The sequence below is a fragment of the Pipra filicauda genome, unplaced genomic scaffold (assembly GCF_003945595.2).
Source record: "Pipra filicauda isolate LSUMZ 115617 unplaced genomic scaffold, ASM394559v2 scaffold196_size3971931_pilon, whole genome shotgun sequence".
In the NCBI taxonomy this organism is placed as follows: Eukaryota; Metazoa; Chordata; class Aves; order Passeriformes; family Pipridae; genus Pipra; species Pipra filicauda.
The window spans coordinates 2895105-2965654 of NW_024104305.1; the positions used below are offsets into that span (position 1 = coordinate 2895105).

The 70550-nt window shown below is 48.9% G+C and overlaps 2 protein-coding genes across 3 annotated transcripts in view; both read left to right on the plus strand.

Annotated features, from left to right (window-relative positions):
• Positions 1 to 835, plus strand: part of GALNT13 (polypeptide N-acetylgalactosaminyltransferase 13) — a 68916-nt gene extending 68081 nt beyond the window's left edge. Inside the window, exon 13 of the mRNA XM_027713519.2 lies at positions 1 to 835. This exon is cut by the window's left edge and continues 1467 nt beyond it. The gene's annotated coding sequence lies outside the window, so the exon portion shown is untranslated.
• Positions 836 to 6576: 5741 nt separating this feature from the next.
• KCNJ3 (potassium inwardly rectifying channel subfamily J member 3) lies at positions 6577 to 43973 on the plus strand. 2 transcript variants are annotated; one of them, XM_027713522.2, is made up of 3 exons: positions 6577 to 7301; positions 13267 to 13483; positions 42734 to 43973. In XM_027713522.2, the coding sequence occupies exons 1-3, from the start codon at positions 6624 to 6626 to the stop codon at positions 43315 to 43317; spliced, it is 1479 nt and encodes a 492-aa protein (XP_027569323.1). In that variant the 5' UTR covers positions 6577 to 6623; the 3' UTR covers positions 43318 to 43973. The 2 variants fall into 2 exon arrangements, with proteins under 2 accessions (XP_027569323.1, XP_039236425.1); XM_039380491.1 differs by lacking the exon at positions 42734 to 43973 and adding an exon at positions 31435 to 32171.
• Positions 43974 to 70550: the final 26577 nt, after the last annotated feature.

Consider the following 70550-nt stretch of genomic DNA (forward strand, 5'->3'; position numbering starts at 1 on the left):
ACCACCCAAAATCCACCCGTTGCACTCCAGGCTGGGTTTTTGGCAATAGTCTGTGGCTTCTTATTGCTCAGAGGGCTCAAGAGACTGAAATCCCAGGGCAGCCTGATCCCAGCACGGGGAAGGGGTGAAGTGTTTCCCAGGATTTCACTCCCAGTTCCTCCAAAGGTCTGTAAATGCACAGGGTCATTAAAAAGGACGGTATTTTCTGTATAATGCTCTGGTTGGTCTGGATTAATTGTGTCACATATGGATGTAATATAAATGGATAGCTCATATTTTCTTGATACACGTCATTAAATAGAAAGCAGGAGGGTGTTAATTGGGAAAGTGATGGCTGTGCCTGCATGGAGCTGGAGTGTCATGGAATAACTGGGATTGAAGGCTCCTCTTCAGCCTCCCTGCTCCAAGTAGGGTCAAACTCATCCAGTCCTTGTCTCCAAATCCCCACAAAAGTACAGAATGTGGCTTAAAAGCACCGAGAAAGGGGCAGGCTGTTGTTCTGCTCCACAGAAAGAGCATGAAAGCCCCGTGATCCAATTTAAATAGTCATTTCCACGCAGAAAAAGACAAATAAATTATTAGTTCATCTCCTTCCCCAGGGCTTTGGGCTTGGGGGAAACCCCAAAAACAGGGAGAAAAGGGTATTTTTTTCTCCTCAGAATTACTGTGAAGGTAAATTTTATTATAAAGTGATCAAATTTAAACCAGTATATGGTGGCTAAGGGACAACACACTGTAAATGTCCTAAGAGAGATTATTTTGCTTCCCGCCCCTCTGTGCTGTACAGCTCAATATTTATACAGTTTTGTAGAATTAAAACCTGCTGGTTTAGTTTTCTTTGGGTGCACTCATCTTTTTCTAGATTACTTTTATCTGGTGAGGGGGTTATCTGCTAAAAACCCCCAAACTCCCACACAATAACTGCATTTTTAGGGCTTTATTTCCACGTTGAGGGGTGGAAATGGGGCAGCAGAACTGTTGGGAGTGAGGGCTGAGAGGGGACAGGACGTGGCAAGTCAGCACAGGAGCTTCAGCTGTCCCCAGGTGGAGGTTAAGGCTCAGTTTTCCAGAACATCTTAAAGGATTTATAAACATAAATGAAAATTAATCCTCAGGAGACCAAGAGGGAGAGACCAGTTCGTGTCCTCACTGAAGTGGAAGTGATTTCTGAGAACCTTTAGCCCAAATATTGATATGTAAGCGTGAATTATTTCAGATTTTACTCTTAATTGCTGGACAAAATTAAGCCTTTTTGGTACCAAAAGTGACAGAGGTAAGTGTTGTGAGAGAAAATGAGGTGCCCTTTATCTGAGTATAACAAATGGTAATTATAACAAATTATGTATATAATTATATATACACATATATGTAATTATATATCTAACAAATTCTAAAGATTTTTAATAACTATTTTTTAGGGTTTAGAGTTTGATAAATGTTATAGTTTTATAACTTTATATATGTAGTTTATGTATTTATATGTAGTTTTATAATTCATCCTCCTCCACTGCTGCAGTGCACTTTGATCAACTCAATCAAAAAAGGACTAATTAATACCTCATTTAATGAGATTCCCTCCATCCAGAGGAGTATCCTGGCTCATAAAAACACAGAGAAACCCCCCAAATTGACTCTTTTTTATCAAGATTTCCGTGTTTCAGGTTGTCTTTGCAGGAGCAGGTGTTGGTGTGTTGGTGCTGCAGTGGATCCCAAACACCAGATCACACCCAACTCCCAACTTTCTGCACTGATTATTGAACTGTTCTGCACAAAGATGCAATTAACTGCTGAGCTGGTGTTAATTAGGGGTGAGAATCACTTATATGGATCATAAAATAATCCATTTATAAGCGATGAATGCAGACACAGAGGTATTTTCCTTTTTTTGGGGATTTCTCAGAAATGTTTCTGATTAGGACTGATGGTGGAGTTAAATTGCGGAAGGGAAACAACCCACAGCTCATTTCCCTTAAAAACTGGGATTATGTCTAATTTTGAGGTCTGTTTAAGGGATTTAGGAAGCCAGTCCCTGGATAAGCTCCATGAGGCATCACTGGAGGTCAGGAAAATCCTGGCACCGGTGCCACGACCACCCACTCCAACTCCCTCTTCAAACTGGGAAGTTTTTGCAAAGGAAAATGGCAGGATCTGCCCTAAAATCCATATCCAGGCAGCCTCCAAGCAGTGGGACTGGATGACACGTGTCTGGGGTCTGTCTCTGTTAATTCAGGTCATAAATAATCAGTTTGATCATTTTATTTCTCATCAGCTCCTCCTGCTTCCTCTCACCTACTGGATCAGATGAAGCCTGGAAAAGCTTCCAGGTGCTGAAATTAGGGAATTGCAGGGAATAAATGGAAACAGGCAAAATACATCCAGAGGTAACAATTGCCCAGGGGAGTTTAAATGGAAGCAAACACCAACTTCTGTGTGCTGGGTGGGAAACCTCACCTGGAATGTTCAGGAATGAAGTCAGGCACGTCCTGGAGGTTTGGATTTGTGAGCTCAAAAGCACAGGAAGGATGTGGAGCTGCTGGAGAGAATCCAGAGGAGGCCACAGAGATGCTCCCAGGGCTGGAGCCCCTCTGCTCTGGAGCCAGGCTGGGAGAGCTGGGGGGGTTCCCCTGGAGAAGAGAAGGCTCCGGGGAGAGCTGAGAGCCCCTTGCAGGGCCTAAAGGGGCTCCAGGAGAGCTGGAGAGGGACTGGGGACAAGCCAAACCAGACTGGTTTGGGTTGGAAGGGACCTTAAAGCCCATCCATCCCACCCCCTGCCATGGGCAGGGACACCTCCCACTATCCCAGGTTGTTCCAACCTGGCCTTGGACATTCCAGGGATCCAGGGGCAGCCACAGCTTCTCTGGGCAACCTGGGCCAAACCAGTCTGGGATTCTGTGCTGATTCTTATTGAACCCATTACTGACCTTATTTCCCCCTTAGGAGGTTGGTTGCTGTGACCTCACAGAGCAGAGCAGGGAACAGGGATCGATCCCACAGCGTCTGCTCCTGGTGCTGACGCAAACCCGGGGGCTGCAGGAGATCAATGGGGGTCAATTTGGGGCACCCAGGGGCTCTTCCACGGGATAACTGTGCCCTGGTCCTGGAGGAAGCTGGGGAGAGCCTTGGCACGTCTCTTCTAAACTGCAAAAGTGCAGAAAAGCACTTTGGGGGATGGGGAAAAACATGCTGGGAAAAGTGCTCTTTTGATTAAGGCTATTTTGAGTGGTATTTTTACCATATTGGTCAAGACAAGTTTCTAGGGTATTTTTCATATTAAAAATGGGTAAGAGGGAGTATTGGACCATGCTGGGGGCTGGCTGGGAGAGCTGTGGGACACCTCTGGCACTGAGGGACATGGTCAGTGGTGGCCTTGGCAGTGCTGGAGGATGGTTGGACTCGATGGTCTTGGAGGGCTTTTCCAACCCAAATGATTCCATGATTTGAGGATTCTCCAGGGGCTCCAGCAAAGGTTGCCTCAGGTCTGCTGCTGCCCCGGGCTCCTGCATTATCCATTTGCCAGCCAGGAGCGTCTGCCTTCCGTGGTTGTGGAATTCCTGCTGGCCTCTGACACAACCATTGCTGCTCCCTGCCAGAGCCAGGGCCAGGGGACAGGGAAATGTCAGAATCCCAGAATCCCTGAGGGTGGAAAAGCCCTCCCAGCCCATGGATCCCCCCTGTGCCCGATGCCCCCCTTGTCCCCCAGCCCAGAGCACTGAGTGCCACGGCCAGGCCTTCCTGGGACACCTCCAGGGTGGGCACTGCAAACCTCCCTGGGCAGCCCCTGCCAGTGCCTCACCACCCTTTCCATGAGAAATTCCTCCTGATGTCCCACCTGAGCCCAGCCCATCCATGGTCACCCTGAGGTGTCCCAGGGAGCTGCTCAGGATGCAGAAGGTGGTTCCTCAGCCCTGTGTCTGCCTTTGGGGTCCGTTTGCTCCTGAACTAATTTGATGATTCACAGTGGAATTTTCTGTTCTGCATCCCAGGAACATTCAGCATCTCCACATGCATCTGAATTGGAAATCCCCACATGGGTTTCCTGAGTGGCTTTGCATCCAAATCAGTCCTTCCTTGCTCTGCCAGGCACCATCCCCTCCTCCCACCCCGGGGGAAGGACTCCTGGAGTCAATGGCACAGCTAATTCCTGAGGAGAAGATCGATCAGCTCGTGGTTTGGGTGGGGAAAGACTGTTCTGGGCTCTTCCTTCCTCACCCTGAGGAGAGCTGGGTTGGCTGAGAAGCAGCACGGAGGAACAGGGTCAGGGCCATCAGCAGGAGTTAGAGGTGAAGGCACAGTGAATTCCTGGGTGTTCCCACTTTGTCCTGTGGCTCCGGATCAATGGGACGAGCAGGGACTTCCCTGGCTCCGGGGCTCCTGGCTGGGGGGACAGAACTCCCCCAGGGCCTTCTGGGGCAGCTGTTCCTGTCACCAAGAGCCTTCCCGTGACAAAGGACATTTTCTCATGTCCATCATTTCCCTTTCCACTCCCGTTATTCCCTCACCTCACCGCAGAACATGGACACTGGGAATGTGCTTTTTGTCTCCCCAAAAGCAATTACGGTGTTGATTTTAATGTCACTAATTAGCAGGGAATGGCTCCCCTTGGACTGTTGTTGCTCTGCAACCATAATGAGACGAATAACGTGAGTTCTTTGCCCAACTCCAGCCTGGAGATGGGAAAGAGGCAAGAGAGGCCTCTGGGAAATCCGGAGGGATGGAGGAAGGAGAAAGACTGGGAAGAAAAAGGAGAGTGGAAGCTGGTGAGGCTGGATGGCCTCTGAGCCAAGAGGGTTCTGGAACTGCTTACCCAGAGTTTGGGATGAATTCCACCTGGAATTTCTTTTAATTGGGTGGGAAAAGTAGCAGACATGGTTACTTCTGTGTTGCAGCAAGGAAAGTGAGGTAGGGAACAGGAGAGATTGAATGGGAGTAGAAAACAGCAAAGTGAGACTCATCTTGGGAAAACTGAATTCATTTTCCAACAAAATTAAAAAATAGCATGAAGCAGAAATGCAGTGGCAGGAAAAATCCTCAGAAACCAACTCCGAGGAAGGTGAAGGGATAATGGTGAGAAAACGAGGTGTGCTTGGGTTTATTGCACAAGTGAAAGCCGACAATCCCCATTTTCCCTGCGCACCCCTTGGCACATGGTCGAGGGTGGCACGGGTGGGCAGCGGCCCTGGAGCAGCAGGAGGAGGAGCAGGTGAGGAGTGAAGGGCCCTGGGATCAGTGTGACCCTTCGGAGCATCGCCAGGTCCCTTCAGCCCGAACGGCTCCGTGATTCCATGTGTATTTATCGGAATTTTTGGACTGATTTTCCACTGCCCACCAGTCCCAACCGGGGCTGAGCTTTGTGGCTGCGCTGCATGGAAGGATCTTGCTGCTGTTTGCTTGTTCTCATCTTGGGCTGCTCTCCAAAATCCTGCTCACGCCCTTCTCTTTTGAATGATGGATGCAAGGACTGGCCCCACTGGCACTCGTGTGCCAAGCACAGGGGTGATGACACAGTCCTGGACCTGCTTCTGCTCTGCTTTGGTTTGCAAATATCCACCCTGTGGGACTTTCTGACTGCATCATTTTCATGGACTTCTTAGATAGATGGGATATTGGGAAGGAATTCCTGGCTGGGAGGGTGGGGAGGCCCTGGCCCAGGTTGGGCAGAGAAGCTGTGGCTGCCCCTGGATCCCTGGAAGTGTCCAAGGCCAGGCTGGATGGGGCTTGGAGCAACCTGGGCTGGTGGAAGGTGTCCCTGCCCATGGCAGGGAGTGGGATGGGAATGTGCCAGTCCCTCACCACCCCTAAGCCACCAATTTTAACCCCTTTGATGCTGGTTCCCGTGACCCCGTGGAATGCCCGTGAGTGGGAAATGAATAATAAAATATAAAATAAAATAAAATAAAATAAAATAAAATAAAATAATAAAATATTAGGAAGGAGTGGGGGTGCCTGATCTCCTCTCACCCCTGGCCCCCTCCCGGCCGGTTCTGCGGGATGGGGAAGGAGGGGCAGATCGCGGGGAGCGGATCGCGGGGCGGTTCGAGGGGCTGTTGCGGAGGGGCAGTGCGCGGGGGGCGGTGCGGGGGGGCGGTGTGCGGAGCATCGCGAGGGGCGTCACACGGGCGGTGTTGCGCGGGGGCGGTGTGCGGGGCGGATCGAGGGGCAGAGCACGGCGGGCAGTGCGGGGTGGGCAGTGCGCGGGGGGCGGTGCGGGGGGCGGATCGCGGGGCAGTGCAGGGTGGGCAGTGCAGGGGGCGGTGCGGAGGGCGTTGCGGTGGGAAGTGCAGGGTGAGCGGTACCCGAGGGGCGGTGCGGGAGGGGCGGGTCGCTGCGGGCCCGGGGCGGTGCGGGGTGGGCAGTGCCAGGGGGCGGTGCGGGAGGGGCGGTGCAGGGTGAGCGGTACCGAGGGGCGGTGCGGGGTGAGCGGTACCGAGGGGCGGTGCGGGGTGAGCGGTACCGAGGGGCGGTGCGGGAGGGGCGGTCGCTGCGGGCCCGGGGCGGTGCCGCTGCCGCGGCCGCTGCCGGCGGCTCCGCGTGGGTGGCGGCGGCGGCGGCGGCGCCGAGCGGAGGCTCCGCGGGGCCGGGCCGGGCTGCGGGGGCTCGGCGGGGCTTTGCGGGGGGCGCGGAGCATGTCGGCGCTGCGGCGCAAGCTGGGGGACGACTACCAGGTGGTGAGCACCTCGGCCAGCGGAGCGGGGCTGCCGCCCCCCAGGGCCGCCCCCCGCGGGAAGCGCCAGCGCTTCGTGGACAAGAACGGCCGCTGCAACGTCCAGCACGGCAACCTGGGCGGCGAGACCAGCCGCTACCTGTCCGACCTCTTCACCACCCTCGTGGACCTCAAGTGGCGCTGGAACCTCTTCATCTTCATCCTCACCTACACGGTGGCCTGGCTCTTCATGGCCTCCATGTGGTGGGTCATCGCCTACATGCGGGGCGACCTCAACAAGGCGCACGACGACAGCTACACCCCCTGCGTGGCCAACGTGTACAACTTCCCCTCCGCCTTCCTCTTCTTCATCGAGACCGAGGCCACCATCGGCTACGGCTACCGCTACATCACCGACAAGTGCCCCGAGGGCATCATCCTCTTCCTCTTCCAGTCCATCCTGGGCTCCATCGTGGACGCCTTCCTCATCGGCTGCATGTTCATCAAGATGTCCCAGCCCAAGAAGAGGGCCGAGACGCTGATGTTCAGCGAGCACGCCGCCATCTCCATGCGGGACGGGAAGCTCACCCTCATGTTCCGCGTGGGAAACCTCCGCAACAGCCACATGGTCTCGGCGCAGATCCGCTGCAAGCTGCTCAAGGTGAGGGACGCGGCCCCGGGGCGCGCAGGGAAGGGTTGGGTAGTAGGGAAAATTCCTTCATGGGAAGGGTTGTCCTGCCCAGGGAGTCCCAGCTGGAGTCCCCGTCCCTGGAGGGATTTCCAAGCTGTGCGGATGCGGCACTTGGGGACATGGGTCAGCAGTGGCTTTGGCAGTGCTGGGGGATGGTTGGACTCGATGGTCTTAGAGGGCTTTTCCAGCCTTAATAATTCTGTGAAAAACCTGTGGCCCCGTGGCCCCGCTACTGGTCCCTTGGGGACATCCCACCACCTCATCCCACCACCCCCTCCGTGTCCCAGAGCTGTGCCATCCCTCCCTCCTGCCAGGGGCTGCCCCCTTGTCCCTGGGTTGGGGGCAACCTAATCTAGTGGAAGGTGGCCCTGCCCGGGGCCAAGATTTGGAACGAGATGATCTTGGATCATTTTTGGGTCCTTCTGCTGCTATCCCAGCCTTCCCATCCTGTTCTCCTGGAGCAGGGACCACCTCCGAGAGCCTCAGGCTGCGGGCTGAGCCACCAGGAGTCTCAACTTCCTTGGAGATAATTCTGCTCTTCAGCGCAGGATTTAAATGCATATTTATAGATTCCTATAAAACGCTCCGTTTCCCTGACAAGTAAATCCTTTGTAGCTCGAATTCCTGGGCGAGCCGGTGAGGAGAAAGCTCTCTGCCTTCCGGGCGTAATCCTGAGCTTTTGGGCAACCCCGAGCCCAGCCAGGCGGAACTTTTGTTTCTGCGGAGCGTGAACTCCGTGCCGGGGTTAGACGTGGAAAACCCTGCCAGTGGCCCTGGAAAAATCGAGTGTTTGCTTGAGCGTCGCTCCAGCGGCCGCGGATCCATCTGATCCATAGGGGAGAGGGCGGCAGGATGGAGGGGGTGGAAGGGGCCGGCTCGGGTGACGTTTGCCGCAGGCAGAGCATCCCGAGGGGTGCCCCGGCCCTCAGGTGGGTGCTGGGCAGGGGATGGGTGCCCTGCCCTGGGGATGGGTGTCCCGCACTCAGGATGGGTGCTGTGCAAGGAATGTGGGTGTCCTGGCAGGGATACGGGCGCCCTGCCCTCGGGATGGGTGCTGGGAAGGGAATGTCGGTGCCCTGCCCTCGGGTGGATGCTCTGCCCTTGGGGTGGGTGTCCTGCGGGGAATGTGGGTATCCTGCCCTCGGGGTGGGTGCTGGGAAGGGAATCTGGGGTGCTTTGCAGGGAATGTGGGTGCCCTGCCCTCGGGGTGGGTGTCCTGCCCTCTGATGGATGCTGGGCAGGGATTGTGGGTGCTCTCCCCGGGGTGTGGGTGCTCTCTCTGGGTGTGGGTGCTCTCCCCGGGATGTGGGTGCTCTCTCCAGGTGTGGGTGCTCTCTCCAGGTGTGGGTGCTCTCCCTGGGTGTGGGTGCTCTCCCTGGGATGTGGGTGCTCTCCCCGGAGTGTGGGTGCTCTCCCCGGGGTGTGGGTGCTCTCCCCGGAGTGTGGGTGCTCTCTCCAGGTGTGGGTGCTCTCTCCAGGTGTGGGTGCTCTCTCTGGGTGTGGGTGCTCTCCCCGGGGTGTGGGTGCCATGCAGGGCTGGGCAGGGTCCCCCTGCCCGGGGTGATCCCCCTTGGGTCCCCCCACCTCTCTCCCCTCTGCCCTGGCAGCAGAAGCTCATCCCCCATCGGGGGCTCCTGAAGTTGTCCTGTTTTGCCCCAAATCCATGTTTCCAGTGGGATTTGGCAGTCAGGATGTCAGGGCTGGGGGTTGCAGAACCCCCCCAGAGCCCCTAAATCCTGTGCCCAAAGGAGGGGGAGAGCTCCTAAAGAACCCCCAAAACAGCCCTGTAATGGCTTTAACACTGTGAAATATCACATCAAAGATGTATAAATATATAGAAAATAACATTACAGCATAATATCATTTATTTATATAACATAAAACATACCTTTAATCTATATTCAATAATATTGATGTGTTTTACACCATATATTTAACAATATTTAATAGTGATGTGTAAATATGCATTTATATAATATATAAATATAATAAGGAGCATCCAGCAGTGCCCTTTGCTGCCGAGCTGAGGGGCTCTCCCTAAATATAGTTTAACTCTTATATAGAGAGCCATTTGATATATAATATTATATATGTAATAGAACTATTAAAGCTCTTTAGGAGCTTTAAAGCTTTTCAAAATATATTTAAAGATATTAAAGAGCAAAAACGAGTCATGTCCATTATAACATTTCAAAAATGGCCCTTTTTTCGTGTGTCTTGAAGTGCCTCAGGGGGAATTTTAAAAGTTGGAGCTTAAAACTTAGTGTGGCTCCAAAAAAATTCCCTGGGTTTGAAATGTGAATGAGCAGGTTCAGAGGAATCAACTCTGGGTGTGGGAGCAGCTGGGAATGGGGAGGGAGAAGGGAATAAAGGGTAAAATGTGGCTTTTCCAGGGATACAGGTGGAGCTGGCTCTGCATATTCCCTATAAAATGTCCATGCATGGAGCTTTCCTTGGCTGGGAGGGGGGAAGCAGTGCTTGGCCAGCCTTCCTGGGGGGAAAAAGGGAAAAACAGAAAAGGGACAAAAAAGGAAATAAATAAAAGGAAAAAAGGAAAATAAAGGGGGGGGGGGGAAAGGGAAAAAAGGAAAATAAAGGGGGGGAAAAAAGGGAAATAAGGAAAATGGGGGGAAAGGGAAAACAAAAGGGAGAAAGGGAAAAAAATAAAAGAGAAGAAAATAAAAAGAGAAAGGAAAAGGGGGGGAAGGGAAAATAAAAGGAACATGAAAAGAAAAAAGGAAAATAAAAGGGGAAAATGGAAATAAGGAAAAAAAGAAAATAGAAGGGAAAAAGGGAAATAAGGAAAAAGGTGAGAAAGGGGAAAAGGGGAAATACAAAGGAAAAAGAAAAACAAAAAAGGGAAAGTAGAAAGGGAAAATGGGGAAGGAAAAAATTAAAAGGGAAAATAAAAAAGAGAAAATAAAAGGAAAAAATAAAAAAGGGGGGAAAAAGGGAAAATAGACAGGAAAAAATGGGAGGAAAAAAAGAGGAAACGAAAGGCAAATAGAAGGAACAAAAAGCAGGGGGGAAGAAAACAAAATAAAACCCCCAAGGATTGCAGAAGGGAGAACAATCCAGCCCCTCTTCCCAGGTAGTGCCAGGCCTGGACACTGTTCCCAGCTGGCAGGAAACAGGGATGGGGGGGAATTCCTGGCTCAGTGTTCCTGTCCTGGTTCCCATCTCACCTGTGCAAGTGTTGCACACCTGGGTGCTCACAGATATCCTTCTGAAATGCTATTTTTTCTCCCTATAAAAGGTTCTTTTCCTTGCAAAACCGTGTGGAATTGGAAATCCCAGTACACTCTGTTTAATGTTTCTTTGTTTTTCCTGGTGAGCTCAAACCACACCAGAGAGAAACCAAACCCAAAGCCTCAACAGTGACAAATCAGTGCAAAGCCTTGTTTGTTGTAATATTAATTGTAAATTATTGATTTCGTAATAGATTTTTAGGATTGTAAAGAACTCAAATGACCTTCAGAATTCCTAAGCTTTCCTCCCTCATTTCTTGGGGCAAACGACTCACTCAAGGTCATTTCTTGGACGAATTATGGGCTTGAATAGCTCAACAGTCCCTTTAGGAATTCTTCCAGCCTGGCTGGGGTTGGATATTTCCTGGGATTCAGGGGAGGTGTAAAATAATACTTGATTTATCTGTATTTTAACTTCCTAACTCCATCTCAAATCCCTGGGAGCAGAGTGGGACTTGGAGTGTGTGACATCCCAGCTGGCTCGTGGAACACCTGATTTCCCTGCAGTGCCACCCAGGAGGGTTTGGGATGGATGTGCTGGATTCCCTGGGAATCCCACGAGCTCCAGGATGAGGGGGTGGGGCCCTGGGAATCTAATCTGGGATTGGATTGGATATTAGGAGAGATTTGTCCATGGAAAGGGTGGTCAGGCACTGGAATAGCTGCCCAGGGCAGGGGGGCAGTCCCCATTCCTGGAGGGATGTAAAATCCACGTGGATGTGGCACCTGGGGACAGGGGGCAGTGCCAGGGGAGGGTTGGACCTGATGCTCTTGGAGGCTTTTCCAGCCTGCAGGAATCTGTGATTCTGGGATTTCCTTCCCCCCTCTGGAGCTCATCCCATTTCCCTGGACTGTGCTGAGTCCCTCAAGCCCCACATTGTCTTTAACTCTCCTTTTCCATCACTGTTTCACCTGTTGAGATCATGGAATCATGGAATGGTTTGGGTGGGAAGGGACCTTAAAGCTCATCCCGTCCCACCCCCTACCATGGGCAGGGACACCTTCCCCTATCCCAGGTTGTTCCAATCCCTGTCCAGCCTGGCCTTGGACATTCCTAGAGATCCAGGGGCAGTGCTGGGTGACAGTTCTGGGTGTCCCCAGTGTCACCCACAGCACCCCAGCCCTCCCTCCCCGTGCCTGGATCAGCGTTTTCCAACCGTGGGCTGTCCATGGGAGCAGTTCCCTGCCTGGAGCTGCTCCCAGGAATTATTTGCTGCTTTTCCCATGGGATTCTTGCCTTTTTATTGAAACCTTCTCTGTGGGGAGGGAAGGAGCCCAGCCCTGCAGGTGGATGTTTGTGCAGCTGTGCCCTGGCTGTGGCTGGGCTCCTTTAGGGCTGTGGGAGCTGGGATGGGATAACGGGGGCAGGGCTGGCAAATCTGCACTTTCACACCCAAAAACGGGAGCCCAGAGTTGAGTGAGACACCCAATTGCTTGTCTGGGGGTTGATCTGCTCCCAGCCCAGCACCACTCAGGGGAAGGTTTAAAAATAGAACCCCAGTCCCGAGCGAGGCTCATAATCCTGTTGGCTCTGTCTGATGCCTTGAGATTGTAAAAAATCCCATTTAAGTCAGTGGAGTTGCTCAATGTGGGAATTTTCACCTCGGCTCCAGATGTGGGGAAGGATGGAAAGGCATCCCAGGCAGTGATTTAATGCTGGGTTTGGCTCTGCACGACAACCACAGCAGTTCCTAAAGCTCCTTTTTAAAATCTGAACGGAAATAATGGGAAATTCTGCAATAAAAGTAATGACCAGGATGGGCTGTAATGTTCTGTTCCTGCCTATTCATAACTCAGGGAGAAGGAATAAAAGCTGGAGAGGGGGTGTTTGAGCAGGGCTCCTTATGGATTAGGGATGCCAAGTGTGGCACTGTGAGCTGGGATTGGAGGGTTCAGCTCTAGGTGGCATTTTATGGCTTTGTTACGTGGCTGTGAATGGTGGGACACTGTGGGTGACACTGGGGCATCAGGGACACCCAGAACTGTCCACCCAGCACTGCCCCATCCCTGGAAGTGTCCAAGGCCAGGCTGGACAGGGTTTGGAGCAACCTGGGCTGGTGAAAGGTGTCCCTGCCCATGGCAGGGGATGGAACTGGATGGGCTTTAAGGTCCCTCCAGCTTCTCCCTCTCCTGGTGGGTGATGCAGTGGGTTGGTGGCACAGCCACCATTCCTGTGGGTGGCCAGTGGTTTTCCAGGGCCTGGATCTGTGATTGCAGTAAAATATGTGTTGGAAATAATCCCCCCCTCCTCTGCCAGTGCTGGGCTCCCACCTCTGGCACGGCCCTGTGGCTGGAGCAGGGTTTGCCTGGTGAGGTGGGTGGTGCAGAGCACTGGGATGTGGGATATGGGGTGTAGGATGATATGGGGTGTGGGATGGTGTGGGGTGTGGGGTGGTGTGGGGTGTGGGATGATATGGGGTGTGGGATACGGGGTATGGGATGTGGGATGCTGCAGGGGTGTCTCAGTGATGGTCATCCCAGCAGTGATCCCGGAATCCCAGACTGGTTTGGGTGGGAAGGGACCTTAAAGCCCATCCTGTCCCACCTCCTGAGACCTTCCCCTATCCCAGGTTGCTCCAGCCTGGCCTCGGACGCTTCCAGGGATGTCCCCAACCCCTCTGGGCAGCCCGTTCCCACTCCCAACCTGCTCCTGACCCCCTTCCCTGCCTCTGCCTCTCCCTCCCCAGTCCCGGCAGACCCCGGAGGGCGAGTTCCTGCCTCTGGATCAGCTGGAGCTGGACGTGGGCTTCAGCACCGGGGCTGACCAGCTGTTCCTGGTGTCCCCCCTCACCATCTGCCACGTGATAGACTCCAAGAGCCCCTTCTACGACCTGTCCCAGCGCAGCATGCAGACAGAGCAGTTCGAGATCGTCGTCATCCTCGAGGGCATCGTGGAGACCACGGGTGAGTGAGCGTGGGGGGCACAGCCCCCGGGGCTGCGCTGGGAAAGGGGGGCTCCAGGGCCCGGGGGCAGGGAGGGGAACTGCCTGTGTGGGACACCGGCTGTGTGCCAGCAGGAGGAAAATAAAAAAAGAGAAAAGAAAAGGAAAAAAAATAAAAAAAAAAAGGGGGGGGGGAAAAGGGAAATAAGGAAAGGAAAAAAAAAATGGGAGAAAAAAGAGGAAACGAAAGGCAAATAGAAGGAACAAAAAGCAGGGGGGAAGGAAAAAAAATAAAAACCCCAAGGATTGCAGAAGGGAGAACAATTCAGCCCCTCTTCCCAGGTACTGCCGGGCCTGGACACTGTTCCCAGCTGGCAGGAAACAGGGATGGGGGGGAATTCCTGGCTCAGTGTTCCTGTCCTGGTTCCCATCTCACCTGTGCAAGTGTTGCACACCTGGGTGCTCACAGATATCCTTCTGAAATGCTTTTCAGCATTTGTGTGGTGACACAACCACGGGAGTTACGAGTGGGATGATCCTCTCAGCACATGGTGACTCTTGGGATGGGCCCATGCAGGGTTAAGGGTTGGGCTCTTGTGGGTCCTTCCAGCTCAGCATGTTCTGGGACTGTGTGGAGCTAAAGCAGGAAACATCCCCCAGGACCTCATGGACATCACCTGTTCTTTTAAAAAATTCAAGGGGTGGTTGGATTTTACCCAGAAGGAGGTTTTATTTAATGATGTTCCCAAAGCAATACTCTGAAAAAGTGTCCAAACTGGAGAGGAGCCAGCCTGTCCCAAATTCAGAGAGTGAAAAAGTGCCATTTGTTTGTCACCTCAGCACTAACACTGCTGGAAGAGCTGAGCTGATTGTTCCAATTACTGAAAGACTCCAACCCCATGTTTCTGTGGCAAGTCACTGCCATTAACATCCCTTTTGGAATATACGTGTTCAGTTGTGCAATAAATGGTGGAATACGAGAAAGTGTGGTTAGAAATGGAATAAAATGTGCAACTAGCAATCACCTATCCATCAGAATAACAGGTGAACAGGTGAACATCACACCTGACTCTGAGCTTTGTCCTGGGTGATTTATGGACACCTGATCTTTGAAGGCTGTTTTTTCAGATAATTAATTCTGTTGGATTATCTGGACCAAAGTTGCTGTGCATGGATGAGTTGGTGTATCAGGCTCCTACGAGGTCTAGTAACAAGAAAATAGGGTCCAAAATTTCATTAATCCTGTTTTTTTTTAAAAAAAAAAGATGAAGTTTGGAGTAATTCAGCGTGGCACAGAATTGTGAAGGGCAGCCAAAGTTGTGTTTCCCTCCAAACTGTGGCCCCTGGAGGGTTTTTGGCAGTGTGGGTGTTACCAAGGTGGAGGGTTTTGGTGCTCCCTGGATGTTCTGGTGCTGTGCTGATGCTCTGGGGGGGGATTGGGAACGTGGTGCCCCCAGCTCAGCCCAGGCTGATGATGATCCCATCACATGGGCTGTGATGCTCCTGCAGCCAGCGAGTCCATGCCTTCATTTCCCAGCCTGCTTCCTGCCCCAGGGAATGTTCAGAATAGCTTTGATCATTTTTGGGTCCATATGTTGGTGTTCCAGTGTTTCCATCCTCTTTTCCTTGCACATCCAAGAGCCTCAGGCTGCAGCTCAGCCTGGTCCCAGGGAGGCTGGGACAGCACAGTGGAATCCTCTGTGCTCTTCCACCCTGATATTTCCATAAAAACTTTCGTATTTCTATAAAAATTCCTTGATATTTCCATAAAAACTCCCCGATATTTCCATTAAAACTCCCTGATATTTCCACAAAACCCTCCTGATATTTCCATAAAAACTCCTTGATATTTCCACAAAAATTCTCTGCTATTTCCATAAAACCTCCCTGCTGGGGTGGAAGCTTTACAGGGCTCACCTGCAGCCCAGAACATGCACAGTGGCTTGTTTTTATTCTTTGTAGAATAGTTTTCAAACAAAATAGCGGAGGACAAGTTATTTTGTAAATAACTCTTGGAATTTTAAAACAAAGTGGTGTGTTTGGGTTTGTTTTGGTAAATATTTTAGACCTGGAAATTGTACAGAGAAAGGAGGAAAAAAAAAAAACCAAAAGAGGGATTTTCTGGGTCTTTAAAGCCTAATTCGTATAAGCTGCGAATTTCGTGACCTAGTTTTGTGAGATGAGCTGAATATTGGGCAAAATAGAGCAAAATGTGCTCTATCTTGATAAAACATGAAGGGATGAAAGGGTTTTAAAGTTAGAAAAAAACCTTTCAGTGGGAGAAAATGAGGGAGGAGGAGAGGACAGGGCTGGAGGAGGACCAGGGATGGCAGGAGGGGGTCAGAGGGTGAAGGTGATGGAGAGGAGGGGAAAATCCTTCCTCCAGGGCTCTGCCTTCCATGGGTGGTTCCAGCAGCCCCTTGTGCTGAGCCTGGCTCGGGTGTGGGAGAGGAGGACGTGAGGGAAGGGACAATCCCATCTGAGGATGCTGGGTTTTTGTAAGGGAGGAGAAGTGGACACTTCAGGAGGGTTAAAACCTGCAGGAAGGCAGGACCCACCTCTATCCTGGTGCTCTCCCAGCACATTCCTTATTTCACTTCCCACCTCTCCTGTCAGTCACCTTAAAGCCCAAACATCTGGCAAGGCAGAGGTTGTGCTCTGGGAACAGCCAGTGATCCGTGTGCAGTCCGTGTTTGTCAATGTTTTGGAGGTGGAACTGCTGGGAGACCAGGGCTGTGTGTCCTTGTCCTGGCTGTCTGTCCCCTGTCCCATGGTGCCAGCGGTGCCACACGAGCCTCCAGTCTCTGCTGGCATGGAAGGAACAGAAATAACTTGCAGTCGTTTGGGAACCAGGGAGCTATTTTTGGGTTGGTGTGAAAACAGGGCTTGTTTGGTGGTTTTTTTTATCTTGGAAAGGCAGTGAGTAGGTCGTGCATGTGGGAAGGCTTTTCTGGTGGGTTCTGAGGGGTGGGAGAGGGCTGGGGGCATCCCTGGGTCCCACCAGGGGCCACCTCAAGGGATCAGGAGGGTCCTGTGGGGAGCAGGTCGGAGGAAGATTTGATAAACTGTGGTTGTTTTGCAGCTGAAGTTCCAGCTGGGAGTGTCTGAGGTGGGGACCGATGGGAAGAGAGTGGGAGGAGGGTTTGAGGGGTCCTTTTGTGTCTGGTCCAGTCGAGCCCAGCAGGAGCAGCCTGAGGTCAAAGCCCAGGCTGAGCAGAGGAAGGTGGGGTTGTGTGGGGTGCTGTGCTGCAGATCAGCCCAGCTGGTTCCTCAGGAGATGCTCCTGCTGCCTCCCAATTTCCCACAGAGGTCCCTTCCCGCTGCTGCTGTCCCAGACCTCGCTGTGTTGCCTTTGATTTTGAGTTTTGAGGTACAATCACAACGTTCTGTTGGTCCTACTGGGAGCAGAGTGAATTTAATTGGGAGTGAAAGCTGTGCAGGTCTCAGAGCAGCCCCTGGAGGGTGAGTCTGCTCCAACCCCTGCTCCTACCGGGGTTTTCTCTTGCATCCCACGAGGAAACCAGATGTTTAGTGCAGAGGGAAGAACTTTTACCTTTCAGCCTGTACAGCTGCCTTTGTAGTGGTTTTCAATCCCCTCAAATGAGTTACTGCAGGAAAAAAATCCTCATCATTCTGTGTCATTGAGTTGAATTGAAATTGTGTTGGATTTTGAGACTCAGAATGGGGTGATCCTCAGGGACCCTTCTGACCCAAACTGTTCTGTGGTTCTGTGAAATGGTGCCTAGGAAACTACCTTTTGTGTTTAGAATTGGACTCAGCTCTAATGTTTCCTTATAAAACCAGTTAATTCCGCTTGGATCTGCCTTCCCAAGCAGGGAATGTTGCTGAGCAGAGCAGCAGTTTTAGGAGGAGTTTTCCCCAGCACTGGATGTGCCCCTTGGCTCCTGTGCCACCACTCCTGGCTGGACAGCCAGGCAGAGGGGCTGATAAATCAGGGAATCGCAGAATCCCAGGATGAAGGATCCCATTAACTTCCCCATTTTCCATGTTATTCTCATTCCAGTCCTGCGCTATCACCAGGGTGCAAGTCCCTCACAAATTACAACACAGATTAGAAGGTGTCGAGTGTTTCTCCCTCTCTATATTTATAATAAACAGGGATTTAGGAGCCAGATATCGCTGGTTTGAGCCATGTCTGTCTTTTCATCTGGACTTGGAACTTCTTGCTTTGCTCCAGCAGGTGCTTATGGAGATTTTTTCCCCTCTTTCTTTCCTGCTTTAATCCGTTGACTTTTGATCTGCGACACCGCCGAGGGGTTTAGGGAATTAGTAAATACACACAATAAATTTTGTTTTGACTGTCTGCAGAGGCAGTAAAGATTTTTTTGGAGCTGTCTAATGAGTTGTTTAAGCAGGATCTTCTTGCTTATAAATCCCAGTTGGCTGATTAAAATCACCATTTCCAATGCCTTCTCTCATTAAACCATATAAAAATGATTTCTCATAGATGCCTCCCAACTTGATTAAGTTAATTTACTGCCTCATCACTGAAATTTTAATTTCTGGATATATAAACATTTCTTTATGCTTTCCTTACCCTCCTTAATTACAGGTTTTAGGTTGTTTGGATAATAAGATGTGGAAAGTGGGGAGCAGAGGCAGCACATCCCTGGAGGGAGGGAGGGAAGGAACCTGGGGCCTCTGACCCCTCCTGGACCTCCCTGGGGCATCAGGGCTGTGCTGGGCAAAGCCAGGCTCTCCTTCCCCTCCCAGGGGGACTTGGCCCTCTCCAACCAGCCCTTTCTTTTGGCAAAACATCTCAGCAGGCAGATTTTTTGTGAGGTCACAGGAGGGGTCACAGCCCAGGATGCCTGAGGTGACTGAAGGGGGCTCCTGCCTCTCCTCGTGACAGGACAAGGGGGTTTAACTGAAAGAGGGAAGATTTAGGTTGGATATCGGGGGAAATTCCTGGCTGGGAGGCTGGGGAGGCCCTGGCCCAGGTTGCCCAGAGAAGCTGTAGCTGCCCCATCCCTGGAAGTGTCCAAGGCCAGGCTGGACAGGGCTTGGAGCAACCTGGGCTGGTGGAAGGTGTCCCTGCCCGTGGCAGGGGTGGCACTGGATGGGCTTTAAGGTCCCTTCCCACCCAAACCAGTCTGGGATTCTGTGACCTAAAACTCCTGTGTGGGGAGTGCTCTGAGGTCATCCCAACACCAGGTCCAGGAGCTTTCCCTGGGAATGCTGGAGGATGCTCAGTGCTGGCTCTACCATTGGGTTTGTTCCCATTTTTGGAGCGTTTCCTAGCTGTGTTCCAATGGCTTTTCAGGACCCAAGGATGGTTGGGATTCACAAGGGTAATTGCTGATCATTTGGGATTTATTTTGATAGATCTTCAAGCCCTCTGTTATTCTGATAACATGTAATTTTGAAGGACAGAGTGTTTATTTTCCAACCCATTGTTCTCATCTCACATTATTGTGATGGGAATGTGAAGCTCTGCTGTCAAACCTTCCTGGGGGTGCTCATGGGGAGAACAAGCTTTGACTTTCCCCCTGGATTCTCCTTCTGGATGTGTTTAGGATTACACAGCCCTTTACAATGCCTGTATTATCCTGTGACTTATCAGTAGGCCTCTAAAATTGCTAAAAAATGAGCACTGAATAAGAACCTGGGTTGTACAAAACCTGGCAGGAATGGGATGTGCATCCCTTCTTCAAACTCATTAAATGCTACTTCGGAAACCTTTTAACATCATTTTCTGATTAAAGAAATCAAACAGCCTGCCAGGCTTTTTAATTAAATAAATAGAGATGGCATCAAAGGCTTATTCCACTGGTTTTACTTTTAAAAACATGAGTAATTTGAATTATGGAGCCGTGGGTCTCCACAGGAAGGTTTCCCTCAGCAACAGATACATGGGGGTGATGGCAGAACTCAACAACTCAGGGAACAAAGAGCTGTGACACAGATCTGAGAACTAACAGCATTTAGATCATTTCTACAACCATTTCAAAGTGTTCTTCTCGTGTGCCGTTCTCAGGGTTGCTTTGCCTTGAAGAAACCTCGATACAAATGTACAGCTTTAAATGTGGAGTGTAAAGTATCATGGAATTATAGATTGGCTTGGGTTGGGAGGGACCTTTAAAGGTCAATATACTTATTTTGGTTTTGTCTTGCCATTCAGATTCTGGGTTGGGTTTTTTTTTTTGCACAAATGTGGGCAAAGGATGGAAGAGGGAAAACCCTCTGGAGATGGTGGAGGAACTGAGTGGTATCCAAATACTGCATCACTTGAGAGCTGCTGGGTTGTCCATCTTCATCCTCTCCTTCCCCACTGTCTGACAGCAGTTTTTGTGAGCAGGTCTCGGTGTTCCTAAGGAATCACCCATCTCATTGTGTGGACAGGGCAGCAGTTTGGGTGGAGAGGTGGCTCAGGAGCTCCCAGTCCAGAGCTGCCTCTTGCAGAGCATCCCCTGTGCTGGTGCTGCTCCCCCAGGGATGGGGGATGCCTTGCCTTGGATCACTCTGGAGGCCTCTCTTGGCCTGGGAATGGCAGGAATCTGTTGGGAGCAGGGATCTGGAGTGTGGAGTCACCTGTAGGTCGAGGTCTTTGGTGGGGGAGTCCTTGTGTCCTGCCTTGGTGGGACGGGACCGGGGTGGTTCCTCAGGGGTGACTGAATCTCCTGGAATCCACCTTTCCAAACCACTCCTCTGCCAAATCCCACAGACTGAAAGATGTCTGAGGTTGGGTGGGACTTTTGGAGGTCCCATGGCCCAGCCCCACAGCTCCAGCAGGGCCACCTAGACCCAGTTGCCCAGGAGCACCTCTGGGTGCTGAGACATCAGGAGGGGGAAGGTGACAGGAAAAGAACAACTCAGCAATTTCACATCACCAAAGTGGCTTTTTTCTCTCTTTACTTATTTATATTTTTAATATTTTTTAGGCATAACCTAAACACGGTAAGATAGCAATTAAAAATCCCACGTCTTGGCAGTTCAGCAGCTCTTTCCAGTGCTGCTGTTACGTAAAATCCCTCAGTGGAAAAACCAGTCTGGGTTGGTGGTGTGGGCAAAGTCAGAGGTTTGGCACAGCCAGAGGGCATGAGCTGGGCCTGGGACCTTCAGCACCAGCTTCCCTCTGCCCTCCTGCAGCTGCTGCTCAGGGGCAGCACAGCCACCATCAGCTCGGCCAGGAAAGGGGGCAGGTGATTCCTCAGAGTCATGTCTGTGCAAGGAATCCTTGTTCACACCTGATCAACCAGAATTCCTTCTGCTCGAAGGAGCTCCCTGTGCTGATCCTGTGCTGCCACAGGGGGACCTTGGACCAGCAGTCCTCACGTGTAGCTCCATTTTTTTCCATGGATAAGTGCTGGAGGGCTGAGCAGGAGCTGATCTCCGGGTCAGTGCCATGTGCAGCCATCCAGGGAACTAAACCTGGATCTCTGACAGTGACCTGCCCTGTGCTGCAGGAACTGGAGTGGGATGGGAGGGGGAATAGGAATATCCAGTTCCTGTGAGTGTTCCCTGTGTCCTGCAGCTGGAATGTGTGGGGTTGGGGTGGGGGGACAGGGGTGAGATGTCGCTGGTGGAGCTGGAAATGTGAAGGCAAAGGGCTTGAGTGTCTCCTGGGGGTGAGGCTGTGGGGGTTCTGCTGGATGGGGGGGGGGGCTGCCTAAATATAGACTCAGACAGCTCCTCCTGGAGAAATCCAGGAGCAAAGAAAACTCTGCAGTGCTCAGCTTGTGCTGTTTCTTAGAATCAGGGAATGGTTTGGAAGGGAAATTAAGGATCACCCAGTGCCACCCCCTGCCATGGGCAGGGACACCTTCCACCAGCCCAGGTTACTCCAAGCCCCGTCCAACCTGGCCTTGGACGCTCCCAGGGATTCAGAGGCTTCTCTGGGCAGCCTGGGCCAGTTTCTTGCCACTTGTTTTTTCTGTTAATAACCATAAATTGGAGATCATTTTTTTTCTTGTCCTCTCACCGTTGCTGCCTCTCTACCGAGTTGGATAAATGATTTAGGGATTTTTCATATTTCTTTGTCTGCAATGGCCCCAGTGCTGGAGACAGGACAATGATGTTGGACAACATCAGCTTAAAGCCCTGCTCAACTCCTGTGGGTTGTGCCAGAATCTGAGTTTGAGCCAGCAGGAACCTGAGGGGCATTTTATTTCCCACATGAGGAAGTGGGGCACTGCACATCTTAAATAAACAGGTCCTGCAGAATACTTTGGACCAGGGATGAAAATACTCCTCTGTTGATGGCTGATTTGGGCTGAATTCAGGAAGCATTTTAATTGCTGGTGCAATTTTTGCATGTTCCTAAATATTTGAGCTCCCAGCAGGTTCCTCACACCCTCCCTCACCTGGGGGCTCATGGCCTGGAAATGACCAGGAGAGGGGCAGGTTGGGTGTCAGGGACAATTCCTTCATGGAATTGGGGTGGAGTCCCCGTGCCTGGAGGGATTTCCAAGCCCTGTGGATGTGGCCCTTGGGACAGGGGTCAGTGGTGGCCTGGGCAGTGCTGGGGGATGGTGGGACTTTGTGATCTTGGAGGGCTTTTCCAACTGAACCATTCCATGATCCTATGGAGACCAGGCTGGGGTTCCCAGCAAGGCTGTTGCTTTAAATGGAACTAACTGGGAGATAAAAGGAAAATCTTCCCTTTTCTATTAGTGCAGCAAATAAATTCCTACTTCCAAGAGCTGCACTTGTATAATTTCCTGATATTTTGCATATATCTCATTTTTTTTCCTCCAGTTTTTCAATTTTACTGCAAAATACACTTCAAACACCCTGGATCCCTGCAGCAGCCCAGCTCTGTCCCCTCAGCAGCCCTGTCCCTCTGCCTGGGAAGGAAATTAAGCCCATTTGACCTGATTTGCTCTGACAAATCCATTTTGGCCCTTGCTTCAACCCTGCTCTCTTCTGGCTGATGAAAATTGTTTTCTTGCTTTGTGCAGTGGTTTTTTTTGGGATGTGGAGTGAACCTGATGGGGTGTAATGACCTGTCCCCTTCCTCTTCCTCCTCACTGGAGCATGTCTGGATCCAGGAGCTGCTCCATGTGATGGGAGTGTCGGTGTTGTCCCTTTCTGAGGCAGCAGGGGAGTGATGGGGGGGGAAATCAGCAAATATTTTTAACATCAAGGGTCAAAAATTGATGTTGGAAATACTGGTAATTCCTGGGAAGGGGTTGCAGCTGCTGAGCAGCTCAGTGAAGCCCTTCTGGCTTGACTTCAGTTTGTAAATCAGGATTAATTCATATTGCATTGATGAAAACAAGGGGTTAGAGCAGTTTGTACTTTGTTCCTTTCTTCCACATGATCAGAAATGTTCATTGTCTTCAAAATTAAAAAATTCCTTCTACCTTTTCATTACTTGGAAATTCTGGGCAGTCACTGCTGAGCATCAGCCTCCTTCAGTCTTCAGGTGGTTTTCTTGCTCTTCAATCTCATCTGTCACAAACCCAAAGGTTTTTACTCTTTTGCCTGAGAATTTGGCTGGGAAGACACCAAATGCTCATCCTGAGCTGGAGCATAAAGCATTCCAGGAGAAATGTCCCTGCTCAGAGCAGGGGGTTGGAAAAAGATGAGCTTTAAGGACCCTTCCAACCCAAACCACTCCAGAATTTTATGATATTTTGTGGATGCATCTCAATTGCTGCTTTAGGTACAGAGAAACAGGTTGTTTGGTGGGAAAATGGGTGGCCAGTAGCTGGAAATTGTTTAATTCTGGGGGGAAAAAAATGGAAATAAGTAGCTGCACTTCACCCTTTGGAAATTCAGACTAAATCCTCCCCGTGTGGGTCTGTAAATGAAACATAAAAAAGGGAATGTGGCCTTTCTGGTGGGAAGGGTGGAGGGAAGAGTCCTCTGAGATGAGGGAGGAGGGGATGGAGGGCAGCAGGAACAATGCTGAACCAGGGGAGAAGGCAGGAACAATGGAATTACAGCCATTAAGCTCTGGGAAGATGAGGAATGACCTGCTGACTCTGTCTCTTGGAGGGCTGGGGTTTATTAATCATGGGCTTGTCTCCACTGGGGATCTCCAGCCTGGCCCAGCCCTTGGCTTGTGCTGGGGGGGAGAGTGTTGGGGGGTTGGAGCTGATCTCTGAGGTCCCTTCCAACCCAAACCAGCCTGTTTTGTTTATTGTATTGAAGCCTGAGCCATTATTTTTATGTAGCAGCCTATTTCCACTCCTTATTTAACACCCTGCATCACCTGGAAATCCAGCCTTTCCCTGGCCACTTCCCCTCCATGAATTATTGCTGGTGCTGTCGATTCTGTCAGCAGCCAACTGATGGCTCTGAAGTGTTATTTATCTTTTGTTTAAATACTCTTCAGCAGGGTACCTGCCTCTGGCAGATGTGCTGGCTGTTAAAACCTGCCAGAAAATGCCCAGCTGTCTTTTCCATGGATACCTGGCCCTTGTCCTGGATACCTTTGTGCTCCCTGTTCTTTATTTACAGCACTGTAACACGGGGGGGTTGTTGAAGGTTTTGGTACCAACTGGGGGCTCAGGGTTTTTATGGGTGACATAAAATAGTGGTGGTTTCTGTTCAGAGCCTTGTTGTGTGTCTGCTGCTCTTTCTTTGGGGTTTTTTTTTTGAGGTGAAGTTGAAGCTGAAGCAAAGGGCTGCTTTAGCTCTTTGTGTGTTACACAATCAAACCTCCACTTAGTGCTCCTTCCAACCAAGTAAATGACGATAAAATCCTTTGGCAGGAGAAGGGGAAGAAGTCGTGGGTAAAACGCTGTGATGTTTCAGGGGAGCCATCCAAAATGTCATCAGGAGTTCAGGATTTTAGGGAGGAGAAACTGTGCTGGGGCTGGGAACAGCCTGGAGGCTCCTGCAGTGCAGGAGGCTGTGACACCCTCCCTGGGGGGGCTCGTCCTCCCACCTCCCTTCCCTGGCTGGGTTGGTTTCGTGGGATCTGGGGGGAGCAGGTGGAGCAGGAAGGGGTGAGGAGGACGGGCTGTGTGCCCCAGGGTGGGGCTGAGCCCTGTGGGCACGATGCTCCTGGGGCTGGGGGCTGCAGCCCCTGCCCGGTCCCGGCTCCTGCCTGCACTCAGGACTCATCCCACTGGACAAGGTCCAAGTTATTTAGGACTGATCTGCTATTGGAGGCATCCAGTTCAGATCATCATCTTGGCTCGTTGCACTGAGTTAATCTTGAAGTCAAAAATAAGCTCATTAGTGACCGTGAAGGGGTTCAAAGGGTTTTTATCTGTGTGTGTCATCAGCACTGGGAGAGGGTGCTGGGGATGCTGGAGCAGCTCTTCCTCCTCCAATTGCAGGATTTATCAGAGGCTCATTGTCTTTTTTTCTCGTCCTTACTGACTCTCTGCAGCCCTTGAACATATTGTGCAGCACGTTAACAAATCCCAAACCTCACTGCAGAGAAACTCAGCCCTCCTGGTTCGAGTGGTGGGGTCTGAACCTCTATGATTTCAGACCAGATCCTGGGGAGTTGATGGGAGGGGGGTAGGATGTGATTGCCAAGAGCAGGGCACTGGATCAGAGTGTGCAGGTGCCTCTGGACTCAGTGTGACCAGCAGGGCAGGGGGGATTCTGCCCCTCTGCCCCCTCAGGTGAGACCCCCCTGCAGAGCTGCTCCAGCCCTGGGAACAGCAGCACAGGGACGTGGAGCTGCTGGAGAGAGTCCAGAGGAGGCCACGGAGATGCTCCAGGGCTGGAGCCCCTCTGCTCTGGAGCCAGGCTGGGAGAGCTGGGGGGGTTCCCCTGGAGAAGAGAAGGCTCCAGGGAGAGCTGAGAGCCCCTTGCAGGGCCTAAAGGGCTCCAGGAGAGCTGGAGAGGGACTGGGGACAAGGCATGGAGGGACAGGACACAGGGAATGGCTTCCCACTGCCAGAGGGCAGGGAGAGATGGGATAGTGGGAAGGAATTCCTGGCTGGGAGAGTGGGGAGGCCCTGGCCCAGGTTGGGCAGAGAAGCTGTGGCTGCCCCTGGATCCCTGGAAGTGTCCAAGGCCAGGTTGGACGGGGCTTGGAGCAACCTGGGCTGGTGGAAGGTGTCCCTGCCCATGGCAGGGGGTGGCTGGATGGGCTTTGAGGTCCCTTCCAACCCAGCCCCTGCTGTGATTCCATGATTCCCTGGGTTTTACCCTGTTCAGTGCCCTGTGCAGTTCAGGATTAGGGCTGGCTCTGTTATTCCTGTTGGGAGGTTCTCACTCCCAGCTGTTCCCGCTGACAGGGTCAGTTCTGCACTTCAGCTCTAATTCTCCCCTTCCAGTTATTTATAACTTTCCAGTCAATTAACTCCTAAGACTGCAATTTTTCATGCTTGGTCTTTGCTTGGAGGAAAATATATTTTGGCAAGTTGGTAGACAAAAAAAAAACCTCCCTTTGCTTTTTGTGGCTGCTGCTTTCCCGGTCCCCAGCTGTGCATTCCCAGCGCTCCTGGGAGGTGGGGAGAGAAATCCAAGCAAAAGAGGGGGAATTAACATTGCAAAAAGAACGTTTTTTTCTTAGTCCTACCAGATTTCCATCTCCTCTCAGGTATGACTTGCTGAAGTGTCTCTTAATGGGCTGAGGATCCCGAAATACTGAGAAGCATTTAGCACAATTTCTGTGTATTTCCATGGAAGGATGTTGAGGAGCTCATGGAATTCGCCTCAGAAGTCCCAGAAAGTTTGATTTTTAAAAAAAAAAATAATTGTCTGGGATCTAACAGTGAATTTCTTAGTGAAAGTTAGGAGGAGCTGTGCTTGTTCAGCATCCAGTGGCCACGGTGTGGAAGGGTTTTGATAGGAGTTGTTATTTTGGATTCCTTATGGAAAGAAACTCCAACGTGGCACCTTTGCATCCCCTGCCCAGGCTGCTTCAGCCCATCCTGCCAACACCTTCCACTAGTCCAAGTTGCTCCAAGCCCTGTCCAACCTGGCCTTGGGCACCTCCAGGGTGGGCACTCCAAACCTCCCTGGGCAGCCCCTGCCAAGGCCTCACCACCCTTTCCATGAGAAATTCCTCCTGATGTCCAACCTGAGCCTCCCCTGGCACAGCCTGAGGCCGTTCCCTCTCCTCCTGTCCCTTGTTCCCTGGGAGCAGAGCCTGAACCCCCCTCCTGCCAGGGAGTTTTAGGATCACCCCCTGAGTGGGCACAGGGACCTGAGGTGCTGCTGCAGGGGCAGCGCTGGCCTGTGGATCTGCATCCCTTGGGATGTTCCCTGTGCTCACACTGGGCTGCAGAACCTTAGCACACACATCACCCCCCTGATTAATTTGATTAATTCCCTGTCAGCAGCACGTGCCTCCCTGGAATTGGCACTGATATTTAATGCATATCTTGGGCAGTTTTCTTTTTTTTTTTAATTCATATCATGGTCCGTTTAAATGTTTTTTTTTTACTGCATATCGTGTTCTCTTCTATTTTTTTATCCTACCTATGCCAAGGAGTTGACTTCCTGCCAATACACAAATTTTCCAAGCACATTAGAACTGGCAGGACAAAAAAAACCCAACAAAGAACCAGCCAATTCTGCCCCCAGACAGTAAAATGGTGCATGAAGTGGATTTGTGCAGAGTTATTGGCTGTGGGGTGGGAGCTGGCTCAGCCCTTGTCTGGCTGAGGCTGTGGCAGGGCTGGGAATCACCCCCTGGGTTTGCTCCGTGCCCCTGCCCTGCCTGTTGGGTTCAGACCCTTCCTGCTGTTGGAGATTTATTCCATTTATTTCCTGGGAGGATTCTTCCTGCTCAGGTTTGGTCAGAAATTATGAGGATCCAGGGAGAGTGACAAGGACAAGGGGAACAGCTTCAAACTGCAGGAGGGTTGATTTACAGTGGAGATTATGGAGAAATCCTTCCCTGGGAGGGTGGGGAGGCCCTGGCACAGGTTGCCCAGAGAAGCTGTGGCTGCCCCTGGATTCCTGGAGGTGTCCAAGGCCAGGCTGGAGCAACCTGGGCTGGTGGGAGGTGTCCCTGCCCATGGCAGGGGGTGGCACTGGATGGTCCTTAATTTCCCTTCCAGCCCAAACCATGCTGAGATTCTGTGGGGGTGATGACTTTGGGGTGCTGTGAGGTCCCACAGCTGCTGCAGTGTCAGTCAGGGACCCCAATCCCATCAGGAATCACCTCCTGTTTCCTTTGGACAGATCTCAGGAGGGAGAGCAGGGAAATGCAGAGATGGATGGGGCCAAAATGAGGTGGCCTCTTGGAGCAGTGATTTTTCTAATGAGATTTCCTGGGCTCCTCGTTAAGGTATCGACCTGTGTGTGCAGCAGGATCAGTCAGCACAAAGCAGAGGCTCCCAGCTCCTGCAGGAATAACCCAGGACACGGCAGGACTAATTGCTGGGGATTAAGGACACGTGTCAGGCCAGGGCTGGGCTGGGGGGGTCTCTCTGTCTCCCTCCTGTCCATGCCTTTGGCTGGGTCAGGGCCTTGCACTGGGTTTCTCCAGGGAACCCACGGTGCTTTAACGGGGGCTGGATGTGGGGATTGGGCTGATTTTGGCTTCTGGAGTGTTTTTGGGGTTGGAGTAACCAAGAACTGGAACAACTTGGCAGTTAAAATTGTGTCCTTGGAGTGCAAAGATGATAAAGATCATGGAATCACAGCACAGTTTGGGTGGGAAGGGAATTTAAAGCCCATCCAGTGCCACCCCCTGCCATGGGCAGGGACACCTTCCACCAGCCCAGGTTGCTCCAAGCCCCGTCCAACCTGGCCTTGGACACTCCCAGGGATCCAGGGGCAGCCACAGCTTCTGTCATAAATGGATTGAGCAAGTTGTGCCCAAGGAAGGCCTGGCCATGGCTCTCAGTGCTCTGGGCTGGGTGACTAGGTGGGGATGGGTCACAGGTTGGACTCGATGGTCTGGGGGGGCTTTTCCAACCTAAATGACCCTGGGATTCCAGGATCAAGTTCCTGACTAGTGTGTTTGGTTCCAGCTGCTCCATCAGGTACCAGATAGAGCTCTCCAAATGTACCAAACTGCCAAACTTCCCTTCAGAGCCCTGTTCATGATTCTTTTTTTTTTGCCCTTTGATTTTATACCGTGACACTTCCCATATTTTCCCTGCAGTCATCCAACAGGACACAGACCTGAGCACATTCCCAGCATTCCAGCTCCTTCCCTCCTCCTCATTATGCTGCAGATGCTTTAAATTCCCCCAGTAATGGGGAGGAAATTTCCCACAGTGGAACATTGCTGACTTAATGCTGCTGACTTAATGTTCAGTGCTTAATGTGATGAAGTAGCACAGATTTATATTTAATATTTCCTTTCAAGCCCTGCAAGATTTCCCTGCTCGTGGCTGTTTTGTGCAGTTTTGCTCAGCAGCCAGACCTGGGCAGGTCTTTAAAGCTCTGAAAAATTCATATAGTGCTTTGTACCGAGCACCTCATACATAACAAAAGTGGATTTTTCATTTATTTTTCACCTGGAAGAGCTTAAGACTTTAAAACCTTCCCCAAAAAAAACACACCTGGGGATGTTGTTTGATCCGTGATGCCAGTGAAACCATCCCATATTTCCACTCCAGACTGGATATCAGGGGACATTTGTGGCTTGAGATGGTGAGGCCCTGGCACAGGTTGGGCAGAGAAGCTGTGGCTGCCCCTGGATCCCTGGAAGTGTCCAAGGCCAGGTTGGAGCAACCTGGGCTGGTGGAAGGTGTCCCTGCCCATGGCAAGGGGTGGGATGGGATGGACTTTGAGGTCCCTTCCCACCCAGACCATGGAATTCCATGTTTGGATGTATATATCCCCCCAGGAATGCGTCTCCAGGAGTAAGATGAAGGTAAATACTGTTCCCTGCGAGCTGTGGCTCAGGGGACCTGGCTCTGAGGGGAGGAATTAATTAATCAGCAAAACTGCCTGGGCTCGGGGCTCTGCTCCCACAGGGGCTTTTAATTGGAGTTAATGGCTCGTTAGTGTTGGGCACATCCCCCTGAGAGCAGCACCCACACAGACACGGTCAGGAAGGACCTACAGGCAGTGGGGTCTCCCATTCCACAGTGGGATTCCTGTTCCACAGTGGGATCTCTGTTCAGGGTCTGTGCTGGTTCCTCGTGAGCTCAGAGGTGGGTCTGGGCTGGGACAGAGGGACTGGGGGGCTCTGGCTGTGCTGCTGCCCCTGGGGCTCTGGGAGGGCTCAGGGGATGGGATGGGAGGAGATGGGATGGGGTGGTTGTGGCCTCCTGCTTTGGTACCTCCTTCCTCTCCGATCCAAAGCAGGTCCATGGGGTTAAGGTGGATTTGGGGTAAAAACATGAAATGAGCAGCAGTGGCTGCTACCCAGAAAGATGTAAAAATATAAATATTAGGATCACAGAATCCTGGAATGGTTTGGGTGGAAAGGGATCTTAAAGCCCATCCAGTGCCACCCCCTGCCATGGGCAGGGACACCTTCCACCAGCCCAGGTTGCTCCAAGCCCCGTCCAACCCGGCCTTGGACACTTCCAGGGATCCAGGGGCAGCCACAGCTTCTCTGCCCAACCTGGGCCAGGGCCTCCCCACCCTCCCAGCCAGCAATTCCTTCCCAATATCCCACCTAACCCTGCCCTCTGGCAGTGGGAAGCCATTCCCTGTGTCCTGTCCCTCCATCCTTTATCCCAAGTCCCTTTCCAGCTCTCCTGGAGCCCCTTTAGGCCCTGGAAGGGGCTCTCAGGGACCCTGTGTGAGACAGGGACTGTGTATGTGGATAATTTGCTGAAGAAAATGCAGGGAAGGGGAGGGGACTGTGGAGAATGGACACGTCCTGGTTTAGGGCAGGGGCTGCACCAGAAAAGCAGCAGCAGCCCCAGAGCTGCCAATCCCGTCTCTCCCTTTGGTTTCCCAATGTTTCATCTTCCAGGAAGAGGAGGACAATAGCTTGGAAATGCCCAAAATGGCTTTTCACACCTCTACACAGAGAAGTGAGTAAAAGGGGAATAAAGTGACTGTTCCTAAAGTGTCTGTACCTGAGTTCTGTACCCTTTTAATACAGGGAGAAATGACAGGGAGGAAGAGGAAGGGGGGAAAAATGGGAATGGGATGTGCAAACACCATTTACTTTGTTATTTGTCAGGTTAGTGGTGATTCAGTAAAATGTGTATTTTCTGTTAGACCTGGAAAACAGTGTTTTCTTTAGAATAAAGGAGCTGCAAATTGGACTTTATAAACACATGAGTTGCTCCACCTGATATCATTCCACCTGTGTGGGGATGGATGTTTGTCCTTGGAGGGATGAGGGGGGGAAAACTCTGCCAAGGGCAAAATTATTCAGTGTTTATTTACAGGGTCGGGTGTTCTCCACTTCAGCCTCCGGGGGCTGAGCATAAACTTTCCAAATCCAGGTAAATACTTTGGCTTTAGCTTTGCCTGGGGTAAAATATCGATTATTCCAAGCGTGGTGCCGGGTGGGAGCAGTTGGCCTTGGGGATGTGTGTTCATCCTGCTCCTTCCCTCCTCCCAGCACCTTTTGAACCACAGAGACCTCTGGAGAAATGCTCTTACTCTAACTCAGGCTGGGAGTATAAAATCAGCTTTTTAGGCTGAGCCTCGTGCTGTGTTTTCTGGCTGTTGGATCAAAACAGGGGCAATTACAGTTTGATCCATGAAGATCCCAGGCTGACAACCAGCAGTGTTTGTCTGGGCTCACTTGGCTTTAAATCACTCTGAAAAAGGGTGTATTTGTTGCATGGGCTTTTTTCTTGCATTTGTTTGGTTTTTCCCGTTTAACCTAAAACTGAACAAGTGGTGGGAAGTGGTGAATTGTTGGGTTTGAACCTGGGGTTTGTGGGGGTTTTCACCTAAAGAGCTCAAAACACCACATCTTACTGATTCCTCTGGTCCCAGCCTGTGGGAGGGTTTAGTTGACAAGGTCCAAAGTTGGACTTGATGGTCTTGGAGGGCTTTTCCAACCTGAATGGTCCCGTGGTTCTGCGAGTCCCTGAGGGTGGGGAGGCACCTCTGCAGCCCAACAGGTCTTTTCCCTGGAAGCAAAGCAGTGCCCTGACATTTAGGATTGGAGTGAAATTCAGAATGTCAAAAATACTGACTTGCTCTTCAAATCCTCAGACAGAAAAGTCACAGTTTTCCCTAAAATGGCAAAGATGCTCCAGACTCCGAGGATTTTCAGCCTGGTGAGAGCTCAGATCAGCGTGGTTGCAACGTAAGGAGAGAGGGGGGTTGTATATAAAATTAGAAACCCCTCATAGGCATATGGCTGTTTGTGCAGCTCAGCACTGAGCTGTGGCTTATTTATCCTCCTGGGGTGCACATGGAAATAATGAATGTGCTGTGTGACATCACACTGCCAGAGACATTGTCACTAATTAACCTTCCTGGCTGCTGGAACGGCCTCCCCCCTGCACGCGCCGCAGGAAATCATTTGCCTCTGTATTATCTCCTGGATGCTTTGGGGCTGAACCAGAACGGGGCCAGAGGAGGAGAGCAGCAGCCAGGAACTCTGAGCTCTGTCTGCCTCTCCTGCCTTTGCACCAGGGAACGTTGGGTGGGTTGTATTTTGGGATTTTTAGTTTCCTCTGGTGCTGCAAAGGAAGGAGCAGCTCTGAGCTGGGCACCCGGTGACAGGGTTCCACCTGGGTCACCTGGAGAGATCAGGAGATGTGTTACCAGGGGGAAAAACACAACAGGGAACTGCTGAAGGGGTGAAGATGCTGGTTTAGAAGTTTTTCCAGGGAGAGCCCGAGCTGAGCAGAGGCAGAGCTCTGAAGGCTGGGGAGGTACCACAGAGATGCTTCACTCACTGCATGGCAGGGGGGAGACCTGCACTGCCCCATCTCTGGAAGTGTCCAAGGCCAGGTTGGACAGGGCTTGGAGCAACCTGGGCTAGTGGAAGGTGTCCCTGCCCATGGCAGTGGGTGGGAAAAAATGATCCTTAATTTCCCTTCCCACCCAAACCACTGTGGGATTCTATAATTGGGTGATACTGGTATCTATATGTATATTTATACATAAGGTGTGTCTGGTTTGCTGAAGAGCCTTTCAGAGCCCCAAATCCAGGCTGACAGTTGTCCCCCCCAGCACTGACAGCACTGATGCCTCTCTTCCCTGGAAGTTCTGTGCTCCTGACGTGTTTGCAGGGAATGTTTGTCAGCTGAAGCCGGTGCCTGAGCAGCAAACGCTATGTTTAGTTCAGGGATCTGCTGTTAAGCTGTGCATTAATTTTAAATACATGACAGGAGCTGTTCCAGGCTGGGAGATGCTGGGGATGGAGCTGGGAACTGTGATGTTCCAAGGGGAAGGCAGCACTCCAGGAGGGATGCAGGTGAAGGGCTGTTAAAGCTGGTTTAAACGCAGTGTCAGCAGCTGACAGGGACAGAACAGCCCCTCAAAACAGGAGGTTTGGGGTTGTTGGGGCTGCCAGGGGTGGGCAGGCACATTCCTTGGGTGTTGGGTTCCTGTGGGCAGCTCCTGTCCCAAAGCAGGAGGTTCTTTGGTGCCCATCTCCCCTCTATTTGGGGGTCACCTCCTGGTTCCCAGCAGCTGAGTCCCTCTGTCAGCCCTGGATCCAGCCCTGAGATCCCCCTGGGAACACGTGAGGGGAGTCAGTGACCTCCATGGATTTTAAATATTATACCCCAGGAGAGGATGGTGAATGAGAGTTTCATAGAATCACAGAATATGTTGGGCTGGAAGGGACCCACAAGGATCATCCATCCAACCCCTGGCTCTGCACAGACACCTCAGCAATCCCACCCTGTCCCTCAGAGCACTGTCCAAACCCTCCTGGAGCTCTGGCAGCCTTGGGGCTGTGCCCACTGCCCTGGGGAGCCTGGGCAGTGCCAACCACCCTCTGGGGGAAGAACCTTTTGCTGAGATCCAACCTGAGCCTGCCCTGGCACAGCTCCAGGCTGTTTTCCCTCTCTCATGGTTGGGATGGGGGTGTCTCACCTTGAATTTTCTGTCTGGAGTGGCCACGGGCCACCCGGGGCTGCAGGGCAGGAGCAGGAGGGACAGGGCAGGTTTGTTGGGAGCAGGTTTGTTGGGAGCAGCTCTGGGATGAATTGATGGCCTCCAAATGGTTGGTGTTGCCAAGATATTCAACAATTAATACATATGTTGAACCAAACACTACATAAGGAGAGTTTATATCCAAACACAGCTCTGGGCTGTATTTCACAGAATCTTGGAATCACAGGAGGGAATTCTGTGATCTCTGAGGGACCATAAAGCTCATCTCATCCCACCCCCTGTCCCATGGGCAGGGACACCTTCCACTGGACCAGGTTGCTCCAATCCCTGGCCTTGAACACTTCCAGGGATGGGGAATCCATCCACAGCTTCCCTGGGCAGTCAGAGATGTTTCATCCTTCTCTGTCTCATCCTGCTGTTGACACAGTTCATATCAAATAGCACATTATTGCAGCTCAGAAAGTGCTGCTGAGTTTATGTGATATTTAAATCAGTCTCCCAGCCATCCTGAGAGCCCTTTTCCATAGGGTGGATGCAGGCAGGGATGCAGGGATGGAGCAGGTCTCCCTCTGATGGTGCTGTGCTCCTTCCACTCTCTGCAGGCAGCATTTGGAGCATCCATGAATCCTGGAGCCCCCAAAACACCCTGGCTGTGTGACTGTGTTGTACAGCCCTGCAAACTGTTCCTCCCAGTATGCAGAGAACTGGTTTTTCCATCCCAGGAAGGCAGTGTGAATTCCATGGGGTGTTTTTAGGGCTGCCAAAGCCCTGCAGATGAAAGCTCTATTTTGGTGCTCAGGGCATATGGCCGGGTGGGTGTTTGGAGCTGCTGGGGAATCGTGTGTTCAGAGGGAAGGGCTGGGCTCTGGGTTGGTGTTTCTTGCCTCATGATTAAAATGTTCTCGTTCAAAGAGCATAAATTATTTTAAATGTCTTTTTTTTCCCCCTTCTCTGACTGGTTTGCAGACTTTGCTCGGGTTTTGCTCTGTCTGTGTGTTCCTGAGGCCCCCTCTGACCTCAGTGTTCTCTGGTTTAACAGAATATTCCTTTCTCCCCTTGTCTCTTCCCCACCATCCCCAATGGACATCGTGCTGCAGATAAACCCCCTGATTTCGGGCTGCACTTCAGAGCCCAAACTCCATGAAAAGCAGAACCAACTTTATTTCTTCCTTTTTAGGTTGGAAAGCCCATTTAAGAGCATTGACTCCAACTGTTCCCCCAGTGCTGCCCAGGCCACCCCTGCCCCATGTCCCCAAGTGCCACATCCACAGGGATTGAAATCCCTCCAGGAATGGGGACTCCCCCCTGCCCTGGGCAGCTGTGCCAGGGCTGGACAACCCTTTCCAGGAAGGAATTTTTCCTGATATCCAACCTGAACCTACCCTGGAGAGACTCCATGCAGAGTGTGTTGCCCGGGCAGGGGGGAGGATCTGGACAAGGACATCCAACATTCCCTGGCTCCTCGGGGTGGGAGGGCTCTGGTGCCCTTTGCTGCCCGTGGAAAACCTTCAGTATCTGCTGCAGGGTTTTAAACCATTATCAGCTGTTAGGAAGGAATTCCTGGCTGGGAGGGTGGGCAGGCCCTGGCACAGGTTGCCCAGAGAAGCTGTGGCTGCCCTTGGATCCCTGGGAGTGTCCAAGGCCAGGTTGGACGGGGCTTGGAGCAACCTGGGAATATAGAAGGTGTCCCTGCCCATGGCAGGGGGTGGCACTGGATGGGCTTTAAGGTCCCTTCCCACTCAAACCAGTCTGGATTCTAGGATTCTATAATTAGCATGAGGAAGCTTTTCAAAGGACTATGCTATCAGTAAAAATCTGGGGATACTTGAGGCTGGAAGGGAGCCCTGGGGAGCAGAGCTGTGCTGTGTCAGGGCATGGATGGGCAGCTCCTGTTCGTGGCAGAAAACCACTTTATCCATATCCCCAGGCTCACCCTGTAAACATCCCCATCCATGGGGAGGGAAAGCATTGCCTCTCCCTGCTCCCATCCTTTCCTCCCTCCAGCCCTTCCCCCCTTTCCCTTCCCAGTGCCAGCATTGCCTCCTGGCAGAGAGCTGCGTGGAGCAGGGAATGAAATCCTTCCCGTTTGGTGCTGCTGATTCAATAACATCCCGGGAGGAGGGAAGTGATGCAAAACTGGGAATGTGGCAGATGGCTCGGGGAAAAAAAACCTGCTCCAAGGAGGGAGCTGGAGGGGCTGGATGAGCCCGGACACACTCGGCACAGAGGGAAAAGGGACGGAGCAGAACTGGGATGGTGTGAGGGTTTGGGGTAAAAAACAGAGAGAGAACAAAAATCCCAGGCCACATTCTCAGTATAAAATTCTATCACTGCATTAAATGTGTGTTTGATGGTTTGGTTGAGATAACTGTGCTCCTGGCTCTGTTTTTCCCAAAGAATGGAAAACCCTGTTGCAGCCATGGCAGGGCAGCACTGAAGGCTGCCAGGCTTTAAGTGATTCCCCCCTTTTTTTGGTGGCCAATCCAGAAGGGGGGAGGTTGGCTCACCCATTGCATCCCTGTGCATGGGGCAGGGTTGGGATGTGCTTTCCACGCTGCTTCCATGGCATTTTTGAAAGCTGCCAGAGTTTGGGATCAGGAGGGGAGCTGTGTTCCTGTGTTCCTGGCAAACAGCAGGATGAGCTGCCTGCAAGGTGCCAGGGAATTGTGCATGTCTAAGGGATTGGAAATGGCCCTGGGAAGAGGGATGGCTGATAAGGAAATACCTTTGGTGTCACTGCTGTTTTTAAAGTGTCACGAGAGCTCCTGGGAGAAGAGTGGGAATAAACCAGGAGTGTTTGTAGAGCTGAGCCCAAACAATGGGGGAGAGTTCAGAGCAGAGCAGGAGCCTGGCTTTATACTCAGGGGGGAGCAGAAATTTAAGTGTTTAGCATAAGGCTGTTGTCTGACTGACATGAGTGTGTGCCTGGCATTCCTGGAGCCACAGGATCACGGGATAGTGGAATGGTTTGGGTTGGAAGGGACCTTAATGATCATCTCATCCCTTGGGTCCCTCCTGCACACGTGATGAATTTGTTAAATCTCTGACCTCGGGGTGTTGGGGCAACTTCTGGGTCTCAGGAAAAAGTGGGGATTAAAATGACAGGTGGCCCAGAGAAGCTGTGGCTGCCCCTGGATCCCTGGAAGTGTCCAAGGCCAGGTTGGACGGGGCTTGGAGCAGCCTGGGCTGGTGGAAGGTGTCCCTGCCCAAGGGAGGCACTGGATGGGCTTTAAGGTCCCTTCCAACCCCAAACCAACCTGAGATTCCGTGATATTGTCATGATTCATGGAGCACCTTTTTATGGTTGGTACCTCGAAGGCTCTTTTTGTCTCTTGTATTTCAGGAAATGCCTTTTTTTTTTTCTCTTTAATCAAAATGGGTTTTTATGGAAAAATTACTTTAATCAAAGGGAATAAATGTACAGATGGCAAGGTGGCTGCCCCATCTCCCTTCTGATGGTTGGACTTGGTGATCTCAGGGGATTTTTTCCAACTTAAACATTCAGTCATGGAATCCCAGAATCCCAGACTGGTTTGGGGTGGAAGGGACCTTAAAGCTCATCCTATCCCACCCCCTGCCATGGGCAGGGACACCTTCCACCAGCCCAGGTTACTCCAAGCCCCGTCCAGCCTGGCCTTGGACACTTCCAGGGATCCAGGGGCAGCCACAGCTTCTCTGCCCAACCTGGGCCAGGGCCTCCCACCCTCCCAGCCAGGAATTCCTTCCCACTATCCCATCTCTCCCTGCCCTCTGGCAGTGGGAAGCCATTCCCTGTGTCCTGTCCCTCCATGCCTTGTCCCCAGTCCCTCTCCAGCTCTCCTGGAGCCCCTTTAGGCCCTGGAAGGAGCTCCAAGGTTTCCCTGGAGCCTTCCCTTCCCAGCTCTCTGACCACAGATTGCCAGAAGGTTATGGTGCCCTTCAAACCGTCATCACTTTGATAAACAGCCCTTGACACTGTGATGGGGAAATGTTAATGCTAAAAATAGCTGTTCTTTCCAAATAGTTTGGGGGGGTGGAGTTCAGACACCACACGGTGTCTGGGAGGAGCCCTCCCTGTGCCTTTCCCAGCCTGGCATCTGAACTTCCCTGGAAAAATTAATGTGGCATTGAAGGTGGAGAGGAAGAGCCTGAGAACTTCCTTTCCTCCCAGTTTGGGTGCTGACTTCCCATTTCTGTCCCCATGTTCTGGCTTATCCAAAAACTCAGGCGTAGTTCCCGTTCCAGGCACAGGGTGGCCATCAGAATATCCCATTCCTTGGCTAAATGGGATAAAACCAGCTGCTTTCCCTGTGTTTGGAGAGAAGCTGGGGCTGCCCCTGGATCCCTGGAAGTGTCCCAGGCCAGGTTGGATGGGGCTTGGAGCAACCTGGGCTGGTGGAAGGTGTCCCTGCCCATGGCAGGGGATGGAATGAGATGATCCTTATTTTCCCTTCCAACCCAAACCATTCCAGGGCTCTGTGGTTTCCTCTGGAGGTGGAGAGATTGCCATGGAAATCCTGCAGCTCCTTTTCCCTGCAGCAGTAAATCCTGCCTTAGTCCCACCAGGGCAGGGGATGAGTGTGGGGTGTTTTTATATCAAGTCTCACATCCAGCTTTACTCTTCCCTTCCTGGGCCTGAAATTGCAGTTGTAAATTAGCTTAATTGGTAGCACTTTGTTAAGCATTGCTGTCTGATTGACTTTTAACAAGGGGATTTAGAGTTAAACTGCAGGTTTAAGGGAGGTCAACCCCCCAAAATCACCAGGAGCAGCCCCTTGGACCCAGCTCAGCTCCAGGGGTTTCACCTGCAGCTCTTCAAAGGGAAAAAGGAGAAAGTCTGACAAAACATAATCCTCTCTGTGCATTTTGGCCAGGAATGCTGGAGAGATTCCTCTTCCTTCCAAGATGCCCTTTCTGGGGCCATTGGGACCATGTGCTGTTGGATCATGGTGAAGCCAAATTAATTATCTCTTTCCCCACTGATTAACTCTTCCATGTTCAGAGGACACCTGGTGTCCCTGTGTCCAGCCCTTGGCCAGCAAACTGCATTCCAGGCACCCAGGAAGATTTAAGGGGAAGTTTCTGGCATTACTTTGGAGAGGGAAAGGAGCCACAGAACCTTTGTGTGCCAAAATTGGTTCTGGAGACTCACAAGATGGGGGGGGGGGCTGTTAAAAGCTTATTAGTGATCTGTGATTTCCCAACCATCAGCCAACTTCTGGAATAAAATGGAATAAATAACAGCAGGGCTGGGATTTTTTTTTTTCAAGGCAATTTATTACGAGCTCTAGAAATTGCCTGAAAAGAGCCAGTTCCATCTGGGTACTTGGAAATTTGGGAATAATTGGAGGGTTATTATAGGGTAGAATTAGTCAAAGCATTTATTTACAGATTTCTTTGGCCTCCATCTGCCCCTTATTAATCCGGGGAGGCAGCTCTGAGCTGGGCTGACAGCGAGTTGTAAAATCATGGAATGCTTTGGATTGGAAGGGAAGTTAAGGATCGTCCCATTCCACCCCCTGCCATGGGCAGGGACACCTTCCACCAGCCCAGGTTGCTCCAAGCCCCGTCCAACCTGGCCTTGGACACTTCCAGGGATCCAGGGGCAGCCACAGCTTCTCTGGATGCCCCTGGTACAAAACCAGCATTCCCTGGTTTTGACATAACGAAGATGTTTTGGGGTTTTTTTTGGAATACAGGCCTTCTCGTGCCTCTCTCAGGTGATTTGTGTGCAGGCAGAGCTTTGCTGGTGTTGGGAACAGCTCTGGGATGGGGGAGTTCATTGGGAGTGAATGAGGGACAAAATGCACCAAACCCTTTTCCTTTGACAAACCCATGGCTGGTTAATGCCATAATAAATAATTCCTCTGCTTGCAGCCTGTTTGCTTTCAAACCAGAGCTGAACATTTATACTGCAAATGAATATTAATAATCCAGAGGACTTGGTGAGATGGGAACAGGCCCATGAACGTGATGGAGGCAGCGCAGGGTGTGAGGGTGTGGGTGCTGCTGGGGGAGAACTGAGGGGAAAAGGGCACAAAAATACCAGGAAAGCCTCTCACAGCAACAGCAGGAAAGGAAAACTGGCAGCCAGGAGGTCCAGGGCCTAAAGGGTCCCCAAGAGAGCTGGAGAGGGACTTGGGACAAGGGATGGAGGGACAGGACACAGGGAATGGCTTCCCACTGCCAGAGGGCAGGGACAGATGGGATATTGGGAAGGAATTCCTGGCTGGGAGGGTGGTGAAGCCCTGGCCCAGGTTGGGCAGAGAAGCTGTGGCTGCCCCTGGATCCCTGGAAGTGTCCAAGGCCAGGTTGGACGGGGCTTGGAGCAACCTGGGCTGGTGGAAGGTGTCCCTGCCCGTGGCAGGGCTGGAATGGGACAATCATTAATGTCCCTTCCACCCCAAACTATTCTGGGATTCTGTTATTGCTGGAATGCTCCCCAGGGGATGGTTCCAGGCAGTTGGAGCTGCTGTTCCAAGCATGGAATAGCAATGGAATAGCAGAACAGCACTGTGAGCTCCGAGCTGGGCACTGAGGCTTTGCTGAGGGAATGGGATGTGAAGGAAAAGCTGAAAAACGCAGCAGAGCTGGAAGAAAACCCAGGATTTGATTTCTTGTCCAGGGGCTGATCATGTCAGCACCTCTCAGCACCAGCTGTTCCCTGACAGGTATTCCCAAGAACCCTGGGAATACGAGTGGCTGCTGTTCATGCAGAGGCTCTGAAATCATCTGTGCCCTTGGGTTTGTTAGGGAATGAGATACACGGATTGGAAGCACAAATGCTATTCCTGCAATATTTATCCCTCCAGTGAGCTTCCAAAGGAGTGGAACAGAGTATGAGGCTGCTTTTCCTGACATTCAGCTGATACGTTTTTCGTTGGTAATAGAGGGTATAAAATTCCTCCCCTGGAATCCTGCTGGGAGGGGGCAGGATGGGGGAGGGGGAGCTGGGAATAGCCCTGGGGAACAGCAGCTGGTGGGGAGGGGAGAGACCTTCCCTTGGCCATGGGATTGCCTGGGATGGGGATGGAGATGGGGATGTGGATATGGGAATGCAGATATGGATGTGGATGGGGATGCAGGTGCTGACAGGGGTGTGGATGCAGATGGGGATGGGGATATGGATATAGATGTGGATGGGACTGGAATGTGGATGAGAATGGGCGTGTGGACATGGATGAGGATGCGGATACAGAAGGGTGTGGGGATGGGGATGCCATGAGGATGGAAATACAGATTCAGATGTGGATGGGGATGCAGCTGTGGCTACAGATGCAGCTGTGGCTATGGATGCAGATGCCAGCCTGTCCTGTTCCCAGTTCCCCTTCCCAGCCCTCACCCACACGTCCCCCCACGCCCCCATTACACCCCCGAAGGCACTTTGCTGACACACCTTCCCCACTAAACCCCAGCTCTTTATTTGATGTTCCCCACACACCCAAAGAGCCGTGGGGGGATCCCCACCCGACCCTGGGCTCTGCAGGACAGTGGGGTGCAGTGGGAAGGGCTCCAGTGCCTTCCCCCTCAGCAGAACCAGCCAGGGTGACAAATAATTGTCCTTTGCAGACAGAGTGGTTTGCATTTGAAGCAGTTTGTTACCCGGAGCAGGGGTGAGCAGAGTTGCCCAGCCGAGTGCTCCACAGGCAGCACACAGCCCCTTCCCAAGGCTGATCCCCCATTGGACACATCCAGTCCCCAAAGAGGTTCCTGTGCGGGGTCAGGGCTGAGGCAGCACAGGGGACACGTCTGGCTTTGCTGGGGAAGCTGCTGCTGAGCAGCTGTGGAGGGAAGGGCACAGCTGGGGCAAGAACTCGCTCAAATTACCTTTTTTCTCCGAATTGCAGGTTTTTCCCTAAATCCATTAGGTATGGGATTGCTTCTGCTTCACTGAGGGAGCAGGAGCACGTGGTGACTGGGTGGAAACACACTGGGAAGTATAAATAGTGTCCTGGATGAGGCTGGGGGATGTCTGGGACTCTGGGCACGATCCTGCACGTCTGTGGCCTCCCCGGTGCTGGGGCAGCATCCAGTGGTAAAGAAACTGGATTCCTGTTTTTCTCCAAAGAGATAAAGTGGAAAACTGAGCATTTTGCCTTGTGATCTGTTCTGATGGATCAGCAGCAGAAATCACGATGCAGAACTAACCCTGTGATTCCATTAACAGGCAGATAAAGTGTAACAAACTGCAATTTTCCTGGCTGTGTGTCACCAACCCCATCCCATCCCATCCCCTCTCCCCCTCACTGCAGCCCCACTGCTGTTTTTCTCATGTTTTCCAAAATTTCCTTTCCTTTCCCCCTGGATGCTTGCAGGCATCCTTGTGAGCAAGGCAGAGGATGTGTTTGCAGAGGTGGATTTAGCTTCCTGAAACCCAAATGTCACATTTCCACTTGGCTGTATAAAATGGCAGCGTAATTCTATTTACAGATTACTACAGGAAAAAAAAATAATGGTCAAAAAAAGAAGCAGCAGGATTTCTTCTAGAAGCCTCCAGCAAGCCATGATCATCTCCCCCTGGTTTCCAAGGTTGGATGGGTGGGGTGGCCAAGTCTGGGTATTCTAAAAGACTTTTCTCCACAGTGGGAGGTGGAGGAGGAAGAGGAAGGGCAGTGTCGTGCTCCTAGTCATATTTTTTTTCCCCCTGCTAATTTTTTGGAGCCTGGATCTCATCCTGGCGGTGGTGGATCTGTGAGCAGGGTGCTGGTGAAGCCTTTAAAGAGGAATAAATGTATATTGAAGGACTTATTGCTCGCTGATGGGTTGGAACGTGCTGACACAACGTGCTTGGCTTGTGCATGTGGGGTCTGGCTTTGTGTGTATTCATTGATATGATGAAAATATGCAATAACTTAGTAAGACTTTAAGATCTGCCATGTCCAATTGTCCATTGCCATTAGCAGCTCTTGCTGGTTTAATTACCAGGGTTATCAGGTAGCCCTGTCCCTTTGCTCCAGCACCTTCAGGAGTCAAAAGTGTCTGGAATAGTAGATGGGAATTATTCAGTTCCACTCCTTGCTGTTGCTCACTCCTTTTCACTTTGAGGATGACAATTTAATAGCTACTGTCTGATAGGATCATGGAATTGTTAAGGTTGGAAAAGGCCTTTGAGATCATCAAGTCCAACTGTCAACCCGGCACCACCACCATGGTCACCACTGCCCCATGTCCCCAGGTGCCACATCCACACAGCTTTTAAATCCCTCCAGAAACGAGGACTCCACCGCTGCCTTGGGCTGGACAGCCACTTCCATGAAGGAATTTTCCCTTAAGTCCAACCTAAACCTCCCCTGGCACAACTTGGGGCTGTTTAACTCCATTAAATGATAAGCCAGGCCCATGCCTTTTCTGCATTTAAAACCATAAACCCCGTTCCACTGGCCTGTTAAAAACCCCGGTACCTCTGTGCATCCCCAGTTATCCGTGACTGGTGCCAGTGTTTGTCCCTTGCTCCTTGCAGGGATGACGTGCCAGGCCAGGACGTCCTACACGGAGGACGAGGTGCTGTGGGGCCATCGCTTCTTCCCCGTGATCTCCCTGGAGGAGGGCTTCTTCAAGGTGGATTACTCGCAGTTCCACGCCACCTTCGAGGTGCCCACCCCGCCCTACAGCGTGAAGGAGCAGGAGGAGATGCTGCTCATGTCCTCGCCCCTCATCGCGCCCGCCGTCGGCAACAGCAAGGAGAGGAACAGCTCGGTGGAGTGCCTGGACGGGCTGGACGAGGTGGGCACCAAGCTGCCCTCCAAACTGCAGAAAATCACCGGCAGGGAGGACTTCCCCAAAAAACTCCTCAGGATGAGCTCCACCACGTCGGAGAAGGCCTACAGCATGGGGGACCTGCCCATGAAACTGCAGCGCATCAGCTCGGTGCCCGGCAACTCCGAGGAGAAACTGGGCTCTAAGACCACCAAGATGATGTCGGATCCCATGAGCCAGTCGGTGGCCGAGCTCCCGCCCAAGCTGCAGAAGCTCTCGGGGGGCGGGAGGATGGAGGGGAACCTGCCCCCCAAACTGCGCAAAATGAACTCCGACCGCTTCACATAACCCAGGGGGCCGGGGGCGACCGCGGGGAGCTGCGACTGCTCCGGGAAGGGAGCGGGGCCGGGAGGGGCCCCGGCACCGGGGGGTGCTGAACTCTGAGCTCTGGAGGCAGGAGATGCCCCGGGGGCGGCGCCGGGAGGCCGGCGGGCCGGGGCCGTTGGCATGTACCATCACACCACGCATGCAGTACCAGTGTGCAACCCCTGCATATAGTCCTGTGGCATGACTCCCACTGTAGTGACACTGTACAGCCCCAAAAACGGGGGGGGGCCGCCCTTCCCCCCGTACCCCTGAAGGAGTAGGGCCAACACACGAGCGGGGAGCTTTCAGGGTAAGTTATAACTCCATTTGGGTCTTTTCTCTCCTGGTGTGGGTCGTGATGATTTGTTCAACCGAGTAGTTCTGGTGCATGTCTTTTTTTTTTTTTTTCTTCTTCGAGGGAGGTGCATTAGTGAATTCCTGACACCGACTCTGCTGGCCTTAAATTAACTGCTGGTTTCTAGTTTGCTTTAAGGTTTTCTCGGGGGGTTTGTTTCCTGTGTCGAGGCTACTGGGAAAAAAATCTGTATTTCATAAGGCTTTGTTTAGAGAAGAAACTTGTATTTATAAGTCTAGGCAAGACAATAAATAAATGAATAAAATTCACACTTTAGATACGATCAGTAGAAACTTTTTAAACCTCTGTGATTTATAATCTGTGTGCAAGAAAACTGTTTTAAATAAGCAGGATGTGCTTGCTTTCTCATGTTGATAAAATAGCTGGACGTGAAACAAGCTGAATGTCTCCACGAAGCCAAGCAGGCTCTTCTGCTGGATGAACTGCACCCCAAAGGCAGAGCCACCATTCCCTCTGTCCCACCGGGCCCGGATTTCCCTCCTCTGGCTGTGGTGGCCAGCAGCCTGCAGGCCACGGTGGTCCTGAGCCCGGGGAGGCTCCTTGCTGCTTTTGCTAAGGTGAAAATGATGTTTAACCATGTTCTGGACTGAAGTTGACCCTGTGGGTTTCAAAATGAGTAATACTTTGTAAATGTTGGGGTTGATGTCCTCTGTGTTTGGGTTTCCTTCATCCATCCCATTTGGCTCCGGCAACGGAGTCGGCGCGGGATGGGCTGAGTGTTGTGTGGTTGCCCCGTCATCGTGGCTTCTGCTGGGGGAGCACCCCCCCCAAAATTCCAAAGGTCAACTGTTGAGGTGCCCGTGGATCCTGTGGGCTGTGTCTGGGGCCTTCCCGTTGGCTCCTTCTCGGAGCAGGAGGTCTGGGATGGATGGAGCGATGGGCGGCACCAGCAGTGCTCTGGGTAGGAAAGCTGCTGCCAAGAGCACCAGGAGGAGGGCTCTGTGGGATGTCCTCTGTGTGTGAAACCCTCGGGACCACACCCAGGTGGTCCCAGGCATGGCCAGGTGAGGGTCAGAGGAGCCCCCACGGCTTCATTAATGGCTGGGCCCTTCTGGCTCACGGGCCCTGGCCCATCCTGCACAAATGCTGGCACGTGCTGCCTGAGTGGTGACAGATCTGATGGTCTTTGAGGGGAAAATGGGGTTTGTTATAAATGTTGGCATGGAGCAAGACCCCTGAAGCCCAGCACTGCTGGGGGCTGGCTCAGCCACCGCTTTCCCTGCGAGTTGCAGTGTATGACCTGGCAGTTGTATGAATAACTTTGTATGAACTTTGTATGAACTTCCGAAGTTCCTTTCACGGTTTCTCACCCTTTTTGAGTGGCACTGCATGTCCTTCACAGCCGTGGCTGCCCCTCAGCGCTCTGCACGTTGCTGTGGAAGGGCAGGGCTGACCCGTGCTCCACACGTGCTGAGCCAGGGGAAAACTGGGCTTGTGCTCCCCCTTTTCCCAAAACTCCTTCAGGTTGTCTTGTAAAATACCCCTGACTTTTGTGGCTGTTCTCCCAGTCCTTGGCTGGCACCAGAAATAGCCGTGTCCAGTTGCCAGGTGTCCACAGCAGATCCACCACCCAGCCCAGTGAGCCCAGAGCAGTGCCCAGCCTGGGAACCAGCCAGGGAGCCCCCCCAGCAGCCTGGGCACAGGGCTCTGCCTGGGAAAGGAGGGTCTCCAGCAGCTTGACCCCTCCTCAAAGCTCCTTTGGTTTATTTGGGGTGGGTGGGGAGCAGTGGCTCCTTCCTGGGGCTGTCAGGGCATGACCCAACCAACCACTGGGCTGGGTGGGCATTGCAGGGCCCTGCCAAACAAAATATTCTGTTCTATTCTTTTTCTTAATCTCTTCTATTCTTATTCTTAACCTATTCTTGTTCTTATTCTATTTTGTTTTCTATTCTTATCCTTGATCTATTTTTATTCTTATTCTATTCTTAATATATTCTATTCTTATTCTATTAATTCTATTCTTGTTCTATTCTCATTCTATTCTCTATTCTTGGTCTATTTTCTATTCCTCATTAATTCTAATTCTATGTTCATTCTATTCTATTCCCTTTTAATTATGTCTCCTATTCTATTCTATTCTATTCTATTCTATTCTATTCTATTCTATTCTATTCTATTCTATTCCATATTAATTCTATGTTTGTTCTAGTCTAGTCTTCTATTCTATTCTATTCTATTCTATTCTATTCTATTCTATTCTATTCTATTCTATTCTATATTAATTCTATGTTCTAGTCTCCATTCTATTCTATTTTATCCCGTTTTATTCCCTTCTGGTTTGTTCTGTTCTGTTCCACCCCTGCCCTACTGCACTTCTGTGACTGGTACAGGAGCTTTTGGGGTCCCCTGGGGTGTCCCACCTTTGCTGAGCTCTCCTGCCAACGCCCTGTGGTGGCTCATGGTCCCCTTGGCTTTTCCTTATGGAAAACCCACCGTGTCCCAGGGCCTCCTGCATCCTCCCTGCCCAAATCCATGGGTTCCCATGGCTGCAGCAGGAGAGCCAAGTGGCCTTTTCCTTTGGGAAACCTTGTGCTGAATGTGTGTACAGAGTGAATGAAGGAGGAGCCACAGGGATGTGCTCCCCAAATTGGACTGAAAACTGGGGACAGGGAGCAGAGCTGGAGCTGGAAAACTCCTGACAGTTCCAGAGCTACTCAGCAACCTCTGAAAAATCCCTGGAAGTGGGTGAGACACTGGAGAAGGGGCCTCGTTTTTATTAAATTAATGTCATGAAAATACTAAGCTATGATTTGATTTTTTTAACTCAACACTCTCAGCCATCCCCGCTGAATACAAAATTCCTGAGGTTTGGGGCCTGGATTAAGGTGACAATGAGGTGTTTTTAATAAGAGGTAAAGTACAAACATGGCCAAAAACTGTCTTTAGTTATTTATTTTAGGAAGTCACTTGTGGTTAATATTTTGGTTTTTATTGGTGTGGCCACTTTTTTTTTAACTGATTAGCATTTGAGCCCGGTCCTGACGCTTCTGCTAATTAAAGCTCCTGTTTGATTGCACAGCCGGTCTGTGTCTCCTGCTGGAATTTACGCTTGAATTCTCCTGGAAACTGTACATATTGAGATCAAATAAAGAAATAAAGAAATGCCTTTTCAGCATGCAGCCTCTCCCTGTATCAATGGACACGGTGAGCCAGAAGAAGGAACCTTGTGTTAGTGCTGCCAGCTCAGTTGGATCGAAAGCTCTGGTGAACTTCCACCAGCTGCTGGGTTGGAAGGGGTTTGTTGTTCCTCCACTTTTCAGCACCTTAATAAAGGACTTGCAGCTGCTCGAGCTCCTGATCTCACCTTTGGTGTGTGCTGAAAGTCGGGCTCTTGAATGAGCCCAAATAAAGCTGAGTGGGGTTGAGCTGCGTTTTCAGGGTGGTTACACCCATTTCTGAAGGGCCATTTCCCTTACACAGAGCTTGGATTTCTTATCCTTGTCTCCCCAATCCAGCCCCAATCCAGAGGGGCTGGCAGAGCTCCCCCCAGCAGCAGAGCAGCCCTTCCTCTGGTTTTTAGTACAAATTCCCCCTTGGTGGCTGGGCACCAGCACTCGGGGAGAAAAATGTGTTTATTATTATTATTATTATTATTATTATTATTATTATTATATTATCATGTATAGACTGTATATACATTACTAATATTATTAAGTAATATTTCTATTACTATATATTTATAACAATATGTGTATGTATATAGTATATAATATATAATATAATAATATATATAATAATATATATAATATAATAATATATTGTGTATATAATATACACTATAACATACAACATAATATAATTTTATATAATATATAATATATAATTATATATATAAAATTATATATAATACAATAAAATATAATAATATATTGTATATATAATATACACTATAACGTACAATATAATATAATTTTATATAATATATTATAATATATAATACAATATAATATAATCATATATAAATATAGCAATGATGACTATAATATAATAATAATAATAATAATAATAATAATAATAATAATAATAATATATATAACTCAGAGGGTGGTGGGGCCGTGGTCGAAATAAAGTGAATTTTTGTGGTTAGGGGGAGATGTGAAAGTGGAATTGTGAGTAGATTTGAAATGCCCCTGTAGGAAACACAGGGAGGGAAAAGGAGCATTCCCGGGATAAGAGCTCCAAGGGGAATTTCTTCTTATCCACGTGCTGAGGCAAAGGAGGAGGGGAATTTAAACACCCCGAAGTGAGGTGTGAGGGCTTCCTTCTGCCCAGGGCTGAATTCCCCTGATTGGGTTTGTTGGACACCTCTCCGGGGCACCATGGAGCTGTTGGAGAGTGTCCAAAGGCGGGATGCAGGGGTGGGGAAGGGTGTGGAGGGGCTGAGGGCACTGGGGTTGTCCAGCTGGAGCAGAGGAGAGCGGGGGGCACTGCTGGGGGTGCCCAGAGCCCACAGCCCCCCTGTGCCGTGTGTGTGTCCCAGAGCAGGGCAGGGCGGGCACTGCCGCTGGCACATTGCTCTGCTCATTCCCATTTACTCCCCGTTCTCCCAACTGCGGCTCCTGGAGTTGTATTTTCTCCCCAGCTCCCTGGCTGTGGGTTTCTCCGAGTGTTTTGGGCAGAGCCCGGGGGGCCTTGGCCTGGTTCCAGGCGGCTGCGTGCGAAGGGCAGCGCTGACAGATGGGCCAGGGCGGAGCAGGGCCAGGCGGGCACGGAACAACCCGGAGACTTTTCCCTTGGCATCTCCCGCCTGGGCCCGGGAAGGCCCCGGGCAGCGTTTCCTGGAGTGTTCCTGGGAAAAAAAGGGAAAAAAGCCAAATTAATGCCCGTCCCAGCACTGTCAGGATGATGCTCAGGGTGAACACAAACTCCCCACTGCAGGGAGGAATTACATCAAATAACTCGTACCCATTTACACTATGGATAAATCCACAAAATTAATTTAATTTTTTAAATAAATTAGCCGAGCTCCCGTTTAGGACAATAAAAGCAAACTGTGTTGTTCTTCTCTTAGGCAGTACATTACGAATTCATGCTTTGATTTTCATGCAAATTGGCGGAAAATGTCAACATGTTTACTCGGATATTTAGTTGGATAATCCATCGTTCCTTTAGTCCCAAAATCGTCCCTGCTAATAAGCAGAAGTGGCAGTGGTTGTACATTGAGGCAATTTAAGATAAATGTGGGATGCCTGCAGTCAACACAGGTTTTTCCAGCTCTCATTCCCATTTAATGGTGGCTCCGTGAGGGAATGAGGGACACGTGGGAGCACTGGGGACAAGGAATCCCAGCAGAGGGGGGGTCAGGAACCAAAACCCCATAAATGTGTCCGTCCCTTCCAGCTTCCCCCCAGATCTGCTCCTCCTTCCCGTCTGAGATGATCAAATCCAAAAATACAACTGTGCATCCCAGGAGCACGGGAACGGAATTCTGGATAACCACAGGATCATGGAATGGTTTGGAAGGAATTCTCACCTCGCAGGGAACGTCACCATTGAAAATGCCTTCCCAGCATTACTGAGAAACACTCAGACAGCCCAGTGGCCCTCTCCTAATGCATAATTGAGCATTTAATGTGAAAAAAAGCAAGAAACAACATTTTCTTTGACAAGGCCAATTCTTAATTTTTATATAATATTCTGAATGTAGCTGTTATAAATTTGAGGTGTCGTGTGTCAGCTCCATTACAGTCATTTTATATTTCATATTTATTTTATATTTCATATTTATTTTATATTTCATCATAATATTTCATATTTTACAATTTTTATCTTTATATTTCATATGTCATATTTTATAATTTATATTTATTTATAACTTAGATTTTTATTTTATATTTTATGCTTATTTTACATTTTACTTTTTACATTTATATTTTATATTTTATATTTTATATTTTATATTTTATATTTTATATTTTATATTTTATATTCTATATTTTATATTTTATATTTTATATTCTATATTTTATATTTTTATGTTTTGTATTTATTTAATACTTTTATTTTAGATTTTACATTTTATCTTTTATATTTTATGCTTTATGCTTTATATTTATTTTATATTTTATTTTTATGTCATATTACTTTTTATTAAATTTTTATTTTTTATTTTATATCTTATGTTTTCTATTTTGTATTTTTTAAGCACTCATTTACCATCCTGCACACACACACACACACACTTACACAGAGGATATTTGACCCATGCATGAGTCCTCCATACAGAACCCTTAACACTCTTGCACAGTTGATGTGTTTTCAATGAACCTTATATTTTTATTTTAGATTTTAAAATTTTTGTAAAATTTTGTATTTTATGCTTTATATCTATATTACATTTTATTTTTATGTCTTATTACTTTTTATTAAATTTTATTTTTTATTTTATACCTTATGTTTACTGTTTTCTATTTTGTATTTTCTAAGCATTCATTTACCATCCTGCTCACACACACACACAGAGGATATTTGACCCAAGCACGAGGCCTCCATACAGAACCCTTGATGTTCTTCCACAGTTGATGTATTTTCTATGATCTTTATATTTTTATTTTATCTTTTACATTTTTTTTATATTTTATGCTTTATATCTTTTTTACATTTTATTCTTATGTCTTACTACTTTTTACTAAATTTTATTTTTTATTTTATATCTTAGGCTTTCTGTTTTCTTTTACATTTTGTATTTTCTAAGCACTCATTTACCATCCTGCACACACACACACAGAAGATATTTGACCCAACCATGAGGCCTCTATGCAGAACCCTTGACACTTTTGCATAATTGATGTATTTTCTATGATCTTTATATTTTTATTTTATCTTTTACTTTTTTTATATTTTATGCTTTATGTTGTATATCTATTTTACATTTTATTTTTATGTCTTATTACATTTTATTAAATTTTATTTTTTATTTTATATCTTACATTTTCTGTTTTCTATTTTGTATTTCCTGAGCACTCATTTACCATCCTGCACACACACACACACACACACAGAAGATATTTGACCCAACCATGAGGCCTCCATACAGAACCCTTAACACTCTTACATACCTGATGTGGTTTCTATGATCTTTATATTTTTATTTTAGATTTTACATTTTTTTTTTGTATTTTATGCTTTATGCTTTATATCTATTTTACATTTTATTGTTATGTCTTACTACTTTTTATTAAATTTTATTTTTTATTTTATATCTTACGTTTTCCATTTTCTTTTATATTTTGTATTTCTTAAGCACTCATTTACCATCCTGCACACACACATGGTAAATGTGCCCCAAGCACGAGGCCTCCATACAGAGCCCTTGATGTTCTTCCACAGTTGATGCATTTTCTATGATCTTTATATTTTTATTTTATATTTTACATTTTTTCTTTTACATCTTCTATTTTACGTTTCATGCTTTTTATTTATTTTATATTTTATTTTTATGTCATCATTTTTTATTAAATTTTATATTTTATTTTATATCTTATGTTTTCTGTTTTATTTTGTATTTTTTAAGCAGTCATTTACCATCCTGCACACACACAGAAGATATTTTCCCCAACCATGAGGCCTCCATACAGAACCCTTGACACTCTTACATAGTTGATGTGTTTTCTATGATCTTTATATTTTTATTTTAGATTTTACATTTTATCCTAATATCTTATATTTTACATTTCATGCTTTATATTTATTTTATATTTTATTTTTACGTCATTATTTTTTTATTAAATTTTATATTTTATTTCATATCTTATATTTTCTTTTATATTTTGTATTTCCTGAGCATTCATTTACCATCATTCACACTCCCACACAGTAAATGTGCCCCAAGCACGAGGCCTCCATACAGAGCCCTTGATGCTCTGGCACAGTTGATGTGTTTTCTATGATCTTTTTATTTTAGATTTTACATTTTATCTTAATATCTTATATTTTAAGTTTCATGCTTTATATTTAATTTATATTTTATTTTTATGTCATTATTTTTTATTAAATTTTATATTTTATTTCATATATTTTCTGTTTTATTTTGTATTTCCTAAGCACTCATTTTCCATCCTGCACACACACTCAGTAAATGTGCCCCAAGCACGAGGCCTCCATACAGAGCCCTTGATGCTCTTCCACAGTTGATGTATTTTCTATGATCTTTATATTTTTATTTTATCTTTTACATTTTATCTTTTACATCATATATTTTACGTTTCATGGTTTTTATTTATTTTATATTTTATTTTTATGTCATGACTTTTTATCAAATTTTATATTTTATTTTATATCTTATGTTTTCTGTTTTATTTTGTATTTTCTAAGCACTCATTTACCATCCTGCACACACACAGAAGATATTTGACCCAACCATGAGGCCTCCATACAGAACCCTTGACACTCTTACATAGTTGATGTGTTTTCTATGATCTTTATATTTTTATTTTAGATTTTACATTTTATCCTAATATCTTATATTTTACGTTTCATGCTTTATATTTATTTTATATTTTATTTTTACGTCATTATTTTTTATTAAATTTTATATTTTATTTCATATCTTATATTTTCTGTTTTATTTTGTATTTCCTGAGCATTCATTTACCATCATTCACACTCACACACAGGAAATGTGACCCAACTATGAGGCCTCCATACAGAACCCTTGACACTCTCACACAGTTGATGTTTTCTATGATCTTTATACTTTTATTTTAGATTTTATGCTTTATGCCTTGTATTTATTTTATCTTTTATTTTTATGTCTTATTACTTTTGATTAAATGTTATTTTTTATTTTATATCTTCTGTTTTCTTTTCTATTTGGTGTTTCCAGAACATTCATTTACCCTCCTGCACCCACACACACCTTTTTCCAAGCACGAGGCCTCCACAGAGAACCCTTGATGTTCTTGCACAGTTGATGTGTTTTCTATGATCTTTATATTTTTATTTTAGATTTTACATTTTCTCTTTTACATCTTCTATTTTACGTTTCATGTTTTATATTTATTTTATATTTTCTTTTTGTCATTATTTTTAATTAAATTTTATATTTAATTTTATATCTTTGGTTTTCTGTTTTATTTTGTATTTCCTAAGCACTCATTTACCATCATTCACACTCCCACACAGTAAATGTGCCCCAAGCACGAGGCCTCCATACAGAACCCTTGATGTTCTTGCACAGTTGATGTGTTTTCTGTGATCTTTTTATTTTAGATTTTACATTTTCTCTTTTACATCTTATATTTTGTTTCATGCTTTATATTTATTTTATATTTTATTTTTACGTCACTATTTTTTATTAAATTTTATATTTTATTTTATATCTTATATTTTCTTTTATATTTTGTATTTCCTGAGTATTCATTTACCATCCTGCACACACACATGGTAAATGTGCCCCAAGCACGAGGCCTCCATACAGAGCCCTTGATGTTCTTCCATAGTTGATGTATTTTCTATGATCTTTATATTTTTATTTTGTATTTCACATTTTATCTTTTACATCTTCAATTTTATGTTCCATGATTTATATTTATTTTATATTTTATTTTTGTCATTGCTTTTTTATTAAATTTTATATTTTATTTTATCTTATGCTTTCTGTTTTCTATTTTGTATTTTCTAAGTGTTCATTTACCATCCTGCACACACACAAAAGATATTTTCCCCAACCATGAGACCTTCCTAGACAATCCTTGACATTCTTGCACAGTTGATGTTTTCTATGATCTTTATATTTTTATTTTAGATTTTACATTTTATCTTTTATCTCTTATATTTTATGTTTCATGCTTTATCTTTTTTTATATTTTATTTTTATGTCACTATTTTTTATTAAATTTTATATTTTATTTCATATCTTATATTTTCTTTTATATTTTATTTCCTGAGCACTCATTTACCATCCTGCACACACACAGAGTAAATGTGACCCAAGCACGAGGCCTCCATACAGAACCTTTGACTCTCTTGCACAGTTGATGTTTTCTATGATCTTTACATTTTTATTTTAAATTTTACATTTTATCTTTTATATCTTATATTTTACGTTTCATGCTTTATCTTTTTTTTATATTTTATTTTTATGTCACTATTTTTTATTAAATTTTATATTTTATCTTATATTTTCTATTTTCTATTTTATATTTTGTATTTCCTGAACATTCATTTACCATCCTGCACACACACATGGTAAATGTGCCCCAAGCACGAGGCCTCCATGCAGAACCTTTGACACAGTTGATGTGTCTTCTATGATCTTTATACTTTTATTTTAGATTTTACATTTTATTTTTTTATATTTTACGTTTCACGCTTTATATTTATTTTATATCTTATTTTTATGTCATGACTTTTTATTAAGTTTTATTTTTTCTTTTATATCTTATGTTTTCTGTTTTATTTTGTATTTTCTAAGCACTCATTTACCATCCTGCACACACACACAGAGGATATATGACCCAGCCATGAGGCCTCCATAGAGAACCCTTGACGTTCTTGGGGAAGGTTTTGGGGCTTTTTTATGTTGGTTTTTTTTGGGGGGGTTGTTTTAGTTTTGGGGTTTCGTTGGGTTATTGTTTGTTGTTTTTTAGTTTGGTTTTTTTTTGTTGTTTTTGTTTTAGTGATCTGTTTGTTCATTTTTGTTTGGGTTTTGTTTTGATTTTTAATTTTGTAAAAATTTATTTATTTTTCTTTGGTTTTTCTGGTTTTGGATTTTTTTTTTTTTAATTTTTCTTGTTCTAGAAATTACCAATTCCCAAATTTCTTAAGTGAAAAAACCCCCCATTTTTACATTTTCCTTGTTACCTCCTCGGTGACAAGGATCCAGACACCCAGGTTGGTGTGTCCTAAAGGTGGGGGTCAATTTTCTGTCCTGTCTGAGCCACCCCAGGCAGGCACAGAGCACAAAAGAAACTGGATTTCATTAAAATCTTTATTTTTTTACAATGAAAGAAAACACATTCCCATGGCAGGAACGGGACAAGGAGCCGCTGGGGCTTCCCCACTCTCAGGACACACCAGTGTGGGCGTCTCTGAGGCAGCTCATCACTTATTTATATATATTATATAAATATTTCTATTATTATTATATATTATTTTATGTTATATTATTATTATATTATTATATTAATTACTTGCAGAGTTTATATTTATTATTATTTATTATTATGTTATTATATTACTATTATATTAATTATTTGTAGAATTTATATTATTATTATATTATTATTATATTATTGTATTATATTATTTGTCGAAATTATATTTATATTACTTAGCAAATATAAGTGTAATTATTGCCGTGGCAAAAAGCTGAGTTATTCTGGTCAGGCCAAGTGCCAGCAGAGGCAGGTTGCTGCTGCTCCCAGAAATATCTGATTTTTGGATTAAAAGGGAAGGGATTGAAGGGCTGGAAACTTGACTCCCATTTCCAGCTCCGCTTTTTTTCCCTGTGTTTTCCGTAGCTGGGAGCACACGGGCTGCTGAGGAGGCAGGAAGGAGCAGGAACACGGAGAGGATATTTTTAATGAGAGCTCAAGTGCCTTTCCAAATTTTGAGGAACTGGCATAGGAAAGATAATGGGAAAAATCCCAGTTCTTCAGGCTGGAAAGGGAGGCAGTCGGTGTTTGCCGCGCTCTGCTGACTCCCAGTCCAGTCTGACACACCGGGAGCTTCCATCCATGGAATCCTGGGATGGTTTGGGTTGGAAGGGATCTTAAAGCCCATCCAGTTCCACCCCTGCCATGGGCAGGGACACCTTCCACCAGCCCAGGTTGCTCCAAGCCCCGTCCAACCTGGCCTTGGACACTTCCAGGGATCCAGGGGTAGCCACAGCTTTTCTGCCCAACCTGGGCCAGGGCCTCAGCTGGAGCCAGAAGGTGCCCAGAGCACCTTGTTCGTGGGAGAAGCTCATTCCAAACAATCCCTCTGGAATCCCCTGGCCAGGGGCTGCAGGATGGGAGGGGGTTGGTCCTGCAGCCAAATCTGCTCCTGCAGAACATCCTTTCTTCCATCTTCTTCCTTCTCTGCAGAACAGTCCCCCAGGGCTGAGGAAAAGACTTTGTGACTTCGTTTCTGACCCTTCTGCCTGCTCTAGACTTGCCTTTTTCTATTTTTTGGACTTTTTAATAAGGTTGCCAGTGGCTTTATTCCAGCTGAGAGCCCGGGCAGGCTGCAAAGGTCCCTCCATCCCCGCGCAGTGAACTCTCCTCCTGGAGGAGCCCTCAGGCTTTGCAGGCTCGGAGTGAATTGGGAGTGAAGCTCTGGGTGACAGCCCCGAGCCCGCGGGAGAAGAGCAGGACACGCTTGGACAGGGATCTGGCACGGCCTGGGCTGGGACAGCCCCTCTCCTGGGGGAGCTTCCTGGATTCCACATGGAAATTCATACTGTGCCAGCCCTGGTGTGTCCCAGCCCCAGGGCAGTGCCCGTCCCACCTCCAGGGCTGGGGCAGTTCTGGGACCTCGGACAGGACACGGAGGGGCTGGAGCGTGTGCAGGGAAGGGAACGGAGCTGGGAAGGGGCTGGAGCAGCAGGAGGGGCTGAGGGAGCTGGGGGGGCTCAGCCTGGAGAAAAGGAAGCTCAGGGGGGACCTTCTGGCTCTGCAACCCCCTGACAGGAGGGGGGAGCCGGGGGGGGGTCGGGCTCTGCTCCCAGGGAACAAGGGACAGGAGGAGAGGGAACGGCCTCAGGCTGTGCCAGGGGAGGGTCAGGTTGGATACTGGGGAAATTCCTTCCTGGAAAGGGCTGTCCAGCCCTGGCACAGCTGCCCAGGGCAGTGGTGGAGTCCCCACCCCTGGAGGGATTTAAAATCCCTGTGGATGTGGCACTTGGGGACAGTGCCACACTTGGGGACATTTTCCAACCTAAATGATTCCATGATTCCATATCCGGGATCATCACAGGGATTTTCCTTGTCCCTGTCGTCACCAGTGGCTGCTAAAACCCCCCCTGTCCCTCAGAGGACTGCCCTGTCCCACCCACCCACAGGTTCTGGGGTGAGCTGGGTGTGCAAACACCTTTTCCCACATTTTCCCCCCGAGGTGCTTTCCACGAAGAGCACAAAGGGCTGTTCCAGGAGGGTCCTGCTGCTGCTGCTCTGCCTTGGGATCTGGGTTTGTAGCCATGGGCCATTTGTGGATTATCTGTTTCTATGGAGATGGAGCAGAATAAACGTGGTGTGGCCCTGGCTGCCTTCAGCTGCTGCTTTTCCGCAAGGTCTCCCTTATCAACACTAAAAATACAGTCTCGAATTCCCCCCGGATCAGCCACTGACTGCTGGATGAGATCATGGCATGTGGCCGTGAAAAATCACTGTGGCAGCACCTCCTGTGAACGTTGGAGGCTGTACCAGAGCAGTTCATAATATCCCCCACCCTGATGGCAGGGATGGAGGAATTACCGGGAGGGAGAGAAAAAAAATTAAGAAATAAAAGATGTTTTTCAATTTGGGGCTTGTAGAGCCAGAAATATCCCATTGGCACGGGCAAATCAGGGACTGGAAAAGCCATAAGTGCCTTACATAGTCATAAAAAAGGAAACCAAGGCAGACATGAGCTTTAAAAGCTGTAACATTATTTGAGGGGGAGTTATCAAAAAAAATCCTGTATTTCTGAAAATATTCCCCTTTTGTCCTTGGATCTGGAATCTGCTGGTTCCAGTTTGGCTCCCACATCAACAGGAGAGGCCAGTGCTGCCAGTGGGAGCTCTGCACCCTCCAGGAGAGGTTTCTGGATGGGAATATCATCAAATCCTTCTACCTGTGAGCACCACTGGGGGCTGAAGTCGTTCCTAACACCTAAAATCCTGGAATATAAATTCTGCTGGAGTAAAAACCAAACGATGATCCTGCTCTCCTCCCACAGTTCCCATCACAGCTGGCAGCCACAGAGGGTCTCCTCACACCTCTCTACACCTTTGATATCCCAAATGCCTGTTTAGATCCCTCTCTCCTGAGAGAAGCCCCAGCTCAGCACTTGGGAGGATCATCCCATGGACTGAGGCAGAGTTGGAATATCTAAGTGAGCTGGGACTATCCCAAATGCTGGCTCGGCCCTTGCCTGGCTTGTAGAAATGAGAAATCAATAATGGAAAAAGGAATTGGGTGATTATTCAGTCCCTGAAGGAATAATGGCATGGAGTGGAAAATGATGGAGAATTCAGGATTTGGGTGTGAAGTGTCCACGCTCACCTGGAGTCAGGGACGAAGATGAACCCTGTCAGCTGAAGGAGTTCCTGCCCTGCTCATGGGCTGAAGGCTGAAAAGAGAAAACCTCAGTCAGTGGTCACTGATTTTTTTAGCAGTAATATAAATGAGGTTTGACCTTTTCTCCATTAAATACCTCAAAATTGCCACATCGTCACTTCTGGGGGCTGGGGGTCGGGAGGGACAGGGAGGATCCTCCCTTCCCACCTGGGTAAGCTCAGTTTGCTTTTAAAAGTCTTCAAATTATCTTTACTTTTTTTTTAAATAATCAGGAGAAAAATATTTTCACTCCTAAAATAATTCAACCTCCAAAATGTTTGGCAAAGTTGCCGTTATTCAAAATTATGCATTTAAATAAGAAGAGTGATTTAAGTAAAATATCTATCAGAAATATTTTCAAATTATTGTCAAATCAGGACTGGACATATCAGTGAACTGAAAAAATTGTGAGATTTTGGTAAAAGAATATTGGTTAAAAGAGGGTTTGTGGGTCCAGGAACAGTTTCGAGGGACACGTCGGTGGAAACACAAAGTGAAAAGTGAAAAAGCATTCAAGTTCCAAACTTACAGAACAGCAAGGGGCTGAAATATTTGGGCCATTTACAAAAGTAAAATTTTAAAAAATTTAAAAATTAAAAAATTTAAAATTAAAAAAAAAATTAAAATTCCTGTTGGCTGCAGGACCAGAGGCCACCTCACCATCCCCAGCGGCCACTGGGGACACCCCGGGCACAGCTGGGGACAGGCTGCTCCCATGGTTTACACAATTCCCTTGGTGGAATTCCAAAGGCCTCAAAAGAGAACGTCTCTACTCTGGATATTGGTGGAACAAGATGATTTTTAAGGCCCCTTCCAAGCCCAGGCCATTCCATGGTATAATATATACCCCATATATTGTGTTTCTCAAACCACTTCAGGAAGTTCATTTCCAGTGGCTCCTATGCTGCCATTCCCTAAAATATTTCTCAGGGATGGGATAAGGAATGGAAAAAGGAAAGAGTAAAGGGAAGCTGGCAAACCTCCTCCCCCAAAAACTTCCTGCCAATCCAATGTTCAGTTCTCCCTGCACATCCCAAAATCCCGCCGGGCTCGGAAGCCACCTGGAGGATCATCACAGGCACCTCAGGGGCCTGGAAATCCAACTCCCAAAGGTCCAGAGATGTCTGGGAAAACAAATACATAGTAAAGACAGGATAAATTGTGTGGTGTTTAAATCCCTGGATTCACAGGGATGTGACTGGATGCTCAGAGCTGATTGTCAGGAGAACAGCTACAGACAAACCATTCCCTAATCCCAGTCTCCCCTGGAAATCCCGGGAAGCTCTTTCCTCCCTGACACCTGCTGGCCCAGGGCGGGTCATCTCCTTTCTGTTCCTGCTCTCTGCTGAATAATGAACTCCCAAAGCCCAGAGGGAAGGGCCGGGATAAGGAGGGGAGCCGTTTCCATGGCAGCGCGGGATGGGCCGGCTCCAGCCCTTCCCACCACCCGGCACCGGCTCCGGGCAGGAGGGACCTCGGGGTCCAGAGGGAAAGGAGCGGCTGGGAGGGGTTGGGAGCCGCACATCCCATGGCTGGATGACATTCCCAGGCCCGGTGAGGTTCCCAGGGATGGCTGGATGGGTGGGATGCAGCTCTGGCTGGTGCCTCACCATAAGCCCAGGCTGTGCTACATCCATCATCCCCTCGCAATTCCAGAGCTCCACAGAAGTCTGGAGACACCTTCAAATCCACTGAATCCAGGGCTGGCACTGGAATCCTCCCTTCTGAATCCCTCTCCCTTCCCTTCAGCTGTGCCCCCGGAGAAGGCTCTGCCTGTGGGGTGGCAGGGGCAGGGTGCCAGCGCCACAGGAGGAGAAATTCCCACCACAAGGGAGGGATCTGGGCTCAAATTCAGCTCTATTAATAAAGTGCATTATCCCAGTCTCTCAAATATATCCTGGAGCTCTCCGCTCTGCTGTTCCATGTGGGCTGCACACACACAGCTAACAGGTCCTACTCCTACTTTTCCACAATTGCTCCTCCACGAGGCCTTTTAAACAACCCATCTGGTGCATTAACATCCTTCTAATTAATGTCAACCCGACTCACAGCCTCCCACACAATCCCACAAAATGCTGGGAAAAGCTCTGGCACAAATAGAGACAACACTTCAAACTGGCTGCACAGAGAGAGGCCCCCGACAGAAGTTCTGCTTGGGAGCAGGAAAAAGTGGGAAGTACGTGGAGTGAGTCATCAAATGTGGAATATTTGCTCCTGCTTTCCCTGGCAGACAGGTGAGGATGGAAATAGGAAACCAGAACGCTGCTCTGCACAAAAAGGCTCTTCCTCAGAACCCTCTTGCACCATTTCTGGGGACATTTCACTGATCAAAACTCCCGGGAGAACAAACCATTTTTAGTGGCGGGGTCTGCAGAGGTCTCAGACTCAGCATTTGCATTACAAAGGTTCTTTCTAAAAAAAAAAAAAGAATCCCTGAGGTCAACATATTTCTTTTAGTTAAGAACATTCACAAGAAATGTATTTTTAATAAAGCAACATCCAGTGGCTGAGTTGACTTTCCTCACAAATGCAAAATTCCCACTGGAACAGGCAAAGGAGAATCTCTGGGACACAGGAACAGCGACTGAGCTAAAAGAGCTGTTTGCTAATCTTTTCCCAAAAGCACAGCGACTTCAGGACAGTGTCTGATAAGGAATAATTCCAGGGAATTGCAGGAGGATCCCAAATCCATTCCAACCCTGCCATCCTCTGCTGCACACGAACAATTTCATTTCTCTGCCACAGGAAACCCCAAACACCATCGGCAGCTGCCCAGCGTCCCTCAGTGAATTATCTCCACGAGCCACAGGGCTCACACATATTCCCTGTGCCTTTTGGCAGCAGGAAAGGGATTCAATGGGAAGAGCAGAATGAAAACAGCTGGGAAATACACTGGGAAATTCAGTCCCTGAGCTCAGGACCCTTCCAGCATCACGTCCCTCCTCACGGGAATGCTGCAGGAGATGTTCCTCTATCACTCTGTCTCTGCTTCCTCCACACAGGAGAAAGATCAGTGGTCTTGCTGCTAAGAGAGGACCTAAACCATTATATGAAAATATTAGTTTTAATTATTTTTTCCCCAATAAACCCCACAATATGTTTTTATTCGCTGCTTCCAGCACAGATCCACCCACTGAAGTTTAAGATATTCCTGGTTGAGTAACACCAGACACCACCAGCCAGTGAATCATGGAATCACAGAAAGGTTTGGGTTGGGAGGGACCTTAAATTCCATCCCACTCCACCCCCTGCCATGGGCAGGGACACCTTCCACCAGCCCAGGTTGCTCCAACCTGGCCTTGGACACTTCCAGGGATCCAGGGGCAGCCACAGCTTCTCTGCCCAACCTGGGCCAGGGCCTCAACACCCTCCCAGCCAGGAATTCCTTCCCAATATCCCATCTAACCCACCCCACTTCCTCAAAACCCCCTGGTGTCCTGGTGATGCTCCACAATCCACCCCATCCCCAACTAATAAAAATTTGGGGCCATCAGGGTCTGTCTGTGGAGCAGACATTCCCAAAGTCCATGGCTGATGTTGCACAAGAGGCTTGGAGAGTGGCCAGTGATAAAAACAATCCAACCATGACAACTCAATCATCCAGCCTGAGGTTCTGGACTTAAAGGATCCAAAGCTCTTCCAAAAGCATTCGAGTATGAAAAGTAATTTTTTACTGCAATTGTAACTTTTCACTGTAATTAAATGTGTCCATATGTTCCCATAATCTTTGGGTTTTCTTGGCACCCTGGGAGCTTTGTCTTTATTAACTTTCTGCAGATACTTGTATCAAATTCCCATATGAATTCCTAAAAAAAAATTGAATTACATGCATTTTCCACCAGTGCTTCCCATGCACGAGCCAAATTCTGTGAGAATCCTGGGTGGCACTTAAACAGTGAGCTCACACAGGACACTTTTTGGGCCTTTCTGAGGGCCTTTTCTCGTTGGTGTTGTTTCATCTGGTTCCAAAGGGATCCAGGACAAAGGGAAAGATGAACAATCCAGATCAAGATGTTTGATAACAACTTACTCAGCAGGGGAAGAGAACATGGAACAGAGGGGGGGGGAAGAGGCTGCAGAGCCTGTTCAGCCCCACCCTGTGACTGTGCAGAATCATGGAATCCTGACAGGTTGGAATCAGGAATTAGGTTGGAAAAGACCTCTGAAAGAACCCAACTGTTCCCCAGCACTGCCCAGGCCACCACTGCCCCCTGTCCCCAAGTGCCACATCCCCATGGATTTTAAATCTCTCCAGAGATGGGGACTCCACCCCTGCCCTGGGCAGCTGTGCCAGGGCTGGACAGCCCTTTCCATGAAGGAATTTCCCCAGTATCCAACCTGACCCTCCCCTGGCACAGCCTGAGGCCGTTCCCTCTCCTCCTGTCCCTTGTTCCCTGGGAGCAGTGCCCGACCCCCCCCAGCTCCCCCCTCCCGTCAGGGGGTTGCAGAGCCAGAAGGTCCCCCCTGAGCCTCCTTTTCTCCAGGCTGAGCCCCCCCAGCTCCCTCAGCCCCTCCTGCTGCTCCAGCCCCTTCCCAGCTCCCTTCCCTTCCCTGCACACGCTCCAGCCCCTCAGTGTCCTGTCCGAGGCCCCAGAACTGCCCCAGCCCCGGGGGTGCCCCAGCAGTGCCAGCACAGGGTGGGCACTGCCCTGGCCCTGCTGCAGGTCCCTGAGGGTGATCAATCCCAACCATCTCCAAGGTGACAACACTCAGTCCGTGCTCCAGAAGGTCAGTGTGAGAAGTGACCCTAAATGATGACCCTGGCACAGACCCTCCCTGCCCTCAGGACCACCCTGGCACCCACACGTCGGGCAGCAGAACCCTGGCACAATCCCGAATTTCTCACCTTAGGACAACACATCAGATGCTTAGGGAGGGAAAAAAAACCAACAGAGAAGCAGAGAGAATGTAAAATATCTGACTGAGTGCCAATTAACTTCAGCTCTGACTGTGAGACTAATTAGCAAGATCCCAAATACCGACAGCTGCTGGGAAAGGAGTGGTGCTGATAAACAGCACCAAACTTTTACATATATATGGATTTACATATTATTAGTGTGATATATGACACAGACAAAATCTACTCTGTGTATTTAGTATAATGATGTCAATTAAAAACAATATGGTTTAATGGGCATGATGGTTTTCTGTTGGACTTGATGATCTTGGAGGTCTTTTCCAAGCTTAATGAATGCATGACTCTCTGATGATTATTTATATATATATATATATATATATATAAACCCATATATATATGGGTTTGTGCATAGCAGCAGGGGTTGCACTGGGATCACTCTGGTATTTAGTATTCAGAGTTATGATGGGAAATCATCCCATCCACAGGGATCATCCCTCCTTTGGGATGGCAGAGCCCTCTCCACCCTCCCTGCAAACCCCTCCCAGCCCCTGCATTCCTGCCCTGTGCTTCCCTGTGTTTATTAGAGCAGAAATAACAAAACCCTAAAACCCCATTAAGTTTAATAAGCCTTTTTTCCCTTCCCTGAGAGCTGGAGGACACAAGAACTGCCAAAATTGGAGATTCACTCTGTTCACTGAGCTGCAAATGCTTGGGCAGAAAGAAAACCCATCCCTCCCAAAGAAGGGAGGTTCTCCATCCAACAGGTGACTTAGCAGGGATAATGGAAAATTAATTCAGCTCAATGGGCTGGAAATGGTGCTTTTTAGGGGCTCTGCTGGAGCTGCAGCCTGAGTGCTCCTGGCACGGGATGGGCCCTTCCATGGCAGAGCAGGGGCATCAGAGGGACAGAAATTGTGGGTTTGGTGCTTGCAGGTGGCCCTCCCTCCCTTTCCTGGGGCTCCCAAAGGAAGCACATTCCCACTGCAACACTGTCCTGCTCCCGGGTCCTGTGTCCAGAACATCCTTTGCAAAGGAGAAAAGCAGGAAAATATCAGTTCCATGACATGGAGCTGCGGGAGCAAGTCTAGAGGAGGCCACGGAGATGCTCCCAGGGCTGGAGCCCCTCTGCTCTGGAGCCAGGCTGGGAGAGCTGGGGGGGTTCCCCTGGAGAAGAAAAGGCTCCTGGGAAACCATGGCCCAAAATCTCCTCCAAATCCCCTGCAGGAGATATCCCTAGGGAAGAGGTGAAGGCTTGTTGCCAGGGAACGCTCTGGCCACCGACTGCAGCGAGATCAGGACTTCACTTTGTGCAGCAGTTCAGCAGTGAAGTCTGGGGTTTGCTGTTCATCTGCTCTGCAAGGCTCAGAAGGACCCCAAGCCCAGCCCAGGCAGCCAGGCTGGGTCCCAGTCCTGCTCTACAAAGGGGAGGGTCACAACAGGGACTAACTGCACCCAAGGCTGAGCACAGGAAGGAGGGGCTACATTGCTGCTGAAAAAACTTTTCCTTTCCACTATTATCCAATATTGCATTCAGACATCTGCTTCTGAAATCCAGTCATGTGGGAAATGACCTTCCTGCTTTCACTGCCTCTCACTGAAAAATGCTGAAGAGAATCATCCCAGAATCCCAGAATGGGTTGGGTGGGAAAGGACCTTAAAGCTCATCCAGTCCCACCCCTGCCATGGGCAGGGACACCTTCCACCAGCCCAGGTTGCTCCAAGCCCCGTCCAGCCTGGCCTTGGACACTCCCAGGGATCCAGGGGCAGCCACAGCTTCTCTGGGCAACCTGGGCCAGGGCCTGCCCACCCTCCCAGCCAGCAATTCCTTCCCAGTATCCCACCTAAATCTCTCCTGTTTTCCTTCCAAACCACCGCCCTTGTCCTGTCTCCTGCAGCAGAAGGATCCATCCACCTGCCAGGGCAGCAGCTCCCGCTTGTGCCCTCCCTGTTTTCCAGCGAGGCTGCAAACACAGGGGTGGAATTTCTCAGGGAAAGCACCATCCTTTTGGTGTGACCAGGAGACCACCAGAGCAAGTGGAGCCCCAGTGGAGGGTCTGGGTGCTGGGACAGGACTAACCAAGCCCAGGAGCAGAGCAAGGCCTCGGTGGCTGAAGGTTCAGGGTAACGGAGCTTCCCAAGGATTTGTTTCTTCCTCACCAGAAACAAAGACGTGGCCCCGAGGGAGCCCTTACAAACCTGGCTCTCCCTCCTCCGTGCCTTTCTGTGCATCAGGCACTTCCAGGAGAGATTTCTCTCCCTATTTACAGCTCTTGACCCGGGGCAGGAACACGAGGTTCGAGCAGAGCGAGGAGTTAATTGCAGTTTTTATGTGAGTTGTATTTGGAGTGTGGAGGTGCAACTGGGAATTGATGCTGGTGGCCAGAACAGAACCCATTTGTTAAAAACACAGGTACTTTTTCAAGTTAAAAGGTTTCTCTCCACCACTTGCCCAGGACATCTTAATTACTGCAGTTCCGGGGCAGAGCAGGCGTCGGGCTGAGCGTCCCCAGGGAACTGGAGCACAATAAAACCACATTTAAAGGAGTTTTATTGCTCAAAGCAGGTCTGTTACCTGGAAAATTCAAGACTTAAGGTCTTGTCATGGATACTTTACGAGCTGGGGCCTCCTGCAAGGGGCCTGTGACAGCCTCCTTCGGGGACATGGCTGAGCGTGGGGGGACATTTGTCACTGCAGGCGCCCTGACTCACACCTGCAATAAACACTTAAACTGAGATCTACAGCCTGGGCTGCCACTGCACACACCTCTGCTCTGAATCCCACTCCCCCTGGCTCCCAGGGCATGGTAATTTATATCACTTCTCTTTTTATTTATGGGCTAAAGAATGCAAATTGCAGGGTGGGGAGAATTTTGGTAGAATCTGCATTTTGGTCGAAACAAGAATTACTAAAACCAGCCTATTGTAAGACTCACTTAACCTTCTATTTTCCCTTTACCTATTCCCTTCTCTCCAGGGAGCCATGACTTTAACCACTTGGTTTTTCCCTCCTACAAGTGATGAATTGTTGAGCTCAACTCCACGAGATCCATCACTACAAAGGATGATCTTAAATCTTCTGTTTGATTGGTCATTTGCATTTGCTCTGCCTGCTCCAGTTGCACAAATTACACCTAACTGAGAGAATTTTATGAAGTTATTATGTGGTAATGTCTGGAATATTAAAAGGCACCAATGTATACGAGGCCAAAGCCTGTTTATTTGTCATTTCAAGCTCTATTAGAAGCACACAAATAAAACGTGCCTCCTAGAGGAAGGAAATATTAATTTGCAAATTCTAACAGAGCCTGAAAGTGTCCAAAAAAAATGGAGTTTTTAACATGTATATCTGAAAATCTAATTTAGAAAGAAAAGCTCTGACCACCTCTGCTCATGGTCTGAAGTTGCTGTTAAATTCCAGATGTGAGAAACAGACCCAAATTACTCACAGAACCACAGAATTTCGGGCAGAAGCAATTGTAGGCTGTGCCTCAGCAGGTTTGCACCCAAAGTCTGAGAGAGTCTCAAAGAGGTTACAAAGCAAACCAGGCCCATTCTCCTTCCCAGAGAATAAGGTCAGGGTTTGAAGTGCAGGAGCTTGCAGGTGTTTTGCCTGATAACAAAAGAGGAGGTACCTAAAGGGGGCCAGCAGGAAGCTTCCAGAATGAGTTCTAAGCCTACAAAACCCGTCTTTGTTGTGAAAATCTCATCCAAGGGAAGGTAAAGAGCTCAGAGGAGAAGAAAAGCCCTTTGGTCGTGCAGACAAAGCCAAGGCAACGCGACGGCTCAAGCAGAGACTGTCGTGTCTGAAATGCAGGTGCCAGTCGGAGAGCAAAGGGAATTTCTCTGGGTAAATTACTCTGATGGAAGCAGAGCTGTCTGAAGAGAAGACACTTCAGTGAAAGCTGAAAGTTTATTCCCTCTGAGCTCACTCACTCAGGGAGAAATTGCAGCTTCCAGGAGGGAAGGCGTGAGGTGGCGAAGCCGGGCAGAGATGTGGCTGGGTCCCAAGAGCCTGTGGCTCCCTGGGCTGGCACTTGGGAGGCAGGAAGGGCCTGAGAGGGGCCCTGCAGCCTCCCAGAACCAGCCTTTGATGGCCACATCATCAACTCACATCCCGGGAATAACAGCAATTGGAGAAATAGCTCAGCCCGACTAATTCCAGGCTGTGCCTTCAGAGTTCCCTGGTCTGCTGTTCTCTGAAGGGATAGGACAAGAGGAAACAGCCTCAAGTTGTGCCAGGGGAGGCTTAGGTCAGATAGTAGGAAAAATTCCTTCATGGGAAGGGTTGTCCATCCCAGGGCAGGGGTGGATTCCCCATCCCTGGAGGGATCCCCAAGCCGTGTGGATGTGGCACTTGGGGACACGGGTTAGAGGTGGCCTGGGCAGTGCTGGGGGACCTGATGGTCTTGGAGGGCTTTTCCAACCCAAGGCACTCTGGAGTTCTATGGTTTCCTAGAAATTTTGGAAAGTCCCTTCTCAGGACCCCCCCATGTCCCCCAAGAGCAGCAGCAGCTCCCCACGACACACAAAGAGCTGTTCATTCCTCACCCCAGGAATGCCGGGGTGTTTCTGCTCCCCACGAGGCATTTTGGACAAGACCTGCCCCTTCCTGGAGAATCCAGAACAAGGCACACACGTGACTCCAAAGAAAACAGGCCACACAGCACAACTTTCAAGTGAAATCACCCTCTAGAGTGAACTTTGTATGAACACCTTCAATGTTTCCCCCCCGGTTTATTTGAGACATTACTGCCCCTAACATAAAACCTTCTGAGGAGAAGCCCTGGCCTCGTGCAGGAGACAATGCAGCACATAAAAGCTCTTTAAAATCAGTCATTTGCAGCAGGAAAAAAGCCCTAATTTTCATTTTTCTTTTCCTCATGCTATTAAAGAGAGTGGAGCTGTTTCTGTACAACAGCTGCCCACACAGCCCCTGCCCGTGGCAGAGCTGCAACACTGCATTCCATTCTTGTTCCAGGGTATTTTCAACCAGAGACTCTACAAGCATTTATTAGATTTTTCCATCACTTGCTAAATTATGCACTAAAAAAAGATTAATCTCACCCAAAACGTAGTCAAGTCGCTCTTTTGAATAATATCCTTGGAACCTAAACCAAAGACATGTCTGTGTTTCTACCTTCCCCTGCAGCCTCCCTTTGCAGACAGGGTGGATGATTGGTTTAACTGAGTTTTTCCAAGGGAAATAAGAGTTTGTTGTGTCCTCCCCCCATGGTGAAGTGAAGCCACTATGGAAATAAACTGCAGCCCTGGCTGGGAATGGAGCAGGAATTCTGTGACTGAGGGTACTCCAAACAACACACGGTATAATAAACCTTATAGAATAATAAATATATAAAAATATATAAATAAGTAGAGGATTTAGCCAAAGAAACATTCACTGTTGTCTTCAGAGAGGGGAAAACACTGATAACAGGGAGATAAATCTGTCAGTGACTGACACTCTTTTGAATTTGTGTTTATTTTCCAACAAACGTTGGTTATTTGATATGGCTGTTGTTGATTCAAAAGCTATTTAAATACTTGTTTCACGTATATTAAAATGTTGATTAAATATATATTCCCCACCATGTTTCTTCCCCTTTCCCCCCTGCATTAGGGTAAAACATTCCCTAAATCCATAAATTCGAGATCTCCGCAGCTGATCATTCCTTACCCCTCATTTTATCTCCCTTCTGCCTTTAAATTTCAGAACATTTAATAAATGAACCACTTGAGAACTGAGTGCAGAAAACCCCAGGACCTGTTTCTATAGAGACAGGTCTGCCTGGATTCACGGGGAGCTCTGTGAGAGGAGGGAAAAAGGACGGGCAGGAGGACAATGGGCAGCAATTCTAGAGGGTCCTTAAGGTCCCTCCTAACTCAGCCCAGCCCATGGTTCTATTATTCCATGATTAAACACTCGGGATAATTGCAACCCATGGAGATTTTGCACTTACAGATGAGCCTAATTAGTGAATAAATATTTGCAGAGCAGGGCAGTGTCCCATGTCCCCCCTCCTGCTGCTCCCCTGGGACACCACGGGGATGGAGGAGGGTTGATGGAACGGGAGAGCAGCACTGCCTGGGACCACTGAGGGGAATGCATTCGCCCAAAAAATTACAGAAGACCGCCAAAAAACCTTACACAGAATCCCAGACTGGTTTGGGTTGGAAGGGAAATTAAGGATCATGCAGTGCCACCCCTTTGCATAAGCAGGGACACCTTCCACCAGCCCAGGTTGCTCCAAGCCCCGTCCAACCTGGCCTTGGACACTCCCAGGGACCCAGGGGCAGCCACAGCTTCTCTGGGCAAACCCACCCTCCCAGCCAGCAATTCCTTCCCAATATCCCATCTCTCCCTGCCCTCTGGCAGTGGGAAGCCATTCCCGCTGGAATCAAAGAGAAAACCCCACCCAAAGACAAGCCCCACCTTTGCCACCCTGCAGTTCCCACAAATCCTTGGAGCTAAACCTGGCCCAGAACTGAGTTATGCAGGAACACTCCTTGAACTTGGCCAGCTGTGGGAACGCTCCCTGCTGCGGGAGGCACTTAAATCACACTCCTTGGGCAAGATTTACTTCCCTGTTTTGTCTTTTCAGACCACGGGCTGAGGCTCGTTAGACATTTGCGGGTGATTCACATCCCATAAAGTATCCACTGCAGGGAGATCCAGTCCCACCCCCTGCATGTTCCTCAGCACTTTGGGGATGGGGAGCAGCCGTTTGTCAGAGCTCTGCTCCGACTCTGCAATCCCTTGCCAGGGAGGGGCTGTATTTCACAGGCAGCACCTCAGTAACCCTGATTAAAGTGCATTTCAAAAGCAGTGGAAAGGAGAGAAGGATTTTTTTCCGTGGCCAAGTTTTGCAAACAAAGAGTTGTTGTGTCCACGTTTCACATTATTGTTAAAAGGGCAGTGAAGAGGCACAACAGCAGCAGTTGGGGTCGTTATGGCCCTGCTGCAACCCCAAAAACTCATTAAATACCTTTCCTGTAAGAGCCAGTAACAGGGTAGAGCTTCATGCCTGCTGCCCACTGTGGATCCAGTGCTAATTAGTCCAGTCTAATTGCCAGGACCTGGCCATTCAATGTGTGTCTGGTGATCCCTCTGGAATGAGGACCCTCCACTGCACATCCAGCCCTGTCACCTGCAGCCAACAGACCTTTCCAACCTGTTCTGAACCCGTTTTGGAAACAAAAGGAAAACTACCTGGCAAAGAGAGGGGAACACAGAGGGACACTGCAAGAACTCCCAGGGACACTGCAAGAACTCCCAGGGACACTGCAGGAACTCCCAGGGATATTGCAGGAACTCCCAGGGATGTTGGGAGCACTCTGGCCTCGCTCTGGTTGGATGAGCTGAGGGCATTTTGAAGGCTGTCGTGGGCAGTGCTGGCAGAGGGGTTGAGGTTCTGCAGCTGGAGGGAGCAGGGCTTTCTGGCACTGGGAGAATGGATGAATCTTGGAATGGTTTGGGTGAGAAGGGACTTTAAGGATCATCTCATTCCACCCCCTGCCATGGGCAGGGACACCTTCCACTAGCCCAGGTTGCTCCAACCTGGCCTTGGACACTTCCAGGGATCCAGGGGCAGCCACAGCTTCCATGCCCATCCTGGGCCAGGGCCTCCCCACCCTCACAGCCAGCAATTGCTTCCCAATATCCCATCTCTCCCGGCCCTCTGGCAGTGGGAAGCCATTCCCTGTGTCCTGTCCCTCCATGCCTTGTCCCCAGTCCCTCTCCAGC

Excerpts from the sequence above, each read along its gene's own strand:
- KCNJ3 (XM_027713522.2), top strand. The coding sequence starts at position 6,624 with ATGTCGGCGCTGCGGCGCAAGCTGGGGGACGACTACCAGGTGGTGAGC. Across the intron at positions 7,302-13,266 it reads TCCGCTGCAAGCTGCTCAAG|TCCCGGCAGACCCCGGAGGG; the intron begins GTGAGGGACGCG and ends CTCCCTCCCCAG. Across the intron at positions 13,484-42,733 it reads GGGCATCGTGGAGACCACGG|GGATGACGTGCCAGGCCAGG; the intron begins GTGAGTGAGCGT and ends TGCTCCTTGCAG.